Here is a 72,089-nt window from a genome sequence, read left to right as displayed (position 1 = left end):
GACCATTGGCTGTTATGGTTGCCCACATCATTATCATGGCTGGCACTTGAGTTCTGGTGGCCAACCGAAGGTGCACATTTTCAGCTGACCTCTTTGGCAAGTAAACACGATCACTTTGTTTGTTTACAAACTGCTGGACAACGAATGTTTTCTCATCGGTGAAAACCAAATTCGGCAGTTTACCACTTTCGGTCAAGCGAAGCAACTCTTTAGCTCTTTTGGGTCTATTTTTATTCTGTAGCGGTGTAAGTTCGTGCACTTTTTGGAATTTCAATGGCTTTACCCAATGGCTTTTCAATATTTGTAGAATGGAATATTGCGATATGTTCAGCTCACGAGTCAATTTTCGGCCACAGCGACGCGGGTTTCGAACCTTTACTTTTCGAACAATTTCTGCTGATGTTGCTGTTTTCTTTCGTCCACTTGACGTCGGGCTACGCTACCAGTATCACGTAACGAGCAATGGCACGAGACAGAAAAGATTTATTCACATTTAAATGCTGGAGTGCTCTAACGATAGCCACTTGTGGTTTTACAGCCAAATATAAAGAAATCACACTATCACGCTTGAATTCCCTCCCTAATAACTTTTTTTCTGGAAAATTCTCACCAAAATGCTTTTGAACGCTTGTAAACAATATAATGAGCTGTCACTGCAATAATTTTAACAGCTTTCGGACGAGTGGCTTAGAAATGACAGCAGTCTGAAGTTGGTTGCAGTTTTTTCATCTCACCCTGCACATAATCGAACAGCAATGTTCGATTATTTGAATATATTTTAACTCTTATTATGATTATTCAAATTGTTGACTCTCCTGGAGTAAGTTCCGAAGGAATGGACCAATATTGTCCATTTCGTATCGGTCCTAAATACATATGATATACAGGGTTGCCCATATTCGACGGTCCTTTAGGCCCTTTGGGCCCATTCCAGTCGACGAGGCTTGTCTGCAGGCAACATTCTTTGCGTCAATTGAATTTTGTACGGGAACAAATGCAAATCAATGCGAATAATCCGTTGTAACACTGGCTCGTACGGCAGCGATATTCTCGGCCGATCGCCTTGGTCGAGTTTTATATGGCCTCTTCGGATTAGAAAGAGCTTTACCAGTCGTATAAACCCTTAATGGTGCTTTTAGAAGGCGCACTTCTCACATTTTTTAATGTTTTAAAAGCACGTTGAGTTTTCACAATTGACTTCTTGTAAATTTCAACTATTTCAGAGCGCTCGCGTGGCGTGTATTGGTTCATGGTAAAAATCAGCTTGGACTGACGCTTCAAACGCGGTATGTCATTAAGCGATGTGACATCTCTGTCAAAAGTTATGGCGTTGCCAGATGGGTCCTGGCGAGGTGCCAGGATTGGACTATATTGGTTACATCCTTCACTTTGCATGAGATACTGATATTCATTTAGATTTCTGGTTGAGAGAAATATTTAGATATATCAAGTTGTAAAGAATCGCTAACTTGTTTCGCAAGTTATGACAGATAAAAGTATTGAAAATTGTGAGATACCAGAAGGGGTGAAATACCAGAAGGGGTTCGCAGATATATATCATCTTCACAACAGATCTTGTGTTAGAAAAAATGTTTGTAGCGTTTTGTTTTTCAAATCTTGAACACTATGTGGGGGAGGTACCAGAAGAAACGGCCTGATCTCTACTATCTTTATAACAGATCTTGGGTTGATAGAAATATTGAAATGCGCCTAGTCTGAATGGAATCGGATGTTAATTTCGCTTTTTATGAGCGCCATTGATATTCAAAATTTTGATCCTTTGTAGGGAAGGTACCAGAAGGAGAGGGTTAATAAAAATATGTGATATGTGTAATTTGAAGACAATCGGACTCTTACATCACATTTTATAAGTGTTATAATTATTAAAAATTTTTACCCTTTGTGGGGGAGTTACTTGATGGAGTGGACCGATATTGTCCATTTTCTCACCAGACCGAGCACTGATGCAAAATTCCCATCTCCGAACTCCATTTTAGTTTGATAATAATATTACGATGTACCAAGTTTGGACCAAATCGGATATTCCCTTCGAGAGTTATAGTGCGCACCAGCCAGCAAACAGACAGACCGACAGACGGACAACGCTAGATCGACTCCAAATGTCTTTAAACGGATTTAGTCCAAATAGACCTAGGGTATAAATCCATTATTTCGATGTGGCACGTTTTGGCCGTATCAACTGATATATATACGCTTTGTAGCCATATGGCTGAGGGTAAAAAAAAACTGAATTTATTTTTTATCGTTCTGGCTTTACTGTCTTGTACCAAACAGAAGGCTGCTGTTTATGAAATGTGTCGAACGATTTCTTAGATGATAGACATGAGGGTATTAACAATAATAATAAACTTGACAAATATTCAATCACCGAGTTTCTGTCGAAAACTCTTATTATCTGCCTAGGTTTCCGACGAATATATGTTGAAAAAAAATATATGTCATACATGTCACAATATCGGGGAGACCATCTATGCCTATATAGACAATGTTTTGTTACCAGACGTGGAACACTTTACCAAATTTATTTACAGACTTTTAAACAAACCGTTGCAATAAAATTTTCATAGAAATACCGAAAATCTAGACGTACCGTTATATGGCGGCTATAGCAAAACTCGAACCTATGTAGACAACAGTATGTTATAGAAGTAGATATCTGTTGCGAACAAAAATTCCTAATTTTAGAGGCACAACTTGGTTAACATGACCGAACCAATTTTTATTGCCATTTCCCTCATCCGTAGTATAATGGGTAAATTAAGTTTGTCATTCCGTTTGCAACACCTCGGAATATACATTTTAGACCTCACAAAGTATATATACTCTTGATCGGCTTAAAATTTTATGTCGATTTAGCGATGTCCGTAGGTCCATCTGTTCGTCTGTGGGAATCACTCTGGCTTCTGAACAAAATGAAGTTGGTTGATAAAATTATACTCAGATGTGTGTTTTTTCTGCAGGACTTTTTTAATTGAAAATGGACTATATACGTTTTGGTATAGCCCTCATATAACGTTACCTCCCGATATTCGATATTTTGATGATTTTAGTGACATTATTCACCGGAATTGTTTCAAATTTGGTATTTGAAGTATGAAGTGGATACTACAGCCTAAGACAGAAAATTGTCTGTGCAGGTCCACGTCTTCGTATAGCCCCCATATAACAGTACCTCCCGATATTCGGTACTTTGTTGACTACGTGGACCTGCATAGGCAGGTCGTAGAGTCATATAGACCCTAATATTATGGCTACATTCGGTATTTTTAAGATTTTTTTCTTTGAAAATTGCCAAATTCGTTCAAAATTGTTGAGTGTATTTAAACTTCGGCCCGCATGAACTTACATTTTTTTACTTGTTATGATTTTAGTAGCATTTTTCAAACGGGGTTTTATTTAAAATTTGCAAATTTCTTGGTTTTTGGTTCGGTTCAAAAGTTTTTTAGGCAATGGTTTGGTACTCGGTTCGGTTCATTTACATGAATAGAGGTTCGTATAGAACCAGTTCGATTCCGAACCGATTTACAGGCCTGGTAGAAATGAATCATTCTTAACATATCCGAAATTGCAATATTGTAGATATATGTGTGCATTAGGTAACGCTGAAATATTCGACGAGCCGTACAAAAATACTCACTCACTAAGATATTTTATACTACCGTATTACACAAATACAAAATTTAGCATTTTACGCTTCCAATGAACCGGTTTCGTTGATTTTTTTCATTGATGCAATAAAAAGCTACGTTAATGTAATCAATGTTTTGTTCATGCAATGAAAACTTACGTTGCTTTTAGATTCAATGATTTTGCGTTTCATTGAATATATGAAACGGATTTCATTAATGTTACAAACCTACTTATTTTTACAAAATTCAGTAAAAAATGTGAATATAGAAATGATACATAACCACGCTGTGGTTATACAAACAAGTACGCAACCAAAGTATTTATAATTTGAGAGAAATTTGTGATAATTGTTATATTTAAATGTGTGCACCAATTTAATTAAGCAGTTTCATAAAATGAGCCTGGCTGTGGGATTTGAACCGCGGACCTCTGTGTGCAGCCAACTAGAAGTTGCCGTCTCTACGTTCAGAGCCATTAACCCGTCTTCCTAAAGCAGCACTAAAACAAGTGTATGCATTGGAAGCAATGTAGTTGTTGTGGACAAAAAATCCATCACTACAAAAACAAAACGTTGCTGTGAAAAAGATCTGTCAATAGAACTTGAGTCGAACCTGGAGAGTTTCTAGTGTATAATTCGCATATGGTAATTTGCAATAAGTTCGAAATATATACTACTTTCCAGAGAACGGCCCTTGTAAGCCATCATCCACATCAAATATGCCTGATGAGCCGCTTAACCAACGGCGAAACGCGTCGCATAGTGGTGAGTGTGTGATAGTGTCTATCTGGCTTTCCTTTTGACTGCAAATTTCAGATCATTAAGCTCGTCTCGAAAGAGAAAACAAACACTTAAATCATAAAACATATGATCTTCGCCTTAACAAGGCAAAACTCGAAACGTTACGATGTGGAGTTCGTTCTAGGCCAAACAAATGATGCATGGAAAATGTCATCTCAATGGGAAAATATAGGCGACCTGCATTTTGTTCATAAAAATACGTGGGCAGACGGTCAGACTTACTGACACTCATAAACCGACTCAGAATAAATTTTATAAAGTTATAAAGGGGTTTTCTCGTGTATTTCTACCTGTTACAAACAAATGCGCAACGACAAAATACCCTGTAACACAGTGTGGTGGAAGAAGTAAAAAACAGCAAAGTTCGGCGTGACCGAAATTTTAATACCCTCCACCATTTTGAAGGATATCGAAAAAGTTTAAAAATCCTTAAAAATGGCGACACACACCATCATCATGGTCGGCACTTTAGTGTTGGTGGCCAACCAAAGGTGCGCATTTTCTGCTGACCTCTTTGGCAAGTAGACACGATCATTTTGTTTATTTACAAACTGCCGGATAACGAATTTTTTTCTCATCGGAGAAAACCAAATTTGGCAGTTCACCACTTTCGGCCAAGCGAAGCAACTCTTTAGCTCTTTTGAGTCTATTTTCCTTCTGTTGCGGTGTAAGTTCGTGTACTTTTTGGAATTTCAATGGCTTTACCCCGAGCTCATTTTTGAATATTTGCGAGCCAATAGGCCACTGCGACGCGGGTTTCGATCAAGTCACTTCTTTACTTTTCGAACCATTTCTGCTGATGTTGCTGTTTTCTTCCGTGCACGTCGGGCTAAGCTATCGGTATCACGGTAACGTGCGATGGTTCGAGACAGAAAAGATTTATTCACATTTAAATGCTGGAGTGCTCTAACGATAGCCACTTGGTTTTCCAGATAGATACAAAAAATGCACACTATCACGCTAGAATTCCATCACGAATAACTTTTTTCTGGAAAATTCTCACCAAAATACTTTTGTACGCTTGTAAACAATATAATGACTTGTCACTGGAATAATTTTAACAGTTGTCGGACGAGTGGCTTGGAAATGACAGCAGTCTGAAGTTGGTTGCAGTTTTTTCAACTTACCCTGTAAATACATGTATTCAACTTTTGTGGTTATATCCCTACATAATACCTGAAAATAAATACAATTTAAATAAATTAATAATCCATTTCAATTTTTCATTCACTTTCAAATTAGATTCATTTCACCACTGAAATTTCAAAATGTACCTTACAAATTATGTGTCTTAAAGAACATATCATTAAAAATCGGCTGATAATTTGTTATTGAAAAATAGGGACTGAAGTTCATAAAATCATACAACTGTGTTATTACATTCTTCTTCAAGTTAATTACACCGTCAATTAGTACAAAGCCCTGAGGAGTAATGTTCTGTTTAAATTTTGAAAATCGACACGAACAGTAGCCAGAAAACGCATGGATATGTCCATCTAATTTGTGTTCTCTGATTGAATAGCTAATTCGTGGCACAAGTTTGAAGTTACTTTAAAAAGTAAAAAATATTTTTGACGGGTCCGAATAATACCCTCAACAACGAGGTAAAGAAAACATTCATAAACAATTATCTGGAATCCATACTCGAACGTGTTCCTGAAGGCAGTTACATTTTTTTTAAATACCATAAACTAGGCTCTATATCAAAACCTCAACCTATACAGATAATTTCTACTTCAAGGATTGTTATCCATAGCGAGTCTTAAATGACAAGTTTGAAACAATTCCGTGGAAATGTAGCTACAATCATCAAAATACCGAATAACGTGCTAACGATGTGTGGAAATCGTCAAAATACCAAATATGGGAAAGTACTGTTATATGGGGAAATTGTTTTGCGTAGGCTGGGGAAGGGCATAAACATAGTTGATCCACTGTGGATGAACCGGCAAATGCACATACGTTTTATACACTTTTCAACACATTTGTTTGTAACAATGATCACCATAGAATCACATTCTAAGTTGATTTATACGTGCCCATCTGTCTGTCCATGTATTTTTGTAAGATCGCATATATCATTTCACGTTTATTCTGCCCCGAATGTGCAATATCAGCCCAAATTGGATAAATTTTGGCTTAAAAATTTGTGAAAATTGTTTCAGATATATTTATTGCTCCCATATATATGTTTTATTCATTTGCTATTTAAGTTTTCTCAAAGTCATTATTTTATTGGAGAGGTCACATGCAATATGAAAATAAGATATTGTTTCCGTACAGTAGTTCCATCCATTTTCAAATTTAAACTGCTCCGAAGTAGCATCACCCAATCAATAACGATTATATTTGGTTTGATCTACTTCAGAAAAATCCCAATATTTTGTTTTATAAAAACCGCCTTTATTTGTTAGTTGAGGAATATGGCAATTTTTACCACGGCTGGGTAAGACAGGGAATACCGTAGTTTCTGAAGAAGCCAATAATCCTGATCAGTTCTCTTGGTTATTAAAAATAACACCTATGACGAACAATTGGTTTTCGCAAGTGACGAGATCGTAAACTCAATGAAAAGAGAACCAAGGAATTAGATTAAACTAAAATTCTTAATTATCTTCTAAACCTTACAATCGCACTCATAAACATTTCCATCTCTCTCCACTAATAAATAAACTATTTTATACAAACAAATTTTTAATGCCCTCCTGAATTCTTTAAAATTCATATACCAGTAAGTCCGTTTGGATAATGCAGTTAAACTTATCAAAAAACCATAAAGTGAATGTGACCGTTATATGAGGCCATACCAATTTGTTTTATGTGCGTAAAAGTGACTAGGATTATCAAAAAACCAATATCGGTGGGTATCGTAATATGTGCGCTATAGGAAAATGTGGAACTAAATATACAATGTTCTGCGACCGGGGTAAAACCCATTATGAACTACAAATACCAATTTTTAGACAAATCCGTGGGAAATGTGGCAAAAATCATCAACATATCGAATATCGGTAGGTACCGTTATATGGGGGCTATACCAAAACTAGCTAGCTAGAACTAGCTAGAACCCATTATAAACTACAAATACCAATTTCTGGGCAAATCCGTTAAAAATGTGACAAGAATCATTAAAACACCGAATACCGGGAGGTACCATTATATGGGGGCTATACCAAAATGTGGACCTATGCATGCAAGCTAGAACCCATTATGACCAAAAAATAAAAATTTTTAGACAAATCCGTGGAAAAAATTTTGACAAAATCATGAAAATACCGAAAAGCGGGAGATACCGTTATATGGGGACTATATATCGATGGACCATGGACCGATATATCTCATTTTCAATACCAACCATCCACAATACAAATTGTTCTGCTAAATTTTGACGCTCTACTTCAAATAATGTGGGCTGTACTGTGATTTCAACAGACAGACACAGGGACATCGTTAAATCGACTTAAAATGTTATGTTGATTATGAATATATATACTTTATGGGGTCTTTGACGAATATTTTAATATTTAATATTACAAACGGAATGACAAAGTTAATATAACCTCTTTTCCAAGGTGGAGGGTATAATACAGAGTTGTTCATTAGTGTTGAATTTGTGTTTAACTGCACCGCCCTTTACATCGAGCACTCAACCACTGTCACGGGACGACGACATTGTTGGGAAATGACGTGTATATGCGTCGTACCTTTTCTTTTTTTTCTGTCGCGAATATTCGTACCAACAACTTAAGATTATATGGGCAGTCGAAGTTTGATAGATATTGAATGCTAGAATTTGACCACTGTTTTAAAAACATACGATGGTGAACTAGATATAGCTAAAAATTTGTAACTATTTTTCTAGAAACTGATTTTTAATCTTATTGTCCTGTGTTAGTAAGAATATTAATGTATGAATGGCAACGCTGTTGGCAATGCTGAGAAAATGAATTTGAAGCATACTTTAGGGGTTAAACATTTCATAGACAATCGCTAACTTGCGAGAAATATGTGGAACACGAAACAATTGTATGCTACAAATCTTTGATATTTAAAAAAAAATAGCAAGAGATATTTTAATAAATATTAAGCGAGAAACTTTTTCAAACGCAACAAAATTGTATTATTAGAAATTTCTATAGGGGAAAAATATAATGAGATATATTTATTATCATTCTATATGTATTTAAATGTAAAGCATATTTTACGGTGTTTATATTTTGCATTGACAATAAAGCAATTCAAATTAAGTAATGTTAAATGTTAAAGCAAAGCGACTTCTGGTATAAAAATTATGATTTTTATTATGTTCCAAATTAATTGTAAATTTGTTTAAAGCACATTATATAAGAAGAATGACCGTCACTGTTCTTTATATTTCTAGAAAATAATTAATAAATAAAAAACATTGTTGAGGTGTAAATTTTGAAAAATATTCTGTGTTTTGGTGCGAAAAGAAATTAATTTTTACACATTGCCGGGAGTTTTGATTGATTCAGAAACAGAGGTGCAAAGTAATGAACACAATACTGAAAAATACACCAGAGGAAGTGCAGTGTAGACATTTTTATAACAAGTTTCGTTTTAAATTATAAAAAATGCCTGTGCTTGTTCCTAAATGATTAAAACGCTAATTAACATTTCAAAATATTTGTAATTTTGCACAAAAAGACTTTTTTGATTTTTTTTTTTTTAATTTGCTTCAATTCGTAATGATACATTGTTTAGTTTTCATAAATATATAATTTTTGTTGGAAGAAAAAACGGGTTTTCAAGAAAACAATTTAGAAAGTATACGTCGGTATTGCCGACAGATGCATACCGTCAGGCAATGTTCGTTTATTTAAACATATTTTGAATTGCGTTTTGATTCCTCAAACCGTTAAACCTTAAGCCTATATTGTTCATTTCGTATCTAAGTCTGATATAATTATTACAACGTGTCTGATTTTGACTATATTCAATACTTCCTTCACTTTATGTGAGAACATTTTTGGAAATTTTTGAAATGTGCTTGAGGTACAGGATATAGGGGACCGAAGTGTTTAAGTTTTATACGAGTAGTTGTCAATCAAAATTCCAATCTTTTGAGAGGGAGGTACCACAAGGAGTGGGTCGATAAATACCATCTCTGCTTGATAGAAACACTTAGTTTACCAAGTTTGAAAACAATCACTAACATGTTTCGCAAGTTATGAGAGATATAAGAATTGGAAATTATAACATTTTGAGGGGAGGTACCAGAAGGGAAGAACCAATATATTCCAACTTTACATCATCTTATGTTATTTCAAATGTTGTCCCACACCAGATATGGTTAGTTTCAGTATTGGGACGTGTGGAATTTGAAGACAATCGAACTTTTTTAGCTTTTATAAGAGTTATAATTATTCCAATATTTTACTCTTTGTGGTGGAGGTACTAGATGGAGTGTGCCGATATTGTCCATTTTTGCACATAACCTAGCACTGATTCCAATATTGGGACTTGCATAGTTTGTACAATAAATATAATGATCCTTTTTCTTTCTATGAGGTAAATTATTCTCTTTGAAAATTTACACCCATTGTGGGGGAAGTACGAAAAGGAGTGGACCGATACTGTTAATCTCCGAACTCGATCTAAGTTTGACAATAATCTTACGATGTACCAAGTTTGGACCAAATCGGTTACTATCTTCGAGAAATATCGTGCCCACCAGCCAGAGGGATGGACAACCCTAGATCGACTCCAAGTGTCCTGAAACGGATTTGTTCCAAAGAGTTCTAGGGTCTAAAACCGTTATTTCGATGAGGCACGTTTTGGCTGTATCAAATGATATATACCCTTTGTAGCCTGTGGCTGAGAGTATAAAAAATGAAGTGACAACACTTTGTTAATAATTGACTTAGTCAATTGAGAAACAATTAAAATTTGCTAATTATTTTAAATAAAAATATAAAAAAATATAAATTTATTTTTTATTTTCTTTGTGGTTTGTTATTAAAACAACGTTTTTATTATTTTAATATGTTTTAAAGTTACAAGTTCCCATAAAAACACAATTTCACTCGCAAAATCCAAGTTAAATACGGAATTAAAACCACCAGCACCACTTAATTTAATTTTGAAATCTTTGGTCATGTTATTTAAAGAAATTTTTATACCCTCCACACACATAGTATTTAGAGTTTATATTGGGGTCTACTTTCTGCGGCAGAACGTTGTCTTTATACATCCACTGTAGGAAAACAGTCCCCATATAATTGTTCCTTCGGATATCCGCAAGTTTGACTATAGTCACATTTTTAAACAGAAAAATTTAATATTTTGGATCTACTTTCTGTGGCACAATATTGTCGATTAAGGTTTAAGAATAAGCCCCCATTTTAAGGTATCTCTCGATATTCGATATTTTGACGATTTTAGCCACACTTTCTAAGAGAATAGTTTAATTTCTTCAAAATATTTTCCACCTTCTGTGGCAGAACATTGCCTATATAGGTCACACAATTTAGAAAGTAACTCATAAAACAATACAGACATATGCCGCAATTCCAGTATTCAAGGGGTATGGACACTTCTGCTATTAGGAACATCCAATCCATATTTCAAACATTTCTTTAAAAAATTCGACTTCAGTCATCAAAATACCGAATATCGGGAGTATATATAAAAAAACGTTGACTTGTATAGAAATTGTTCGATATAAACAGAAGAACCCATTATGGAATCCATAATCTGAATTTTAAGTAATTCCGTTAGAAAATGTGTTTTAAATCCTATATAGACAGTGTATTGCTACAGTATATATAATCCTATGTAAGTTCTAGAAACCCATATTCAAATCTGGGAAACTACCCGGCTTGTAAGTGAATTTCTTGCTTTTTACATGCATATAAATCGAAAATTTTCTGTAGTTTTCAACGCAATCCCTGTATTTCTTATCATTTGAGTTGCAGTCGGTGCATTTTGGTTTGCCATATTATTAAAAAAAAAAAAAAACTCTTTTATTCCCACTCCGAGCTTTCATGGTGTCATTCGAAGATATTTTAGATTACATCTGCGTGGGATTTGCGCTTGAGATAGGAGGGGCCGATGTGAAAGTAAAATTGGTTGTTGGCATGTCAAGAATAGGAGAATACTACGCTGTGTGCATTGACGAAAATTAGATTAAAATTTCCGTAACACACATTATCACCCAACATACTGACATTGATGTTTTTGTTCAGCGCGTAAGGCATGACAAAAATCATTGTATTTGTTTTAGGCTCAACTTTTTTGAGCTTTTCTCGAATAGAGAGCATTTTGATTACTTGATATTTTAGAGTTTTTTTCAAAAGCATTACGCCGTCGAAGCGTAATAGTAATAGTAGAGATTTTATAAACAAACGTTTTCCCGACAGCTAAAAGCAATTACTCCGCTTTATTTACTTTTTTAATGCTTTTTGTTTGAAGAATACAATAGTTAACCAAAAAGAAATAATTAAATAAACAAGTCAATTCAGTAAATGTTTCTACTTTTTGTTATATAATTTATTTCATTTTCTCTAGTTATGAATTAAACATTTCCAGTGATCCCGTTATTATTTTGGTAATACCCATTTGAGTGGGTTATTCAGCACAATGTAAGAAATTATCAAACATTTCTCACAATTCCATTTATTTATTTAAAATAAAACTCAAATCTTGTTCAGACTCTACAATTTTACGTTCTTCGGGAAAATACAGTTGGTTTGATTTTCAATATTTTTCATATACGGTAAGATATCTTGATATTTTTTGTAATTATTATTAAATTATTTTATTTTTGAGTATTAGTACCATTTAAGGATAAATTTTAATAAAATTAATTTATATAGAGAATAGAGTAACTAAAAATATATAAATCTAAATTAAAATTGATTTCACAACATTATTTGGGGCGTTTTTTGTTTTGTTTTTGCTTTTGCTTTCAGAAAAGTATAACACGTTACAACGCATTGTTCAGTTCTATTAATTTTGTTTTAACAATACAAAATTGTTAAAAATATACGATAATCTTTCTTCAATTTCTTTGTTTAATATCTAAGCAATACAGTTGCATTTATAAGCTAAAATTCTGTTATAATTTTATAGTTAAGCATTGCTGTGATGATGATAATATAGAGAAAGGTATCAAATAATGTTCAACAAATTACAAATTCAAATTTGAAATCACCATAACTAAATCGAGAATAGTTCTCTGCTAGGTATTCGTTCTACACAAACGAATGCGTAAATAATCTAGATTTATATATAAATAAAATACATGTTTAATATTCATATAAAAATATACATAGATGAAGTTAAAATTATACAAAAACGACTTTCTATCGAATATAATTTTATGTTTTGTTTGTTAGTAACAGTAGAATAGGACAAATGTGCTTTCCTCCATTTAACAATATATATTTCTGTATATTCTACGCTAGTTGTTTGCATAAAATGTAATCATACAAATCCTAATCCTCATCATTGTGTAATGTTCAACGTTTGACCGATCGGTCACTGAACGTTTGTTTCTGGTTTTCTAATTTCCATTCATTGTTTAAGGTAAGCTATATCACGTTGTATATTTGTTTCTTCTCTTTCTTATGTTATACAAAACAAAAAAGTCTTACTCTAAGCTTTTTCATTTCCAAAATATAAAGCATTATATTTAAAAATATTACAGGAATTTTTAGTTAGGTTTCTGATGTCTGAAATAAGCGTCCAGGAGCCCTCGCTTAGACACATTCATCCTCATCATAATCTCCAGATTCTTCTATAGACCATTGCTGTTCCAAGGATCGTTCGCTGAAAATTGTGGAAAAAGAAACGAAAAAAGAAGAAAAAAATAAATTAAGACAAATTAGTTACAATCATAACATGCTAGATAGGGTGCAGCATTTAAGCAGCTCTATTGGTTTTGTCATCCATACATTCTCAATATGTTAAAATAGAACATGGCACATAAACAAATGTTAAGTTAAGTATTAATATATTGTGAATAATGGTGCACTTATGTCGTAGGTTAATGTTTCTACTGTTTCTCGGAATGATGCACACATTTCTATTTTCTTTATAAATGATCCTTTTTCCATATTTATATGAGTGTGTTATGATGTTTTAATGTTGTGTTAGTGATGTTCTATAATTCCCATTATTATTTGTATAGCCGACTTAGCATTTATAAGCAGTTGTATAATGTGAACGCGCAGTGTTGCACGAATATCTTTGCTTGGAAAAACTTGGTATTGGTAAAAAGCCAAAACAATCGATGTTATGATATGATTTTAAATGAAACCTTGTTAATAGCTTTAACGCCCAAAATCTACATTATTTTTCATGAGCTGTTAAATGTGTCTTATTTCGAAGTTTGAAAATATTATTTAATTTTAACTTGTTTAAATTATTGTAATTGTTGCTAAATTCTAAAGAAGCATTTTTTGATCGGAAATCAACGTTTATATTTATACAGTATGGGGGTGGTCAATGTTCAGTATAGCTGTATTACCGGCATACAATGGGTAAGTGGCAAGATTTCCAAGATTCTAGTATAGATTAAATTTAATTTTTAAAAATTTATTGAACTATCAAAATCTTTTCGACAAAACATTAAATTGGCTAATTCTCAATTGATGGATGGTAGCACCTATGGCACAATAAGGAGGTAGAACAGCTTCGTAAAACTACAAAAATACAGCTCTGAAGCTGTCACAATTATTCAAAATTAGATGCAACATGTTTTTTTCATTTAATTGATATTTTTCTCTATTTTTTAAAACGAGTTAAATGGCGCGAAAGAAGAATGAAAGACCTGAATTTTCTTTCGAAAATATGATTCTAAATGTTCAATCTTTCAACTTCATGGCAAAGCTGATTAATATTATTAATGCTCGTACCGCAATAGGTGTGTCTGGTTACCCTAAAATTTGTAACAATTGTTACAAATTGTTACTGGAAGTCGTCTGTTAACCCAAAAGTTCTGCAAAAGAGAGCGGTTGGAGAGAGAAATTTTGACAGTGAGAGTTTGCAAATTCTTGCTGGAAAAATTTCTTCTTGCAATCACTTGCAACTCTTCTTCTTCTTCTCATTTATCGACATTCAATCAGATGTTTTCTATTGTTTGTTTATTTATTTTTGTGCTTTCAATTTGAAAATATTTTTTTGGAATTAGCAAGACTAATAGTTTTTGGAGAAAAACTTTACAAAATGTGAAAAACGTAAATGTTAATATGTAATAAGAAAATAAAAGACAATTTCCAACATTTTTATTTAAAAAAACTTGTAAAATTAGTATTGCTTCCTTTGTTTTAATTCTCCTTATGGGGGACAAATTGGTTTGTTTTGATTTGATCAGCTGATTAGTTGCAAGCTTCTGCAGGAATACCGTCTGTTTACTTTTCGCATTTTCCTTGCAAAAGAGAATAAAACTACCTTACTCTCTCAGAAAGAAGTTACTGGACAATTCCTGCAGGAAAAGTAACCAGACACACCTAATATACGTTTCTTCCAACCATTTATTTTGAAATTTCTTTGTTTTTCAAAACAATAAAAACATATACACAATTGGCAGAGAAAAAAATTTAATCAACTGGTAGCATTGCCTAACCTTTTTATTGTACCATGGTAGCATCGGTGTATGTAAACAAAATATTAATACCTATCAAACATTAATACCTATCAAAAAATAGGTGTGCCCGTTCGGCTACAAAACCGAATGTTAGGAGTTTGAAGCTCAGCGTCGATAAACGAAAAAATACGAACGCTTGTTGATGTAGATTTAAGACTTGAACTACCTTGAATTTTCGTAACCTTGGCGTATTAGTTTTTTTTCTAGAAATTATAAGATTGCGAGTTTAATACCAGAAGCAGTGGCCAAAAGTAGCTATTTATTTTTTAACAACATACAAGATAAAAATGATTTGATTGATTTGTAAGTAGTTACGATTGCCAAAAATTGATTAGAAACCCCATTATTTTGCAATGGAAGCATTTGCTGGGTTTGGTCGTTAAAATTTTGTTGTGCACCGGAATACCAATTCTCGACGTGAACCGAGAAGAACAGTGCTCAACCACAGTCATGCAATTGAAAACTTGTTCTATTGCGAAAAATCGAAACCGATATAGAATAATGAATGTGTATAAGGTATCAAGGTGAATCTTGTCGGTACTAGCTGCACTTAAATTTTTTATATACTCTCCTATAGCAAAAACAGATTGCATAAGATTAACGATTTGAAAATGGGAGGAGAGAAATATTGGGTACTGTACTGTTACTCTACGAAGTTTTTCGGTAAAAACAAACGATCGAGCGCATAGACTATCTGAGAGAAGGTGTACTGATCTTTCGGTCTTACCTAATGATACAAAATTTATATTTCAAGTTTATGGAACAATATTTCCAAAACATAATAACATGGTCATGGGACACATTTGGCCGTGTTGTGTAATTTGGCTATAGTATAGTCAAGTCCTATTTCTTATTTCCATCTTCGCTGTTAAGAAGAACTATTTAAGAAGCTTTAGCTTGAAGTTATTGCTATCGCTATTCGGTAAACCCAGTTTTTTATTATGTGGTTAGGAGCATGTTAAATGAAATTTTATGAAATTCACAAATGATAATGTTCGATATTACATTTTCTGAAAATAGATAAGATAAGCAATAATTAAATATTGAACAGTGAAATATCTGACAAATTTAACAACTCATTTTTGTTAACATTTTATATGAAGTTTTTTTCATCATTATAACTAACTAAAGCGTATATATACAAATGTATGTATGACATCACAACTTTCAACATCTACTTATTATAGTTGTTTTTTTTTTTATTAAATGGTGAATTATTATTCATTTTATTATAAGAATGAAATTTAGATGAGCAATTAATAAAAGCGGTGACATAATGAAGACCTTAAGCTGTCTGTACAAAATGAAATGAACTTTTTGGATTGAACAATAGTCGTTGAAACAATAACAAAAGGTTAAAGTTTCTCAAAATGCCATTAACATTCAAATTGAAATCAAACAAAATCACAAAACGAAAACAAAACATAGAAAAATAAATAAAATGCATTAATAGTTACTTTTATATTCGATACGTTGTCATTGTGGGACGCGGTAATTGGCAGAGACATATGGTCTGCCAAGTATAAATGTCTGTCGTTGTACGTATTCGTCGTAGGCGTCGTTTTTACCAAATCATATATATTTTGATTATATATATTGTAATTGCACTTTGTCTATTTACGTTCTACATAAGTATGACTTGTATTTTATATTTTTTTTACTTGATTTTAATTAAAGTGGTTAATTAGTAAAACACTAAACCGTATACCATGATTTTTTTAGTTTATATTTTTCAACATTGTATGCATTTAGTGTTACAATCACCGTTTCGTTATTTAATTTTTTTGTTCATAATATAAAATGGGGCTTTATATGTTTTCATTTCGTATTTCGATGTTAGTACATGGTCTATATATTTTTTTGTTTGTGTGTTCTGTAATATCTTGATCGTAGTCGTTGACAGAAGACATCGACGACTATAAGAACTCATGGTTTTTATTTTATTCAAAGATCGTGTATAATTTCGTTACAAATCTCAGAGGATCTGTTTAGAGATCTGTCACAAGCAACCCCTCCGGTCATAATTGCCCTCGACGGTAAAGAGACCTCGATTGTCTATAAAAATGTAATAACGACAACAGTAATACAATAACAATGATAATATTTAAAACAAAATAATTTAATGTGTTTTTGTTGGTTTGTGGTTGTGGTGACGTTGGTGTAGTGAAATACAAGTTGGTAAAAATCATATATTTTGTTGTAAATCAAAAACAAAATAGGAAAAGAGAAGAAAAAAGAAATAAATTATATAAATTATATTAAAAAGAAATATTAAAACAACAATTCAAAGGTTACCATACAACAGTTTCATTTATAACAAAAAAAAAGAAAACGTACCAATATTAAAAAACAAATACAACTCTACTTAATCTGTCTTCGATCTAGCGCACAATAATAATATATAAGAAGATTCTGTTATGTTTTAATTGATGTGCTAAATATAATTTATTGGGGTTTGAGGCTTGGTAATATTGTAAAAAATATAAGTACCAAAAAAAGTTATTAAACATTTACCACGAAATAAAATTAATAACATGTTTTCTTAACAATCATCGTTTCCCACGAAGTCTAATTTTAAGAATTGTTAGCCTATATGTGTAATGTAATAGATTTATGTAAAATAAACAATTTTTAATTAATAGATTGCATATAGATATATTTGTGTGTTTAGAGTATTCCTAATAAAATATAAACTGATTTATTCTAGACAAATATATATTCTATTAAATAGTCTAGTCCAATAGTAACGGAATAACCTATTGTAGAAAAACAAAGTATTAAATTAAACCAATTATCGTAAGTTTTCTAACAGTCGAAACTCGCTTTACTCAGCCTATTGTAGAAAAACAAAGTATTAAATTATAACAATTATCGTCAGTTTTCTAACAGCCGAAAAAAATCAAATTTATCTAATTTCATCAAGAAGATCAAGAAGAAGAAGTACACTTTATTGACATACCTGCAGCGGGTCAGTCATAAAATTGGTGTGAGCATTTTAAAGGGGTTAAATAGTATATTAATTTCCCTGATCCTAAACGTCTTGCCATTTTTACGATCGGTTTAAAAAAAATGGGCAAAGGAAATGATGGTGTGGTTTACTGTCAGAAACAAGCTTCAGTTTAAATAATAATTTTAGCGCCCTGTAAACAGAGATCTTTGCTATAATAAAGACTGTAGAATGATAAAAAACGGACGTGACGGTATGAATCATGATTGTTCATGATTATCAGCCAGTGTTAAATGGCAGATGAGATAGCTCAAGTCAATAAATGAAGCCGCGAGTATGTGACATGATTAACATAGGTACACTGTGTCGATGTAGCAAGAAACTTCACTCAGATCTCTCTCAGTAACTCTGAGATAAAAATTTTTAGGAATAAGCACTGGTGAAGGATGATATCGAATTTGACAGACGGATACATAGGATACTGAGTTCCTTTGTGCTTGAATTCTGTAGCCCTTGTCAACTTCTCTAAGAATCGAACATGACTATGGGGTAGACCATCCACCTCCATGTTGTGTACTGTTTTTCATTTTATCTTCCTCCTTTCTCTTCGCGGCATAATTTTCTTTTCCATTCTATATTTCTTGTCTATAAGATATAAACACAATGGGCTAACGATCTCCGAATGAAGCGGATGTCAAAGAAATCCGAAGTAAAAATTGTATTTGCAATTTTACAGGAAGAGAATTTGTAACAAAATTTACCGCCGCTTAATGATTTTGAACTGATTCTATTCTCAGCATAAATTATTATTATTACTGTAGCTGCGCTATCGGGAGAACCTTCCTTGTACAACAAGATAGCCCAACAAGACAGCCTCACTAAAGTCCATTATTTCTAAAAAATTTTCGAGTCTAAACATTGTATTTAATAATATTTTTAAAAAAGTGTACTTAAAACATTGACATGCAAATTTAATTTCCTTATGTTATACTTTATTAATATTAACCCTTAAGTAAAATTATAAGCACAAGCATTTGAATTTGTAAAACTTAAATCCTTTGTTTTTTGATAATGCAAATTGGGTAATGCTTTATTTAGATCTCGATTAAAATTTTGCAAGAAACTTATCAAAATATACATTGAATATACACAATATTAACCATAAGTTTATTTTGTTGACAAAAAACCTTCAATTCAATTGTTTGCTAGATCGATGTTAAATATATTTGTTTATAGTGTAATATCCCTCCTATCTCATAAGTTAAACCAATTTGTATTTTTTTTAGTTACAGTTAGTTAAACCAAAACCATTATTATGAAATCTTTTGGAAAAGTAATTTTATAAATGGTTCTAGCTTTAACTCCTAAATAGACAAATACTATAAAACCAATCAACAAACAAATACAAATATACGAATCAAGGAGGAAACGCTTACCTCTCAGTTGGCATACCAACAACGCCCATTTGTTGAGCTTGAGCCAAACGTTTAGCTTCTTCTTTTTTACGTCGATCTTCGGCAGCAGCTTTCATGGGATCATATTTGGATCTACGTTTCCACATTGCCATTTCGGCTTCCTTTTGTTTAGATACTAAAAAAGGACTTCATTTGATTAAGCTATTGGTTTAATATAAGATTTTTCCTTACCTGAGGCATCTCTTCTAACTGCCGAAGAAGCTCTGGCATTACTACCTCCCAGTGAGGTTACACTACTGGTCATTGCAGAACTGGCCGAACGTACTGAGCGATTACTGGTCCTAGAGGGATCAGTACGCGAAAGGCCCATCGACGAACTGCTAGGACTACGTTTCATAATTTCATTCGAATTTGTTTGTGGCTTAAGAGTACTTTTGGCATCATTTTTACGTAAGAAATGATTACTTTGGGCGGGTTTGTATTTCGAAATATCTAAATAGCGTGGCGTGGCCCGTTGACTAGATGTGGAACGTTGCGTTGTAGCAGTGGATGATGGTACATTGGCAGCAGTTTGTAATAGTTGTTTCTTGGCTGAAGCCAATGAGTTGGGCACCTGTTGTGCTAGGCGACTAAGACTAGTATCTCGTGGCATGGACTGACGTTGTGAGGCCATAGTAGACCGAGTGGTTGCGCTTTTAACATTTCTTCGAGGTAACTCCGGAGTATTAGGACATGCCATAACGCCACCTCCAGCCAGTAACATAGATGGCTTTGTAGGAGGTGCGGATTGAGGTTTGCCCGCAACTTTTTGCTTGCTGCGCTCAATACGCATTAACAAAGCCTTATTGTATCTAGTATTTGACAAAGGGACATTGTTTTCTGGTTCTGCATCGTCATAATAACCTGGTTCCTGTTCTATATTATCATCTCCACCACTAGAATAGTATTCCTCACCCATATCATCCTGGTCATCTTCGTCGTTAATGTAATACTGTAAGTTGTCGTCATAATCACTGTAGGCTTGACCAAAATTGTTGCTACTGGCCGATTTCTTAATAGGATTCCCTGGCTGAATGGAGGTTTGTTGTGGTGGTGCTGGACTAAGACCATAACTATGGCGAGCCGCTGGAGGAGTGTACAAGTTCTGGAAGTTGGGACGACCTGACTTTTGAGTGGCTGCCACTCGAGCCGAGAAAGAACTTGATCTTCGTAGTGGCGATAGTGATTCCTCGTTTGTCGGAGCAGTTGGAGTAGTCGGCGACTGTACTTGTGGCGGAACACCAGCTTGCAAGACTCTCCGATGTGGCGAACCGTTAAGGTTGCCATCAAAGGAGTTCTTACGCATACGCATCTGTCGCAGCAGATATTCTCCACTAGTCAACAATTGCAACTGCTGCTCATTAATACTGCTCGTCATCAAATTCTGTGTGGCTTGGCGTTGCTGTCGTTGTGAATTAAGACTGTGTTGAGGACTGCACTCAACACCAGTACCTTCAGGGGAATACATGATATGTGAACGTGCGGAATGGGCACGAGGTGAACCTGAATGGGAGGGCGACTTAAGAGAATTTTTCCGTGACAGACTTTGTTGCAAGTTATTTATGGCTGCAGCTGTTTGCTGCAAATAATCTTCTTCGTCTGGAGGCATAACATTTTGCAAGGATGCTCTTGTGCGACTGGCACTGCGAGCTCGGCCCAATGTATGGAGCGGCGATGGAATCTTTGTTGGACTTTTAGGTGGCTTTGTACAAGAACTTGCCAGGGAAGGATCGCTGGCATAATCACAGTCACCATTACCACCTGATATGCGATAACGATCCGCCAAAGTGCGATTCAGCTTAGCATTAAACTGTTTACAATTTGCACTATAAAGACTGTCATCTGTAAGTGAGTCATTGCCTGTGTCGGCACAGGTGTATGATCGAGTCATCAACATATCGTTGTTAGATTGTCTCGCCCCAGTACTGTGTCGGTCATTTGCCAAGCTTCTCGCCCGAGCGTTACGAGCCCATTCCTGTATCCAGTCATGTTTCGTTTGCGCTGTCTGTAAAACAGCAACCTCACTTAACTTAGAAGTAGGTTGGGGTCCTGTTGGTGTCTCCGGTGGCGTTTCAATTAGATTTCTTGTAGCGGCGAATTTTTGTGATGCATCCTTTTGATTAGTAAAGACATTAAGACGATATTCAGCTTTTTGATGATCGGTGTATCCACTAGCAAATGAGGGTGGCGTTCCAGAAGTTTTCAGTTTTGTTTCATTGCTCACATATTCGGAACTATCAATTTGGGATGTGGACAATCCGCTGTGTCTTGACAGTTTGGGATGGGCATCCAGGGTTCTTTGTTTAGCCAAGACGCCACTAGTTGTTACACTGGTAAAACAACCGGTATCAACTTCACTGTCATCGTCATCATTGGATAACTTAGGTTTCAATATTTCCTGCTTAGTATCGGCAATTTGCTTAGTGGCGTTCATGTTGCGCAACACTCTTGATTTGATCTTCTCCAAATAAGCTCCGGCTGATTGATGTGAACCCATTATAAGATCCGAGGGTGCTGTATTTGTGCGTGCCTTCGTCATCTGTTCCGGACCTTCAGCATCATGATAATAGTTTACCTCCAATACATTGTTGGATCTTTTCGATTCTATACTTTGTCGTTGTTTCGGTGTAGGAGTAATGGCATCAAGTTCTTTAGGACGGCATTTATTTGTAGTTGTTGTTGGAAGCGTGCTTTGGCCATATTTATCTATGTTCATAATATCCTTTTGTTCTTCAGTATAATTATCACCGTCCAAGGTATACGTGCCAGCTTCACTGACATCATCGGCATCGGCATTTAGATGCTTAAAGTCGGCCAGTGGCGGTTGTGGACACATATAATCAATTTGCTTCAAAGCCAATTGCATGGCAGTAGATCGTGGTGTAAACTGAGTACGATTAGCCACAAGATTGGCAGCACCTTTGGGAACTTGTGTTGGGGCCGGTTTGTTTGCAGTTTTTGTGGTGGTTTTACGTGGAAGTGCTGTTGAGTTAGCTGAAGTGGCCGTTGTTGATGTCTGCGACTGAGGAGTTTGGAGAGTATTTTCATTTGTGCTTGAACGTGGCGACCAGCTGTGGCGCTTTGAGGCATCGCGTACACGCGATGTGCTGCGATCACGCACTCGCAGTTTAACCTAAAATACGTATATGAAAATGAATTAGAAAATTGTTTTTTTGTTTTTTTAATCTAGATTGGATGTTAATAACACAATGATAGAAAGTAGTTTATGATTTATTGGAATTTTCAAAATCAAACTAATTACTAATTGAAATAACTTTCCAAAGATACAAATAGTCTACTGCCCGACTCGAATTATTACTCATCGATCTGTATTCAGATTTTTTTGTACACTTTTGATATGTTCTACTATTTTCTCAAACTGGTAGCCATAGGCAAAATATGCCAAAAAGCCCAAACCAACGCCTATATGTCGGACAAAAGACTGCTTTTGACCAATTGACAATAAACCATGCAGTTTATAAAATATTGCGCTTGACTATCTCTTTCACAATTATGTATTTTTGACAGCAAAATTGGTAGGCAGATGGGCTTACTGGCCGACCTTTAATAAATCTTGACCCAAATCAATTCTTTTTAAAATTAAAAAAAAATATGTCCGATTAGTAAAATTTGATGAAGCGTCTATAATAAAATTCTTGTATAACAACTTATAACGATAAAGGATTTTTTGAGGATATATGGTTAGAGTGTAAGCCCATCTAAAATCGAAAGACAACTGTCACATTTACACTACCTTTCCTTGGTGGACTCACAACAATCTACCTTAACAGTTTTTTATAAGGCTGATTGTAGGACCATAAGACAATATAGCCAACAACATCTAAAAGGGGTACAACGTCTTTACTATGTTTAAAGGCTCCGTAATAGCAAAGCAGAAACAAAAAGAAAACATTCAAAGATTTGCTGTGCCGCCACTTGAATCTGTTTTACAAATGAGCCGGAGTTGCGAGAGAGCAGAGTTTCCAAGCTCTAAAACCTTTCTCCGAGGCAAATTTCTACAATATCGTAGCAATGTTGTTCCATTTATAATTCCTGACTATGAAGATCACAGAATGACGTATTTGAAAATTGTTTAACGAACATATAATTATGCTATATTTTAAGAATATTCTTCGTCATTACTTATTGAACCGACGACTAGATTTGAATTGACAAACCTTTTTGGAATATTCCATTAGTTTTTTTTAGAAAATCTATATTCTGTCAAATATACAGTTAGCACCTTGAAAACAAAACAATAACTAATCTCTACTAAAATGGAGAATATTTGCAAATCTATAGCTTCGATTATTTGAATATTTAAATTGAAAAACTGAAGATGATGACTTCATCTAAGCTAAGTCAAATGGGTGGTCAAAAGAAAGTTTTTAGTTTAGCTTTGAGCGTTATTCTAGCTATTGACATATCTTCTCAAAATCCAGTTTTACGTTTAAACCCTATTTCTCTGTACACTATAGAGAAGAGAATTAAAAACATTTTCAAATGCTTTCAAACTTGCAAATTTAATCACCTCTTTATTCCGGCTTAGCACAGCCCCCATTGTTGAAAGATAAACACATCAACACAACACATCATTACTCATCAACCTGTTTTGGGTACGCACCATTTAGAGGGGTCGATTGAAAAACACCTTTCGCATAAACATATTAATTTGTTTGCAAATATTTACCTTTTGTGGGGCAGACGCGTCCGAGTCCAATGAATTTGCATTGTTTTCTTCACTTGTCACCGAGCTACGGGCAGATGATCTGGTGTTTGTTAACGGCGTTGAAGACTGTGAGCTTGTTAGGCGTGTAGGTGTCTGAGCTTTGCCTGACTCATCGTTCTCCAATTTTGACATGGAGGCACCGCGACGATGCCGATTTTGAAAACGTTCCATCATACTTTTGTATTTTGCCGCCTGTGCGGCAGCATCACATTCCTTATCGTTGAAATTGTCAATTGTAAAAGCCAACGATTGCCTAGCTGACGTTGTCATAGTAGTACCGCCATTCGATGACGATATTGACTCATCATTATCGTCTTGATCGTTTTGTTGGACGCGTGTCGATTCGTCTATACCTGCCGCCGTAACTGCTGTTCGCTGTTGTCGTGTTGAATCCGTACTACACTTTTCCTCGTCTTCATCATTTTTGTTATCAACTTCACTGGTGCAATTTGTTGCTGTTTTTGTATCTTTGTTACTGCCGCTGCCGCTTTTACCAGTAAACATTCCTGTAAACGAAACAAGATGAGCAAACGAGTTAAAATAAAAATGTTATTGGTGTGAGCGAATAATGTTAGATTGTTTAAATAAAATACAATTATATGCACATACAGTGAGCGTGGAAAGGCTTTGTTACAGGTTTCCATAAAAAACAACACCATTTGTGAATCACCAAATTGCTGGTGAAGTTCATGCTGTCAAATAAATTGAAAGGCATGGAATCATACCATATGAGGTATCCGGAAAGTAAACTAGTAGTTTCAATTTTGGGTCATCATTCCGAATTCGGTAAAATGGAATTTGCCAAAATCTTGGCGATTTTAATATCTTAGCAAACTTATTTGGTGACTTGCATCTCTCTGTTTATAGATAGCACAAGGTAATCTAAAGTTTTCGCTAAACATCTAATGGCGCTCACTGTAAATACATATATTATATGGCAAACAAAGAAAAAACACTTTACAAAGTGAACCATAGCCGCCGCCAGCAACAATAACACAACAAAAGAAATCATAACAAATATATATAAAAAAAACAATAACAAAAAAAGAAAAACATACAATTAAGATTTAACAATAATTCATAATTAAAGCCAGCTTAAAGTTAACGGTTATTAGGTGAAAATACACACACACCAACACAAAGGAAAGGCGAACGAATGGATGAATAGAATAGACAAATTGGGCGAATGAATAGCGGTGGTCGCTTGGTAGCTGCCACAAAAAAAAAAAAAAACATGTAGTATGTGGATTACATTTTTGAGTTACTGGTGTAACGTTACCAGATCTGAACGCGATCTACGTTAGCGCTCGAAATCCATTTAATTTGTATGGAATGGAACTGCCCAAAACAACTTCCAGTGCAGATATCGACATGAATTGGTTTTTAGTGCCTACCTAATAACAAATTATACCAGGTCAACGTGTAAATATAGCCCTATGTAGCGGGAAAAGTCGATTTTAATAATTTCGTTAATTACATAAACATTTTATACCATGTATAATAAATCCATTTCCCCATACTATACATTTACCAATATACGATCCAGCAGATTATTGAGGTTCTTACTCACTTCTTACGTCGGATTAATACGCCCGGTATTCTTGCGGAAATATGATGCTATAAAAGCTAACTTCGTGGGTTTAACGTTCTTATAAGGGTGAGATAAAAAACAGCAACAGTCAAATGCCATAATTTTTACTTTTTTTAATTTTATTTAATGAAAGCAAAAAATGTAGGAAATAGCATCAATTTTTAGAATAAGTTTAGATTTGTTCGAATTGGTCACCTTTGGCACGAATTATGGCCTTCAAACGACCAATGAAACCATCACACGCTGCCCGAATGTTGCTCTGCGGTATTTTGGCCCATTCCCGACGAAGCACTTGCTTGAGGTGATCGACACTTTGGTTTTTTTTCAGTACCAACCTTGCTTTCCAAAATACTCCAGTCACAATAGTACAACGGATTGGTATCCGGAAATTTTGATGCCCATTGTACGCAGGAAATGAAGCGAGAACCTCATTTTGCAACCATTCTTGAGTGGCACGGGTGAGTGCCATGGTGCCGAGTCCTGTTGGAATGTCCAAGGTCTGCGGCCAAAATGTTTGCGTACCGGACGCTTTAATACACCATCCAGAATATTTTCGCGATAATATTCGGCATTTATTCTGATGCCACGGTCGATTAATACGAGCGCAGAGCGCGACCATCGGCTGTTATGGCGGCCCATACCATCACCATTTCCGGCACTGGAGTTCTGGTGGCCAACCGAAGGTGCACATTTTCATTTTACATCTTTGGCAAGTAAACACGATCATTTTGTTTGTTTACAAATTGCTGGACAACGAATGTTTTCTCATCGGAGAAAACCAATTTCGGCAGTTCACCACTTTCTTTCTGTTGCGGTGTAAGTTCTTGCACTTTTTGGAATTTCAATGGCTTTACCCTGAGCTCATTTTTCAATATTTCTCGAATAGAATATTGCGACACGTTCAGCTCACGAGCCATTTTCGGCCACTGCGACGAGGGTTTCGATCAAGTCGCTTCTTTACTTTTCAAACCATTTCTACTAATGTTGCTGTTTTCTTCCGTCCACTTCCGTCCACTTCCTTTACGTCGGCCTACGCTAACAGTATCACGGTAACGAGCGATGGTACGAGACACAAAAGTTTTTTCACATTTAAATGCTGGAGTGCTGTATCGTCCACTGGTGGTTTTCCAGCTAAATATAAAGAAATCACACTATCACGTTCGAATTCCATCACGAATAACTTTTTTTCTGGAAAATTCTCACCAAAATGCTTTTGAACAGCTGTCACTGGAATAATTTTAACAGCAGTCGGCTGGTAGCAGTTTTTTCATCTCACCCTGTCTTTCAAAAGATTTCCTAATAATTGCTAGCTTTTCCCAATTTTGTGCTTATTCAAAGTGTTAAATAATTTTTAACTCACTTTTTATTCATTCGCAATTTATACTTGAAGACATTGGCAATTTATAGTAAAGATATACATATATAAGGAACAACATTTCACATTTCAATCAAGTTGATTTGAAACCAATCACAAGCCTTAGAATATAAAATACGATATCGCTATTTTTTAAACTAAAAAACGCAATCATCGGGTTCTTTAGATTGCAAATTATTATTGCGCATCCAGTTTCGTAGATAAAAATGTTCCACAAAAGACATCCGCATAGATGCCAATGCAATAAACTTTGTGTGTTTGTTTTCACTTCTGGGTCACAACTGGTTTTATGTTACGTCACATAAAATGCAAAGATTTTCTAAGTATTACTCAACATTGTTTATTAACAAATATTTTTATACCTTTCAATTTGCCAAACATTGCTTATTTTTTGTTTATTTCATTTGCACAAATAACCGACAAAATGTAAAATTTGTGTTACGGTCAAGAAGAAACAACGTTAACAACTGAAAAAAGCTTAGCATTTCTGTTCTCAAACAAGATAACTGAATCACTTTTTCAAACTTGTTGTTAGTCACCACAAGATAAATGAAGCTATGGGTGATTTTCATATATGGCTCTATTCACAGACAATGTCTGTCAGCTTCATACTCTCATTTATTTTATTTTTGTTCAGTGTTGTTTTATAACTCAACGTATCAAGAATGTCTCTTATTGCGATTTACGGCTACGAATATCTGCACTTCAGTCAAGTTGCATTGGGAAAACAGAAATTCGTAAAAAAAACCCTTAGAAACTATTATATTCCTGAGACATTTTTTTGGAAATTATGGTTTTTAGAATGTTGGGAACCAGAATTCTTTTTGAATATGTATTGAAGGTCATGTATTATGGATATTTTTAAATGTGCAAACTCAACCACAATTATAATAACATCGCAGTCCACTTTCTTGTTTTAGCGATATATATCACACATCAGTAAGTCAATATGTGTGTATTAGTTACGAATTGATAATTTGTAATCAATTGCAATTAGTAGGTCGTTTATGACAGATAAGCAGCACAAGGCAAGTGTCCCAAGACGACCAGTAAATTTATTATTTTTTTATCAAACCTTATTTAACCTAGGAATCTTCAATTGTGCCAGTTTCACCATCACTAGTAATGACAGTTGCATACTCCCAGCATTACTAGTAGATCAAAAATAATTACAACTACATATCCTGCGCATTAGTCTATTTCTGCAAAATCGATGACAGAGACCGGTGGTTGCAGAACAGGAAGAACAAATAAAAAATATTAAGCTGATTTTTATATAATAATATCTGAATTCAAGCGTGTTCCATTTAAAACTTCATATACCAGTAAGACCATTTGGATAATGCAGTGAAAAGTGAGTGAAGCCGTTATATGTGGCTATACCAAAACGGATGCCTTTATAGACAACTATATATTGCAACGATTAGTATCTATTGCGAGTCTTAAATACCAAATTTGAAAAAATCTCGTGGGTAAATGTGACTAGGATTATCAAAATACCGAATATCGGCGGGTACTTTTATATATGCGCTATAGAAAAACATGGACCTAGATACATGACCTAAAAATGCCAATTTTTAGACAAATCCGTGGAAATATGTGGTTAAGATCATCAAAGTACCAAATATCGGGATGTACCGCGCTTTACGAAAACGTGGACCCATACATACAATGTTCCGCCACCAGGGCTAGAACCCCGTTATGGCCTAAAAATACCAATTTTTAGACAAATTCGTGGGAAAATGTGGCTAAAATCATTAAACTACCAAATATCGAGAGGTACCTTTATTGGCCGTTATACCAAAACGTATCTCATTTTCAATACCAACCATCCTAGACACTGTACAAATTGTTATGCCAAATTTTGAAGCTCTACCTTAAATAATATACCGACTTAGAATTTTATGCTGAATATGAATATATGGGGCCTACGACGAATATTTAGAGATGTTACAAACGGAATGACAAAGTTAATATACCCTCCTTTTCAAGGTGGAGGGCATAAAAATAAGTTATCTTACATAAGATTAAGTTGATAAGGTAAATTAAGATCACTCAGCTTTGAATAATAGTAAAAACTGGAGAAAAATTAGAAAGGTTTCAAGGCAATGTCAAGCAGACCCTTAGTCTCACTATCAGCTACAGAAATGATTTGGAATGGAAATGACTCTTCTAAACTCGAATACCTGTAATAATCCTGGACTCTCGGTTAGAATGTATGTAGATAAGTGAAAACAAAAACAAGTAAAAATCCAGCTAAGTTCGGCCGGCCCGAACTTTCAATACCCTCCACCATTTGGATGGAACTTGAAAATTAAAAAAAAAACCGAAAACTACCACTTAAGTTAAAACCGTTATATAGGGACTATGGGGACCTGCTTACGAAAATTTTCGTCATAGGCTGTAGTATCCATTACGAACTTCAAATACCAAATTTGAAACATTTCCGGTGAATAATGTCGATAAAATCATCAAAATACCGAATATCGGGAGGTACCGTAATATGGGGGCTATACCAAAACTTGGACCTATACGGCCCATTTTCAATACCAAAAGTCCAGACATAATATACATTTGAGTAAAATTTTATTAACCTACTTAATTTTGTTCGGAAACTTGAGTGATTTCCACAGACGAACGGACATCGCTAAATCGATATAGAATTTTATGCTGATCAAGAGGTGTTATAAACGGAATGACAAACTTAATATACCCTCTATACAATGGTGGAGGGCACAAAAATTAAAAGCTTCGTATGAGCGGTACGTTATTCGTATCGTTTATTTCCGTTCGCTGGTTCAGATGGAATTGGTGCGTTGCGATATGGACCAGCATGTATAAAGCTGGATCAGACTCATTCTCTCCAATTTTCATTGCAGAACACCGAATTAGCCTAAACGTCATGTTCCTTAACGAAAACGACGAAATTAACCCGAAACTTTTCGTTTTCTACCCATAAATGGCTGTAAATGTAGGGAATTGCACTGTTCATATTAAGTGCTAATATTTGGTCAAAATCGTTTAAAAGTCTATTTTTGGCCATTGTCGCCCCAAAGAATAATACGCTCGTCATGCATATATTATATTGTGATAGGTCCTCTTTTAAACAAAATACTTTATAAATTAAAAAATTAAATTCTTAAATTAACAATATTTATGCTAATGTTTGTCAAGATATATTTTCTATCAATCCAAAAATAAATAAACCTTGGCCGGCCTACAAAACTAATTTGTTACGTACAAGTAAATCATTCGATTAAAAATAGCCAGATTATTCTTGTAACACAACAATAAATCGCTATATAAATGAGACAGCATTTCTGTGAATAAAAACAATATATAGATATATTCGTTTGGGCATATTTATATTTTAAACAATGTGTGTGCGTTCAAACTTTATCATGTGAATGTCAATTAGTGGCAAATTGTTTCAAATAAAGATGTTAATTTCGAATTATGTTAATGGATGTAAAAATCTGTAAAATTAACATTGTGCTAAAAATTGAGCAGTGTGTATTTTGAAATATATCACATACATATATTATTTATAGCTTACTTAAAAAGTAATTATTGTAATTTTAAACATTAAAGGCAGAAGTTTTTGTCGGATCAATGACGAAACAGTGAGGCATAGGGTTTGTAAAATGTTTGTTCTACGAGACATAAATATGGTTCAGATTGATTAAAAGAAGAGCGTAGCTTACGTTAATGTAAATCATTAAATAACAAAGATGTAGTTTGGCGCAGAGGATTAAGGATTGAGTGATTTCTCAATAAAAGCCTTGATTCATTTTAGAAAAGGTATTACTTTACAAAAGTGGTGGAGGGCAAAAAATAGTCTGTATTCGTTTATATTTTCTGTCAATGTTGAAAGTGAATTTTGTAACTCATATTACATTAGTATGAAAGAAAAAATCTCGAATATACAGGGTGAGATGAAAAAACTGCAAACAACTTCAGACTGATTTCATTCCTAAGCCACTGATCCGATAGCTGATAAAATTGTTCAAGTGACAGCTCATTATATTGTTTACAAGCGTACAAAAACATTTTGATGAGAATGTTCCAGAAAAAAAAGTTATTCATGATGGAATCCAAGCGTGATAGTGTAATTTTTTTTTATTTGGCTGGAAAGCCACAAGTGGTTATCGTTAGAGCTCTCCGGCATTAAAATGCGAATAAAACTTTTGTGTCTCGTACCATCGCTCGTTACCGTGATACTGGTAGCGTAGCCCGACGTCAAGGAGGTGGACGGAACAACAACATCAGCAGAAATGAAGAAAGAAGCGACTTGATCGAAACCCTCGTCGCAGTGGCCGAAAAATGGCTAGTGAGCTGAAAATATCGCAATATTCCCTTCGCAAATATTGAAAAATGAGCTAGGGGTAAAGTCATTGAAATTCCAAAAAGTGCAAGAACTTACACCGCAACAGAAAGAAAATAGACTCAAAAAGAGCTAAAGAGTTTCTTCGCTTGGCCGAAAGTGGTGAACTGCCGAATTTGGTTTTCTCCGATGAGAAAACATTCATTGTCCAGCAGTTTGTAAACAAACAAAATGATCGTGATTACTTGCCAAGGAGGTCATCTGAAAATGTGCACCCTCGGTTGGCCACCAGAACTCAAGCGCCGGCCATGGCCGCCATAACAACCGATAAACTCCGATTATTATCTCGATTTGGCCGCAGACATTGGACATTCCAACAGGACTCAGTACGCGCCTCCCAAGAATGGTTACCAAATTGGGTTCCTGGCTTCATTTCCAGCGCACAATGGCCACCAAAATCTCCGGATAACAATCCGTTGGACTATTGTGTCTGGAGTATTTTGGAAAGCAAGGTGCTTCGTAGGGAATGGGCCAAAATACCGCAGAGCAACATTCGGGCAGCGTGTGACGGTTTCATTGGCCGTTTGAGGCCATAATTCGTGCCAAAGGTGACCAATTCGAACAATTCTAAACTTATTCTAAAATTTGATGCTATTTCCGGCATTTTTTTGCTTTCATTTAATAAAATTTAAAAAAAAATTAACAATTATGGCATTTGACTTTGTTCAATTTTTTTATCGCCCTGTACATTGAAGTATTTTATATTGATATAACATACGAATAACCCCAGGTGAGGCTGACATGGCCGCCTTTTTTATAGTTACATAACTGACAATAGCGGTACCATTGTATTTGGATGCGAATTGGTCCGATTTCTGAACGAAAGTTACATGGTTGACTTGCCGGATCGACGGGTCGGATGAAAGTCTGAATGATGCGCAAGGATATTCGTGGGAAATTCGGTAAGGAAATTTGAGTTCTCGGAACCATTTCGGGCCAAACTCGGAATTAATTTTTTACCGATTTTCTAACTAATTCCGAAGAAAGGTCTTATAAAGTTATGATGTACATATTAACAACACAACGAAAATATCAAATAGCAATAACCGTCGACGTTTCACACAAAGTATCATACACATGGGATAAATTTAATCTAAAAAGTAAGCTAGTTTTCCTTTAACAATATGCCTACAATACGACGATGGTTTAACACCAACTGTAAACCGAATTTTTCCCCGACGGCACGATTACAATTACGCATTTATTTTATCCACAATATATAAGCACAAAAATCTCTCAAAAAAATGAGAAAGAGAAAGAAAGGAAATACTTTAGAAAAATTGCTCAGACGCATCGAAAAAATTTCAGACTTTGAGCAGACGCGTCGAACGTCCGACATTTGGTTCGCAAGGAAGTTGCACGTGCCAAAATTATAACTTAATCACTACACTTCCCATAACTCTTTTCAATATTTTCTATACAATGAAATAATAGTGTCAGCATGTTTCCAACCTTAACTACAAACGACACTACCATTAATGCTAGCGAGAAAATAAATATTATGACATGTTTTTAGAATGGAGAAAATGAAACTCAATTTCTCTTGATTGACTTCAATATTCAAACAAGACCTCACTCAATTTCGTTAATGTTTTATTTGAGAAATAACTCAAATTTTAAAAACTTTGAAGTTTAGACAAACTTTGTGTCAAAACTTTTTTGCTTTTGTACGAGCGATTATGTTAACTGTTTACTTCAATTTGTTAAAATATGAAATTTCCAGGAAAGTTAAATTCAGGTGATTCAATATTATGCATGTGTTCAAAGGACACACATATACAGGGTGAAATGAAAAAACTGCAACCAACTTCAGACTACTGTCATTTCTAAGCCACTCGTTCGACAGCTGCTAAAATTATTCCAGTGACAGCTCATTGCATGGTTCGTGAATTGAACATATCGCAATATTCAATTCGGCAAATATTGAAAAAAACATTGAAATTCCAAAAAGAGCAAGAACTTACACCACAACAGAAAGAAAATAGTCTCAAAAGAGCTAATGAGTTGCTTCGAATGGTTGAAAGTGGTGAACTACTGAATTTGGTTTTCTCCGATGAGAAAACATTCGTTGTCCAGGATGGTGATGGTGTGGGCTGCCATAACAGCCGATGGTCGCTCTCCGCTTGTATTAATCGACCGTGGCATCAGAATAAATGTCGAGTATTATCGCGAAAATATTCTGGAGGGTGTATTAAAGCCTTGGGCACGCAAACATTTTGGCCACAGACCTTGAACATACCAAATCAGGTTCCTCGCTTCATTTCCAGCGCACAATGGCCACCAAAATCTCCGAAATACCAATCCGTTGAACTATTGTGTCTGGAGTATTTTGGAAAGCAAGTTTGGCACAGAACAATACCAAAGTGTCGAGCCCCTCAAGAAAGCGCTTCGCCGGGAATGGGCCAAAATACCGCTGAGCAACACTCGAGCAGCGTGTGACGGTTTCATTGTCCGTTTGAAGGCCATAAATTACCAACTCGAACAAATCTAAACTTATTCTAAAATTGGATGCTATTTCCGACATTTTTTGCTTTCAGTCAATAAAATTTAAAAATTATGGCGTTTGACTTTGCAGTTTTGTATTTCACATATACACAAAAGCCTGTAAATTAATTTGTCAAGTACTAATGTAAACGAAAAAAAAAAAAATAAAACAAAATTAATAAAATTCAGTTTATGTGATCGTGATTGACAACACTTGACAATTTTATTCAATAGTAGTATAAAAATAGTAACAAAAAATTTAAATATTGAGTATTTGACAGTGCCATTTTTTAACGAAGTATATGCAAAAATGGCCTTTTTATATTGTAAACCCAAATTCAATGTGAACACCCAAAAAATTGTTGATTTTTTTCAATCGAATAATCAATAACTTTTGACATACATATTAAGACCTTTTAAGATTATGAAAATCCAGTATCGTAATAATTATTTATAATTGTTTTTTTAATTGTGTTATATTTAGTATTATAATATAAATAACATACATTAAATAATCACCAAATTAATATGCCAATACATTTGAAATTGAAATCAGAAAATATGACGGTGCCTGCCTACCAATAGCTGATAACGTTAAGTGCAATTGACTAGATTTCATTGACTTTTACTACGAAGTACATTAATCTCGATCCGTTTCAAAATACATTGTTGTTGTTTTATATTTGCTTCCTCAATGTTGCAGCTAATTCGAAAATATTGTTTATATACATGTTTTTTACAAAAGCACAAAAACTGGTAAAACTTTTTATATTCCAAAAATCGGAATGTGGGGTCTGTAAAAAAAATGAATCATGACAATAATTTTTGTATTGATTGTCGTTGATTTTGCAAACTGTTGGCTTAGGCTTGTATCAAAACATGGGTCAATATATATCACGTTTCTTTAAAATTTTCTTTTAATATCTTAGGATAAAATAAGTATAAATATTGGATTAATTCTATATAAATTAGACGAATTCGACCGCTGCCATTTTTGGCTGACAGGAATGGGGAAAATATTCCCACAAAATGGGTATACAACCGTGAGGAAGTTTAATTGTGGCAATATTTTGGAAGCTGAATAAAATAATGTAAACCAATTACTTTTTATATCACTTATAATGGTTGAAAAAACGAAAATGAATACGGTATGAAAATTGTGGAACATTGAAATGACATTGAAAAACAATTTATGTTAATAAAAGTTATTATCATACATGCACGAAATCAGTACAAGGTAGGCCATAGCTTCCAATTTTTTGTACCCTCCACCTTATATAGTATGGAGGGTATATTAAGTTCATCATTCCGTTAGTAACCCATCGAAATAGTAATCAGATCAGTGTAAAATTCATCCGTCCGTCTGTTGTAATCACGCTACAGTCAAAACGAATTAAGATAGGAAGCTAAAATTTTGCATAAATCTGTCTTTGTCTGCAGGCAGGTCAAGTTCGAAGATGGGCTATATCGGTCCACGATATCGTATAGCTCCCATATAACGGTATCCCCGATATTCGGTATTTTGATGATTTTAGCCACATTTTTCAATGGTATTGTCTGACAATTCACACAAGGTGTTCCTTGTGAGTACTTTAACCTCTAGAAGAGAACTGTCTATATAGGTCCACGATGTAGCACCCGTATAAAGGCACACCACGATATTTGGTATTTTGATGATTTCAGCTAAATTTTTCAATAGAATTTTTAAAATCCACAAAAGGAGCTCACAAGGAACTCCTACATTACCCCCTGAAAGAGAATTCTTTATATAGGTCCACGATATCGTATATCCTTCACATAACGGCACCTCCCAATATTCGGTATTTTGATTATTTATGCGATCTTATTCACCGGAATTGTTTTAAATGTCGTTTATAAAGTTCGGTACAGTTACTACAGCCCATGGCATAAATTACTTATGCAGGACCACGTCTTTGTATAGCCACATAACGGTTTTCATTTCAGCGGTATTTTTCGACGGAATTTTTTTTTCAAGTTTCTTCCAAATGGTAGGGGTGTAAAAAGTTCGGCTGGCCGAACTAATCTCCTTTTTTTTACTTGTTTTTCATTTTTATGAAAATGTTAAACTTATTTATTTATTTTTCAATATATGCAGATACCTAGCCCATAGAACCTGTTGCTATTAAAGAATTCGAGGCCGCAACATATTTCCCCATAATAATCGTATCCTTAATTAAATTGTTGTGTAGTTTTTACTGTAAGCCTAATATCATTGCAAATTCGTTGCGGGTCAATGTTTCTTATTAAAATCATATCCCAATCTGAACCAATTTCAATATAATTTGACAAAATTTAAAAATTTTTGGACCAAATTCCGCCACATCTTCCATATTTTAATGACATTACAATACAATACAATTACAATACAAAATATATAAAATCGACCGAAAATATATATAGAAAAGTTATTTTTGTACCCAATTCCACCAAATGTTTTGAATTTCATTGGAATCGGATATATATCGTGTCTGTTGCATAAAATATATGAAATCAGCCGAAAAAATATATGGGAGCTATATCCAAATCTGAACCGATTTTAATATTTAAAATTTTACAAATTTAATTTTGTACCAAATTTCGTCGCTCATTACGAATTCCATTGGAATCGGACATACTTATAGTGTTTGGTGCATCAGATATATGGGAGCCATATCCAAATCTTAACCGATTTCAATATAATTTGCAAAATTTATGTTTGTACCAAATTCTGCCACACATTCTAAATTTCTTTGGAATCGGACATAAAATACATGAAATCGGCCGAAATATATATGGAAGCTATACCCAAATCTGAACTGATTTCAATTTAATTTGACGAATTTATTTTTGTACCAAAATTTCGACTCTCAGTCTGAAGATAATTGGAATCGGATACGCATATCGCGTTTGGTGCATAAAATATGTCAAATCGGCATAGCTATATTCAAATCTGAACCGAATTAATTATAATTTGGCAAATTTATTTTTTTACCAAATTCCGTCACTTATTTCGAATTAAATTGGAATCGGACATACATATCATGTTAAGTGCATCAGATATATGAAATCGGTCGAAAATATATATATGAGAGCTGTATCCAAATCTGAACCGACTTCAATATAATTTTACAAAATTATTTTTGCTCTAAATTCCGTTAAGCACTCCAAATTTGAAGACTCTATCTGTACCCGATCAATAGGTATGTGCATACAAAAACTTAATTTTTTTGGAGCTAAATCTCTTGTTTCAAGTGGAATTTCAAAAAAAAATATAGTCTTCTTTCTTTCAGTCTACTATAGTCTATACTATAGTCTACTACTTTCTACTTTACTTTCAGACTATGCTGTAGTATATTTGGAAATTTTCAGGAAAATCTGTTAAGCAGTTTTTGTTAATAAATAAGAAACATCCAAATAAAAAATCAACCACCCTATTGCTAACATCGTCATGAACTTTTAGAAAAGTTCAGGTCGAAATCTAGTTTCAATGGCAATTGAAACAAAATACATAATCAATGGCAAAAATCAGCAGAAAAGTGCCCAATATAGAAAAGCAAAAGAAACCGTACAATTTTTTTACTGTCGGAAAATGGTATTGGGAACACAAGCAAACTATTTGCAACTTGTAACACTTTAAACGTGAAATATTTGTGTCTAGACCGGGCCACACACCAAGTTTTTATGTGAATATATGTTTATCCTTTAGTCGATTAACTCTGTGTCAAATGCAGGTGAACATTTGACAGACCTGATAGTGCGTACATTTCTGACTGTTAGTTTTCGAAACTTTTCGTCTCCATACTGCTGTTTATAGGATTTTAACAACATATCACTTTGTCTTTCGGATACTAAATAAGAGGACAAGTGTCGTGTCTAAGTACACAACAAAATATATTAAATCATATTATCTAAAGAAATCTGTTAAGCAACTTCATACAATAAAAACCTGTTGGAAAAAGTCAATAATCACATCATGAGATAACTAAGAAATACGACATATTTTTAATTGATCGGTTTTGCGTCTTCCCTGGCCACTTATTAGTTGCTTTAACTAACATAACAAAAGCAAAGACAATTACCAACAATTTGCTATGGTTTAATGATCCATTGAAGACAGTACAAATAGGCAGTGCTATTGGTAGCCATAACAAATGGTCATCGGCTTTAATCCATCAACCGGTATTTTCAATACTAACACTGAGTTTAAAGTGGCGTACAGTGGATTGTCATGTCTCATATAGTTTCAATTTTTCTGCCAAGCTTTCCATTAAATTGTAATCATTATTAAGAAGTAAGGCCGTTGTTGCAGGTTGCAGGCATTCAAGGAATTTCTATACTATCATAATATTTGGTAATATAGCTACCTACAACGGAGATAATCAAACCACTGTGGTCACCGTATATATACAATGAGATCTATTGCCAACAATAGCCATGACATAACGGCACCGAACACATTTTACCAATATAGGAAAATAATTTCAATGTGAAAAATTGGTCTCAGTATGCCCATTTGGAAAATTGAATGTCAAGGGCATTGAACTGGAAAGTGCATTTGTTAAGAGGAAATTATTTTATATTAAATAGCTTTTATATGGTGTTCAATAAATAAACGCAGTTGAACCAATATATAGCCATCTTTATGTGCACCGTACATCCTGAAAATACAACATTTAATTTTAGTCTTCCATTAACCGAGGTTGGTCCTCATCCACATTACATTGTTGTTACAAAATCCATCTCAATATATAAAATATATCGGAATAACCGAGATTACAGGGTGAAATGAAAAAACTGCAACCAACTTCAGACCGCTGTCATTTCAAAGCCACTCGTCCGACAGCTGTTAAAATTATTCCAGTAACAGCTCATTATATTGATTACAAGCGTACAAAAGCATTTTGATGAGAATTTTCCAGAAAAAAGTTATTCGTGATGGAATTCAAGCGTGATAGTGTCATTTCTTTATATAGAGCTCGTTACCGTGATACTGGTAGCGTAGCCCGACGTCAAGGAAGTGGATGGAAGAAAACAGCAACATCAGCAGAAATGGTTCGAAAAGTAAAGAAGCGACTTGATCGAGACCCGCGTTGCAGTGGTCGAAAAATGGCTCGTGAGCTGAACATATCGCAATATTGCATTCGGCAAATATAGAAAAATGAGCTCGGGGTAAAGCCATTGAAATTCTTGGGCACGCAAAAATTTTGGTTGCAGACCTTGGATATTGCAACAGGACTCAGCACCATTGCACTCAGCACGCACCACCCAAGAATGGTTACAAAATGAGGATACTCGCTTCATTTCCAGCGCACAATGGCCATCAAAATCTCCGGATACCAATCCGTTGGCACTAAAAAATACCAAAGTGTCGATCACCTCAAGCAAGTGCTTCGCGGGAATGGGCCAAAGTGCTTCGCAGGAATGGACCAAAGTACAGAGCAACATTCGGGCAGCGTGTGACGGTTGCATTGGCCGTTTGAAGGCCATAACTCGTACCAAATGTGACCAATTCGAACAAATCTAAACTTATTCTAAAATTTGAAGCTATTTCCGAAAGTTTTTGCTTTTAATTAAAAAATGTAAAAATTATGGCGTTTTATTTTGTTGCAGTTTTTTTTATCTCACCTTGTACATCGGAGTCCGTTGATGGAGGTATATATGAACAAGTAAAAAAAATTGGATTTGCCCAATTTAATATAAATTTCATATCATTTTAACAATACATCCATATCATATTTTTCTTTTCTCAAAACTTTCTCAAATTAATCTTAAATTTTTGTTTTACCTACAATCTGATTTGTTCTAGGTTCTACACGAATTCAATAAGTTTATGAAAAAATAACATAATCAAAACCGATTGTTTCAGTCTATATGACAGAATAAGAACGTATAACAGAGTTGCATTTTTCCAGTCTCGTTTGAAGTAACTCTAACTCTTGTAGACATAATAACATTTTCCCCGATAGGCAAAAAAGTTCTCTCTGTAATTATCTTTTACCTGTTTTACTAAAGTACAGGAACACAAGTAATATTTTTAATATTATTATTAAGTAATGAAAATAGCCTAAAATCGCTTTATATTATTTTAAAGGAACGAAGCAATGCATTAAATGGAACGAAGGAAACTAGAGGTAAGAAAACATTCCGATCTAAAAGGTTTTTTTTTTAATTTCGGTTTTCAAAGTATATTCATGTGTACTTGTTTAATTTTTTTCTCGTAAATATTTGATTCGCCAAAAAATTGATACCGTTTTTTGTCTCGTTTTCGTAGAGAGATAAAAATAAATAAGGAAAATCAACATAACAACGAAATTTGTGTCAATAGAATTTATGATGACCAAAATAGTAAAATAATGGGCTCGTGATTTGACAAATTTGTTATGAACATGTTAATAAAAAAAGTCGCCGTAAGCGAATCAAAATAAATTTTTAGCGTTAGCGGTTCATTGTTTATAAATCTCAAAGCGAAGATTCCGTATGTTAAATTAAATAAAAAGCTGATTGGAAAATATAAACGAGCTTTGCCAAATTTTATAAAAATTAAAGATTCGGTTTTATTTCAGTTTTGCTCAAAATAAAAATGACACACACTCCTTGTCGAACGTTTATTATTTATGTCATTCTCTTTTCTCCTTAGTTCATTCAAATTAGTTGTGGAAAATGTGTAAGGTTTCGTGACTATTTACCTTTTGTAAACGACCTTCGGCGTAAAAAAAGACAATAGATTATAATGTTGTGACCAAGACCAAATGACATACTAAAGGCGAGTTACAGCGTTTACACAAATTTTGTCGCCGTTCATAATCCGATTTAAAGAGGAAGCGACAAATAAATGATGTTAACAAATATGCAACATTTTATCAAGTCCAACTTAATTAGGCAGTTTAAAGCAAAAGAAAACTAAGTAAATAGTTTAACATAACTCGGTGAAGGGCATTGAAATATTAGGTATTTTCCCACAGAATAAAAACGAGAAGCGTGATAATTCGTGAGAAGACCTTGAAACTGAAAATAGCATTAATGTCAACAATATACAAAAACAAGTAAGCAAAGGCTACAGTCGAGCGGGGCCGACCGTTGAATACCCTACAACACTATAATAAACGATACAGTTTATATAGGCGAGATACTCGTAATAATTCCACAAGATATTGTGACAAATTATAAAAGAAAACCATCAGGTTTCGTTCTCTAATTTTCGAAAATAGCAACTTAAACTAATTTGCTCATTTCCAATTTATTGGAAATGGTCTTCCTAGATGTGGAACCAATATTTCCCAAAGACCTATAATTTCTTAGAAATGGCAAAAGATTAACATTTATTATTGGTTTTTGACTGAAACGCATCTATATGAGATGCAGACATTTGACTGTATTCGTTAACGAAATAGTCAGAAGTGCGTCTTTCCTGTATTTGTGAATTCTCGAAAAAGTCTCTGGAATGAACATTTTCGTATTTGGTCTACAAAAGTTGGCAAACTATTTCACACATTGAATATATTTGGATGGCCATCCAAAACTGCTTGGCTTTTGCAATGTCCGGTAACCCCCTTTCAAATGTGCGTGAGGATCGGGCGATTATTACGACCTGCCGACAATTTTGCAGCTTTTTGGTCCATTTCAACCCCTAAATATATGGCGATCATCTCCAAAAAGAGTAGGCTTCTATTCTGACCCTCATCTTATCCCCATGCAAAATTTCGTAAGGATCGGGCCATAAATGCGATCTGTATATGATATCCTGATATCCTAAATACTTAGTTTTGTTAGCTGTAGAAATATTACCAAATGTTTAATTCAAAATGAAAATATGCCAAAAATATGACAAAATTGAAAAAATATGAGAAAATTTTACAAAATCAATATTTTCATCTTTAGAGAGATATTTTTATGCGATTTTTTTAGACGTATTTTCTTTCCTGCCAAGAGGCCATTCTGAATTAATGAGAACGGTCGAAATCAGTTCAGCCGTTCTCGACATATATGAGATCTTTCAAGCATATCTTCTTTGATAGACATATATACCGCACATATTTTGCTATACATTCGATTTGTTGGATCTTAACATCAATGTAAAGATCAGAAGTAACCTTGTCATGGCTTTGTGATTTCGCCGGGATTTAAAATATTCGCGTTTTAATGAAAAATTTTAAATTTTTTCAACACAAAAGATATGGTCTATTTTACCCGCTAAATATTATCCGATGACCACCCAAATTGGTAGGCTTCTTCCCCGTCCTAAACTCTAGCTACATTCAATTCCGCGTCGATTGGTCTATAATTGCGACCTGTATAGCTACTGCAAAATCCGACATTTTTTCAGTATTTGGTCCATTTCAACCCCTAAACATTTGGCGATCATCTCAAAAAGAAATAGGGTTCTATTCTGGCCCGACCCCGACCTCCATTCCAAATTTCGTGAAGATCGGGCCATAATTGCGACCTGTAGAGTGATTACAAATTAACATGGACAGACGGACAGACGGACAGACGGACGGACGGACATACATAGCTAGATCGACTCAGCTCGGCGAGCTAGGATGATCCATATATACTTTCCTATGTGGGAAACCAATATTTCGTGGTGTTACATAATTTTTGGCCCAATCAAACTTATAATACCCCCAACACATAGTGTTGTAGGGTATAATGACAAGTGAAAGCTGGTTTTATTTGGACTTGACCGAAGTACTTGAATTCCTTCACCATGTAAAAACCTAAGTTATTTTTAAATCAGCTATCTCAAAGTCTCTCAAAATATTGGTCATTTTCGGTTAGGTCATATGGGTTGGGTCAGTGGGGAAATTGTATATGGAGCTACTCTAAAAATCTCCACCTATGCATTAAGATTTCAAAATGTCAATCTACCGCCAATTTGTTAAAAAATGTTACCAAGGCCTTAAATACAAGGTGGCGCAAAAGTAAACCTCCTATCAGAAAATGCTATAAATTTTACGATTGGCCCCTATTGTCAGTTCTGTTTTGACATTTTTGTAGTAAACACATGCGAAATACACGTTAATAAACAATGTTACGCTACTGGAATATTCCGCGTTCTGGAATATTGGTGACTATTTATTTGACCAATATCAGTCAATGACTTCGGCACAACGTGACTTCACAGATTTTCTGGCCGTCCAAAGTCTACTGGTGAAACACTGCGACGATTAGCCGCTCGCCTCGAAGAGACTTACACAACTAAAGATTCTGCCAGGCGTGGCAGACCCCGGAGTATCCGTTCTGCAGAGAATATTGAACTTAGAGAACTTATCTACCCATAACTCTAACTCGCATATCACAGCAGATAATACTACGCATGTCTTAACCTAATTGCATACTCCTATCTTAAATATTGAATAGCTTGATTTCGACTGATTGGTCACAAATATATACATTATGAAGTCTTCGACAAATATTTCTAGGTATTGCAAACTGAATATCACAGTAATTATATAGCCCATCTTTTGATGGAGGGTATAATAATCTGTTAACAATAATACGATGCTATTTTTTCCATAAAGAACTATGCAAGGCTAGTCATTCAACCCCTCATATATTTAAATTCTTTCAAGCATAACTCCCATCTCCGTTGCACTTCTCACTGGGAACAATGGCCATGGTGCACGTGCGTTACTCATTAATAACATATTAATATACCTACCTACCTGCCTGCATACTTTGCTTGGGACAAATAAATTTCATTTCACATACAAGTGCAGTGGCGCATAGCAACACGTATGTACTTATGCGAGGAGTATATGTTACAAATGGCTATAACTTTAATGACCATATTTCCATAAAATTCTGAAATTCTTTTGTCAACATTTCGCGTCTATTTCCTGTCATTCATTCATTTATTTTTTTCGGTTTCGCTGTGAAAGGCTACACAAAGTAAAACAAAGACAAACTTTTTGCTACACCATGCAGAAGGAAATGGGTCACAAATGGTCGTCGTAATGGAAAATCTTGCGGCTACAATCAAACCAACCCCTGTTGACCAACTGGTGCTAGCGCACAACAAGTCCGAATATGTATATTATTTTGGCCAATAACACACAAAATTTGTACACCAGTGAACGGCAGGAGGGAGGGCAATAACAAAACATTTTTAACTTATGACTAACATGGGATCGGCGAATACAAGCTTTAAACGTACGAACAATAACAACGAAATAATTACGAAAAAAAGTGACAACTCAGTGAATGTACAGCTTTATTTCGGAATACATTAGAGTGCTACACAACTTGTGGGTATCTGTTTACAAGTGAGTTATTTTTAACTAATTTATTATCCCTCTTGTGGGAAAATAAAATAGCCGTTGATTAAACGTGGTTCATTCGGAATATTTGTTGTCGGAGCTTAGAAAGAGAATAGATTGAAAAAGTTTTTTCTTTCATATTGAGCAAACAACTTAAGTTCGACTTTTTTTCCCATCAGATTATTTAATAATATTTCACAAGTCGAATGCAAATACGACAAATTCTTTAAAATACATTAAAATATATTATACGATTTGCGTAAGGCTAAGGACTTTACAGGAACACCAATCAATCCTGAACGTGATGTTTTTATTCAATTTCAAACAATGCGGCAATTTTTTACATTTTGGACATATATAGATCTCGATCACTTTTTATAAAGCGACATTTTTAAATTATTCAAAGCGAGGATAACTTGTAAACGGCCTGTGGACCATCTGGCACCATATAAACATAAAAAGAAAAGATGTACAAAGACACTATCACAGCCCTTTTGACTATTGTATACTAATTGAATTTATATATGTGATTAAAGATTTCTTGTGATATGCAGTAAGAGGCACAAATGATTCGGCGGATGGGAAGGGATATTCTAAGAATTTTATATTAAGTTTTGTGAAAAACTTCTCTTTACTAAGCATTTGGATTTAAACATTATCTTTATCTTTCCGATGACAATCCTCTGTTCTTGACATTTTCGCCATTCTATCTAGATAAATGTCCGACTGAAGTTCTCATCTTACCAGCTGCCCCTGGCCCTCAAACCGAATTAAAACATGCAAAACTGCGGTATGGAATCTAAAGGACCGTTAAAACTCATTATAAGATCTATGAGCAAGCAAAGGAGGAAAATATTATTCCACTGAAAAATCATCCCCATATGTACACTCCTAAAAGGACACGAGTGCAAAGATACCACTTGATAATGTAGGCTGTATCGTGATTTCAACAGACATACAGGCAGACAGACGGACATCGTTAAATCTACTTAGAATTTTATGCTGATCATAAATATATATACTTTATGGGGTCTACGACAAATATTTAGGGATGTTACAAACCGAATGACAATGTTAATATAAGGAGGGTATATTAACATTGTCAAGGTAGAGTGTATAAAAATGTGTAATTGAGAATGACAAGTTTAATATATTCTCCAGAACATTCCCTTTTTTCACATTTCTGTTCAATAGAAAAATGTGATTAGCCTTTATTCGAACCAACCCAATGTATACCTGCACATAAATACATATGACCAAAAGTGTACGCATGAAAGAAGATGCAACAACGAAACGAACAATACAGGTTGACAGACATATGTGTGAATGTTGGTCGCTTAGAATAAAACAAGTGGCGGTAATGAATGCCGTTCGTTGGCTCTGGACGATTACCTTATTTCAATTTGAGTATGTGAACCATATTAAGTAATGGGAGATATTCGAATGACAACAACAATTCAAACAAATACAAATAAACAGTTGCGTCCATAAATGGTGGTGGGGTGGTATACGCACACAATATTCAAATAAAGCGGGGACAATTGCGGTTATTAGCTTAAACGACATGTATAGAATGAATAATACAAAAAAAAAACAATAACTAAAAACTATTCTATATTTCTTCAATTAAATGAATTAACTCATTAGTTAGTCAAGATTATTGGGCACAAAATCATGTTTCAGTTAAAATATTAAAACAATGTTGTGATGTTTAAAACTTTAAACTGGCTAAAAATGGCATTACTCACTATTATTCATCGGTGTCAGTCATTACATCATTGCTTGCTAAAAATTTCGTGTATTTTGGTTTCAGTTCCAAAATATTTAACCAACCCATAAATAATTAGTTAAACAAACACAACAGTCAAACACATTGCATAACAACTTCAAAGTCATACAACTGAATTTTATGTTTGATATGACATTGATTCAACCGAAATTTTTATGAAAATGTTAAAATACAAGCAGAGAGAAAATTGTTATCTTTTAGTTTTCATTTTTCACCCACCGAAAATTTTCACATCCACATATAGTCTACAGTAGTAATACTTATATATATCATGTTGAGGAAAACAGAGTTAAATTGTTACTAGATTTCTGGGTGCCTTGCCTTACACACTTTACACCGATATTTTGCTATGATCGGAAATGCAAAAACGTTTAACGAAATTACGTATCTAAAAATGTCATGTTCTGTTATAATGAATTTATCTCTTACTACCAAGGTTATTCACCAGGTTCAGGTAACAATCTTTATAATTGAGCTTTTGTGAGTCGTCGATGTTTATATTGCGCAGAAAACACCTGTATCTATATTTTAATCTTAATCTTAGATCCACTTGTGTATAATCAATGCCGTTCAGCTGTATTTTGAATCACAGGACAAAATTAAATACAAAATAGAAGATCCATAGTTTGGAAGTTAACAATGCTTGAGTTGATTATCCAGCTTATTAACATTTATCCAATGAAGTGATTTAGAACTCCTCTATGCTACTACTCTATTTTATATTTTTTTTAAGTTAGGAATGGTACACGGAAGTCATACCATTTTTCAATTTTTACAATTTATATTGATTAAATGGCAATTCTAAAAACAATGAAATCCGTTAAAAATTCTGTTAAAATCTTAAAAATTCCGAATGTAGCTTTAATATCAGGGTCTAAACGACGACATGGACCTGCATAGGTAACTTTTGCAATAAGCCATTACAATATTCAAATGTGAAACTTAACTTAAAAATCGGTGAATAATGTCGCTAAAATCATCAAAATACCGAATATAGGGAGGTACCGTTATATGAGGGCTATACGAAGACGTGGACCTGCACAGACAACTTTCTGCCTTAGGCTGTAGTATCCATTTCGAACCTAGTACCCATTTCCACAGACGGACTGACATAGCTAAATCAACATAGAATTTTAAGCTGATCAAGATCATCATGGTCTAAAATATATATTTCGAGGTGTTACAAACGGAATGACAAACTTAATATACCCTCCATATTATGGTGGAGGGTATAAAAAGAAATTATGTCCAGAGAAAGTGGGCTTAATTAGAAATAACGATCTGATGCAATCAATAACTCAATTATAGGCAAATATAAAAACTAGTGTTGTTGTTTAACACCATATATTGCTATTCATTTGTTTATTCTTTTTGCTATCACCTCTACTTGTTTTAATTAGTATTTGCTGATAATCTTATCTACAATTTTGTTCTAATAAATAAGTTCAGTTACCTTATGTAAGAGAATTTCATGACAAACAAAATATGCAATAATTGTTGTCAAAATGCAAACAATCAGTATCACAAAAATAAAAATGCAAGATTCCAGTCTTATTTTTGGGTATTTTGGAGCAAATCATGGTTTTAACTGCAGCGGGTTAATTATCGATTTTTTCTCAAACCAGTCCCTTCTCTTATGATAATCCTTAGAAATATAATTGAAAATTCAAATGCGTTCTTAATAGCAATATGGGTTTTCTAAAAAAGTCGTCGTTTTATAATGCCCCCTCTTTGAAACTACACACATTTAATACTGAAAGTAGGCACCTTCAAACAGACTCACAATATTATTAAATTAAAATAAACCAAGAGTTAATCTGCAAACAAAAACCCACTGGTATTTACATACCTAACAACAAAACTAACTACTTAGCCCTTTCAATTTCACAATGACAGCTTTAAGACAAAAAGAAATAAGGATTGAAATTCCAACTGAAACAGTAACAAAAGACTGACAACTGACAATAATGGTGGGGCTGTGTGTGAGTGTGGCATGCATAGGTAATTTACATTAGAAATAATATATGTGTATAAGGCTGAGAAATAGTCAACAATAGTCTAGTTACAAAAAGCCAACTCAAAATTGGCAATAGCAACAAATGAACAGGAATGGCAGAGCAAAAAAACACACAACAAATAACGATAAATTTGTTAACAGACACAAAATACATACGACAAAAACAAAATAGAAAAACCTAGTGTTATTCAAACTGCTCAAACAACAATAACAAAAAGCAGCAGCTAGTGCTGCTGATTTGCATAAAACATTATTTTCCTTCTATTATTACCTTTTGGACAGAGTTTAGCATTTGAATCGTCTACAGCTGCAGCCAGGCCAATTGGTACAAAACTTGATGAATAGCGTTCTGAACGGGGCGACAAACCACCGTCCGCTTGTTGATTTGAATGATGTAGATGGTGATCATTAATGACATCATCGATCTTTTTTATATTCTCCGGCGTTGAGTCCATTTTCTCGCGTTCACTTTCCGAAAAGGAATCAGGGGTCAGGGGTGCGGCTATTTTTTTCGTACGTGCCGCCGTGGCTAAATCTTCTGGTGGTGGAGTCGAGGGTGTTGCAGAATTAGAATGGGATGTTAGGTCTTCCTCACGCGACCTTAAATTGTCGCGTAATGTGGCATATGATGTCATATTTTGATGGGGGGTTTTTAATGGATTGCAAAGATCCTAGTCTGACTTGTGTTGGCCTCTCTGAGAATATACTTTGTGTATGAATAATGTAGATGTGTCCAGGGTTTGGCGTGAAATATCCTTTGTGCGTTTATTAGTCTTATAATGTGACTATTGTAATATGTGTGTGTGAATAGTTAAGTCGTATCACTTAAATTAGCCACAAATCCTTTTCTATTCCTGTGTATAGTTCTTAGGGGGTTTTTCTAAATGGTTTCGATTTCTTTTGATATGCTTTCCGGTTTATTCTGTTATCCTTATATGTATCCAATTAATTCGTTCGTTTATTTTAATTTAAGACAATCCGTTTCGAATACAGTTAGTAGAGTTGTTGTCTGGGGTTGTTGGCAACAATTTGTGGTTTTGGTCCTTCAATGTTTATGCAACATCTCGTCCAGCAACATTGCTGCTATCAGGCTCGTCTGTTGTTAGGAACCATTAGCCTGGCCTAGCCATTCATAGATGTCGCTTTAGTGTTGGTGGATGTTCATTGCTTAGTTGGACCGGAAATGGGAAATATACTGGAATCCATTTAGAAATTAAAAACTCGTTAATCATTTAAACATAGGAAAAAATCATCAAAAGAACACTAGTTTTTTGTTCGGGTTTTAAGCAATTGGCAAATATTGCATTCACAGTTCAGTTCAAAAGGAATTTAAACACATTTGGCGTAACGACCATCAAGAATAACAATTCTATTTCGATTTCACTTCATATAGTAGTAATTTTTATTAATTAAATACAAATTCACATTCATAAAAACAACAACAAATCAGAAATATGTATTTTTATTTGTTCAAGGCGAATTCTCAACAAATTCTCAACAAATTCTCATTCCATTGACCACCATATCATGTGCGCCGATTTAATATTTAACGCCAAATACACTAAGGGGCCACCGCAGGCCACAAAACAAGACAGGCTGACTGGCAAAATCTAGTCGAATATTCTTTACGATTTCAATGAACCGCCCGTTGTCGTACCGTCGTTGTCGTTGTTGCGAATCGATCTCGATCGACACATATATCGCGACCAAGGGCACTAAACTGTCCAAATAAGAAACGCACGTTTGCACGCACAATACTATTCTCGCTTTATATGTTATTTTTATTTCCGAAATCTCAAAAAATTGATTTTTTCTTGGTAGGTATTTTTTGGGAATTTTCTGCTTTTCACTGGCTGACTTTTGTGTTTGATTTTCATCTACATACATACATACACATGTATATATGAAAGTATGTGTGTGTTACAATGATAATGAACTTAGCATTTGACGACTTTGTTTTGTTGTTTTTTAGATTTTCTTTTATTATTCTATTCTTGTTAACGTATTATCCGCACCTTTTGTTGGCCGACTGTGGTCCGTCGTACCGTGTGTATGCGTCACTGTCGATATAAGGCACTTGAGTGTGAAACAATAGTGGTCGACCAGCTCTATAGTTCGTCGTTTTAGCCAAGTTGTGTTGTGTCAAAGCCAATAACACAATTTGCTCTCTTCAACTTGGTAGTCTGTTTTTAAAAGAGAGTAAGAGAGAACAAATCGTATTCGATAACATTTAGTGCTGTTAAATAATTGACCGTAAGTATCAAGTAATCGATTCGGAATAAAAAAATCAAATTTTCAATTACAAATAGGGTAATTCGTAAATTTTTCGCTTCTTTCACCATTCTGAGAAGAATTTTTCCCATTACAACGAAGCTAACTTTTTCTGATACGAAATTATGTTCGAAATAAGAAACAAATATGAACATATTTTATTAAAAAAGTTACATTTCGTTTTCTCAGTACACGATACATCTTTTCTAGTGTTTCTATAGTTGAAAAACCCATATGTTTTGTAAGCAAAAACTTCCGTAAGAAAAAAAAATGATGAGATGTATCCGCTTTCAAGCCATTTTGAACAGACTTTGGCTTTTTAATCGTATGTGTGTGTTTTACATAATTACGTTGTAACATTTGTAACTATAAAATACTTTAAATGGAGATTAGCAAAAACTTTGACTTAAGCCATGTTACGTCGTCCTTTGATAAAAATTTTGGTCTAAAAGTACTTTAACTCCACCTTTCCGCAATTGGCACTTTTGTGTATCTAAAATTAAATTTAATCCAGTATTGTACATTTAATTCGATATTTTTGGATTTATCTATATTACGAACTGAATTTGCAAAACTCAACTGAGCGACGGCAACTACCATCTCTTCGAAAAGAAATAAATTTGCCAAAAGCGTCTACTCCACTTCTATCCCCCAAGAAAGTTGACCCACCAGGAAAACTTGAATTGGAAAAATTGGAACAACTCTAGTTTAGTAAAAACTCTCCGATTTTTTTAATATTTTCTCGCGGTAGGTATTGGACACTATATATAATGAAAATACTTAACCAACAAATGACCACATGATTATTGATTTTTTGGACCCGGAATTTTTAAAATATTCCCCAAAAGTCGAAAAAGGCCCCATTTTGGGAGTCCATAAAATACTTATTAGTTTATAGCTTACATTCCAACCATTGCGAAATTTGCGTTATTATCTCTCTCCTCTTGTTATATCAACACCGGCTATACGAAGTAAAGTTTCTTATACTGAAAACACCAGTTCAATATGTTGAACATAATCGGCTTGTCCGGGTTCAAAGGCCTATATCTCTAGATCTAAAAAAAGATAATAACACATATTGTAGAAATTTTTATGGTTTAGTGTGAGGTAGGTAAATTCATTAGCTTTCAAATGATACCTATATATCAGGGTGCAAATACCTACCTCTGAAAAAAGAGTTTTTCCTAATCTAGAGTTAAGCCGAAAAATGACAGAATTTAACGTATTACATGTAGTCAGAGTTGATTTCTTCTCGTCTTCGACTTTAGCAATAATTCCTGATTCCAACTCCGCAGGCCTATTTGCAATTGGTACCCAATAAATTTTGCAATGATTTGGAGGACTGTAAAAATAGGTACTTGTGAAAGTTCTGAGCCCCTATCTCAGGCCGTTATACAAAGTATTCCAATAATCACTTAAACAGTTCCTAATGCTTTACTGTATGGGGGCTAGGTAACTTAAGTTGTGTCATCTACCATTTCAAGTTTCATCTTCTAAGATTTAATTTTAATTTTACTTATTTTATACAACTGCTGTTCTTCATGACATTTACGATAACCGTTGTTTTTACACCACTCACAAAACAATTATTTTCTCTCTCTCTCTCATTTTGTTTGAAAACGTTCCAATGGTTCTCTTTTTCTCTTCGATAAATCCAATAAGATAAAAATTAAATGAGAATTCTTCTTCCAACGTGTGTGAGTGAAAGACAAAAAAAAAACACTTTCTGACCACAGATAATTACAAAACTGACCAAAAATGTATTAACTAATAATAAATGATTTGTTAACAATTAAAAACTTTCTAAGTCTGTGCGTTTCTTAATGACAGTTTTCAAAAATTCCGAATAATTTGTATAACTTTCAGTCATCGTTTTTTGCTTTTGTTTACTTTAAATTGCAAAAGCAGGTGTTTACAGGTGCACACACCACCTTGAATAGGAAAACGTAATTCTATGAAAAAATCGTCACCTCCAAACAGATGGCATCGCAACGGAGACCACTAAACTCCAAATATGATACGACTTCAACCACCTTTTATTCTGTCCTGTCCACTCGGACAACTTCAACATACGCTTGCACTACCATAACGAGGCACACATATCCGCACAAACACATTTATACCGACAGAGTTTGCACATTCACGCCAAATAAAGAACATACACTTCACTTGCCAATTGGATAGATTCTTTAGGTCTCTGTCATCATTTTTGTTCATCTTTTATTGTAAAGGCATTTTTGTTCCTTTGTCTGGTGCACTTGATTTGCGAATTTTTCCATTTGCTATTTTTTATGAATATTTGATAAACGACGTTTCATTTTATGCTCGAATAAAACACTTCACCGATACACATTTATAGCAAATCTGTTTAAATCCTTTTTACACAGAAAATTCTAAAAAATTACCAAAAGAAAAGAAAACACCCACCATTAATTCGCTCGCAAAATTATGAAGTTTTATATTGTTCTATTGCTGTGAGAGAAAAAATCGAATCGAGATTCTTCTCTTTCTAACAATTGCGAAGAAAGCAAAGATACCAAATAGTAATAAACAAGCAGAATAATAACAAAAGCGAGCAGAACACATTACGATGCTATAGACACCTTTTTCCTCAATGACATATTCGTCCGTTACCATTTGAAAATTTTTCGTATGCGATATTATTTTTTTGCAAGTGAAATTGTATTTTTATGGAAACTTGTGAATTTAAAACACTCTCAAAACACTTTTAAGTAATAACAAAGTTGTCTTAATGACAAATACACTATTAAATTTACATGTTTTATATTTTTATTTAAAATAATTAGCAAATTTTAATGGATTCTTAATTGACGAAACCAATTTTTAACAAAGTGTTGCCACATCATTTTTTTTTCTTGAAAATCAGTTTTTTTCTTCAAACAAAACCAAACAATGTGGTATAACGAATAATAAACTGAAGCAAAAAAAAAAAAAAAGAAAAAACAAAACAAAAAGAACATTAAAAAAAAGAATTTTGTACAAAAATGTAATTATCTTAAAATATGTGAAATATATATTGTAGAATTCTGTTTAATCAATTTATCATTAATTAATATTTCAGGGGCAGGCAAGAATCTAGGTCATTAAAAACCCCCTAGAGATACTCCATTTATGTCAATTGCAGGACGCATGGTAGAAAAATACAGGTAGATGCATCAACGCTTGGGAGCATTGATATGTCAAAATTATTTTAGTTTCAAATGTAAGTAGATTTTTATATGTTTTCTAATACAACGTCGTTTGGAGGTTATTATAATGCGTGTTTTTCAACGATTTTTACAAATTTAAATAACTTTTCATTCAACATTTTCAATTCCAAAATTGGTTTGACAGTTCATTGTCCCAGCAGCTGTGTCGATGCGTCTACCTATATTTTTCTACCATGGCTGGACGTGAGTATGTGCACTATTGACTGGAGGACTGCTTGCCCGATTTTTTTTCAAAGGCTAAATACGTTGGCGACATTGAATTAAATTTTAATATTGATGGTCTTCCAATTTAAAAAAGTTCATTGGCTCAAGTTCGGACTATATTGGTAAACGTACGCGGTTCCAAACTTGTGTATATAATGGGCGTTTTTTTTCTGGAAACAGTAAGTTTGAGAAGAATCATGAGAATGTTCATGAGCGTCCGTTGTGTGTGAATGATGTGCCAGAAGGAGTGGTCCATTCTATGTATTCTTTATACCAGATATTTTGTTGTTTGAAAACAATTCGATTCAGACCAAAAATTCGGATTAAGGGCATGGGTAGATAGACTTCAAATGTACTTAAGCCATTATTTCTATGAGGTACATTTTGAGCGAATCGAGTGGAGCCGACCATTTTTAATATTTGTTATATATTTCCCTGTCGGCACAATTTTAATTCCACACACAGACGTTTACACACCACATTCGGCAAAATTGCATGCAGGGCTCCACTTTCAGTTTTTTTCACAATAGTTTATAAATGTAAATAAACAAGTCTGTTTTTGTTGTGACAGTTCATGTGAATTGTATTTGACAAGCTCAGTTACAGAAAATGCAGAGATGGGAATGCGTATTTGAAATGAATTTACCTTCTTGATTTTAAAAAAATCCCTGGTAAAGTTAAGAGTGTAAAGTTATTTCATCTCTGCATTTTCTGTAATAGGGTTCTGAATAAAAATAGGGTTTCCATCTCTGATTTCTGTGTATACAATGGATTTATAAATATAATTTTTGACATTGAGATGTTGTCAAACCAATAATTTTGACAAAAATGTAAACATATGATGACATGACTTTACCTTCTTAATTCTACCATGGGTAAGATAAGGAAGGCAACATATCTGCATTTGCAATAATTTACGTTGACAAATTTTACTTCGTTGAGAAAATGTTCCCATCTCTGATTTGTGTATATACAATGGATTCATAAATGTACATTTTGACCATGACATGTTGTCAAATTTTAATTCTATATGCCCAAAGAAAATAAAAAACATGTAAAAGTGTGTGATTTTTAAAAAGTTTGCGTTTTAGCATGGTAGAATAATAGAGGTAACAACAAGTGTTGTTGTACAACAATCGTAACAACAACCACATAAAAATTTGTTTTTGTAATTAATATAAGTGTCAGTGTCCAAAAATGTGAACAAAATAATTAATTTTCAATAAATTATTTTAATTTCAAAACAAGTAAGCAAAGGCTACAGTCGAGGCTATAGGCAAGATACTCGAAAGAATTCCACAAGATATTGTGACAAATAATAAAAGAAAACCAGGTTTCGTCAGGTTTCGTTCTCTAATTTTCGAATAATAGCAACTTAAACTAATTTGCTCATTTCCAATTTATTGGTAGATGTTGCACGTAAATGGTCTTCCTAGATCTGGAACCAATATTTCCCAAAGACCTATAATCTCTCAGAAGTGGGAAAAGATTAACATTTATTATTGGGTTTTGACTAAAAGGCATCTATATGAGATACAGACATTTGACTATATTCTTCAACGAAATCAGCCTTAACGAAATAGTCAGAAGTGCGTCTTTCCTGTACTTGTGAATTCTCCAAAAAGTCACTGCAATGGATATTTCCGTATTTTGTCTACAAAAGTTGGCAACTATTTCACACATTGAATATTTTTGGATGGCCATCCAAAACTATTTGGCTTTTGCAATGTCCGGTAACCTCCATTCAAATGCGCGTGAGGATCGGGCGATAATTTCGACTTGCTGGCAATTTTGCAGTTTTTTTGTCCATTTCAACCCCTAAATATATGGCGATTATCTCCAAAAAGAGTAGGCTTCTATTCTGACCCTCATCTTATCCCCATGCAAAATTTCATGAGGATCGGGCCATAAATGCGATCTGTATATGATATCCTGATATCCTAACTACTTAGTTTTGTTAGCTGTAGAAATATTACCAAATGTTTAATTCAAAATGAAAATATGCCAAAAATATGACAAAATTGAAAAAATATGAGAAAATATTACAAAATCAATATTTTCATCTTTAGAGAGATATTTAAATATTCGCGGTTTAATGAAAAATTTTCAATTTCTTCAACACAAAAGATATGGTCTATTTTACCCGCTAAATATTATCCGATGACCACCCGATGACCAAAATCCGACAATTTTTCAGTATTTGGTCCATTTCAACCCCTAAACATTTGGCGATCATCTCCAAAAGAAACAGGCTTCTATTCTGACTCTAACCCCACCTTCGTGCAAAATTTCGTAAGGATCGGGCCATAATTGTGACCTGTAGCGTGATTACAAATTAACATGGACAGACGGACGGACGGACATACATAGCTAGATCGACTCAGCTCGGCGAGCTAGGAAAATCCATATATACTTTCCTATATGGGAAACCAATATTTCGAGGTGTTACATAAATTCTGGCCCAATCAAACTTATAATACCCACAACACATAGTGTTGTAGGGTATAAATACACATTTTTGGAATTTGGATTAATAAATTGAAAATGCAGAAAAATATTTCTTAAAATATGTAATTTTAATGCTTTCTCATCATTCCCCTGAATATATAGTTGTTAGCTGTTGGTATTAATCTCTCAACACTTCAAGCAATCGCTAGAAAATCGTGGAAAAGGCAACATCCCTTTCAAGTTGAAACCAGTCAGCTTAGGGAGCAAGTACATAAGAAGCTTGAAGTCATGGCTGGGCATATTTTGCGACATTTCATAAAGGAATTATAAAGCCGCACTCAAATCCTGCCGCCGTTTTCCTTTATAATTTGACATTAATATGCCTAGCCACGACTTCAAGCTTTTTATGTACCTGCTCCTTTACATACATTTTAGAAAACATGAAATATTCGAATATATTATCTAACGTGGTGTCGCTGTTCCTTAACAAACAAGTTTCCGAACCACCGCTTTTGGCGTTTTGTTAAGTACAACGGCAATTTTTTCTATTATTAGGCAAAAATATGTTCACATTGCACTACAATGTATATCAAGAAATGTAATTAAATCATAAAACGTCATATCGAGTTTGACACTAGTATTACTATAAAGTCAAATCAGCTGGGACTTGCTATTACCTGTAATAATTATACCATGGCGTTTTACTTTGAAAATACCACACGAAAAAATTGTACATGGTAAAATGAAGAAGGTAATGTCATTTCAAATAAGCATTCCATCTTTGCATTTTCTGTCATTTACCTTGTCAAATTTCACTGCATGGAAATAAGATTTCCATCTCTGATTTGTGAATGTACAATTTATTTATATATAAACATTTTGACAATGAAATGTTGTCAAATGAATAATTTTGAAAAAAAAATTGTAAACTTGTGATTGCATGACTGTGTTTTTGTTATTTTTTGAGCCAATTTTTAAAAAAGGTGGCGTTTCATTTTGAAAATACCACACGGAACAATTCTACATAATTATGCAGTTTTTGTCTAATTTTTGCCCATATATATAAACATACATTTTTTAAGGCTAAATTGTATAATTTGCAAGTAAAGAGGTCTACGTGTATGGATTTTAATGTCAGAATTACTTTAAAAAAATACAGCAAGTTGTTAATTATCAAATAAACACAACAATTTAGGAGCATCAACGTTTTTTTTTTCAAATATAAGTAGATTTTTAGATGTTTTCTTATACGACACTAGTCGGAGGTTATTATAATATGCCCTTTTCAACAATTTTTACAAAACTAAATAGTTTTTTATTCAAGAATTTCAATTCCAAAATTTATTTGACAGTTCATTGTCCCAGCATCCGTGTCAATGCAACTACCTGTATTCTTCTACTATGAAATGTAGTCTCCTCGTTCATTCAGTGAGCATATTTTTGCGCAACCGTTTCTTCTGTGAAAAAACAGCAGTTTTGTTGGGAAAGTTGAAGTTTTTAGATCCCTATCCTGTTCCTTTTGAAATCATTTGTGGCTAGTTCCACGCTCCTTTAGTGAATGTGTTCAGTTTTCCTCATGTCTCATTCGTAAACAATAAAGTAAGCCGGGATTTTGCTTTCTGTTTATTCTTTAATCAAATATTCCTTTTTGGCCTTCATATTCGTTTCGTTGGGGACGTCTTTCATTAGGGTTCCCTTTCGAGAGTAGTTCAATTTGTTTGTAAGTGAGTGTTGCTTGACGTGGGTAAGTCGATGAAATATAAGTATTTACATCGGGTCTTACAGAAAAAGAACCCATCTTTACAACATAATCGGCAGACGCGAACAATGCCACCAACAAAGTTGAGCATAACAACATTCACATCTTTTCATTCTTCTTCTTTTTTGACAGGCATATTCACCATTCCTGTGTAGATTGAACAGTTTGTTTTGTTTGTGCATGAGATTTTTGATTAAGTAGGTGTTCGGTGCAAACTTATAACATCAATCATGGATATGATATTGGCCAATGTCAATCACATATACTTTAAAGTGGAGAGGGACCTAACGGAACAGGTTGGAGCGATACCACTTCCCTTTTTTGGTATGGACAAATCTGTGGCCGCTGTTTGTCAATTTCTTAACTCTAAAAATGGAGAAGAGTGTACGAAAGGAGCCATGTGTCCGTTCCGTCACATCCGTGGAGATCGTACTATCGTTTGCAAACATTGGCTGCGTGGTCTTTGCAAGAAAGGTGACCAGTGCGAGTTCCTGCACGAATTTGATATGAAGAAAATGCCCGAATGCTACTTCTATTCTCGATTTAACGCCTGCCACAACAAAGAATGTCCGTTCCTGCACATTGATCCGGAAAGTAAAATTAAAGATTGTCCTTGGTATGATCGGGGGTTTTGCCGACATGGTCCGCATTGCAGGCATCGCCATGTTCGAAGAGTTCTGTGTATGAACTACTTGGCAGGCTTTTGTCCCAATGGCTGGAACTGTAAACATATGCATCCCCGTTTCGAATTACCTCCCAGCGCAGAAGCAAGCAAAGATCAATTCCAAAAGAAAATTCCTACATGTCATTTCTGCGGTGAATTTGGTCATAAAGCATCATTGTGTAAAAACAACCCAGACAATACAATTGATGCACAAATGAATCGGCAACCACCTAATCCCCGATTTCCTCATTATGCAGCACCTCCAAACCAAGCAAATCAAAGTAACCAACAACGCGATTCACAGGAATCGGCATCAACAAACACGGGTACAAATGAGAACGCAGAACCACCAACTTCAAATTCTAGACCAACAAACAACGGACCTATGTATCAAAAAATGTCGAAGCCGTTGGAAGAAATTACATGTTACAAGTGCGGTCACAAGGGTCATTATGCAAATAAATGTCCGAAAGGTCATTTGGCATTCCTATCAAATCAACGGAGTCATAAATGATATTTTACCCATTAGATTTTCGATTATTAATTATGTTTTTTTTTTCTTATAATGTTTCATGTGTACAATTATTTGAAGTTTGCAAAAGATAATAAAATGATTGTAGCCGGAGGTAAAAGGAAACGATTTTAAATATACTGTAAATCTTATTAACTATTTCGGTGGAAGTTTTATCATCATCAATCTTCCAATGCCAACATAATGATAATAATTATGAACATGGAAGAATTGCAATGTGCAACATGAAGAAGTATGCATTTTTTCAAAAATTATTTTTTCACAACAAATGTATTTTTATTTTTTAATTGCGAAAATAACGCTCATTCCATTTTGAATATAAAAAAGTCACGTACAAACTACACTTTGATAATTTTTTTCTGTGAACAATTTAGCAAGTTGTGTAAGGGAATAAATGGTAATTTTGCTTGAGAATCCCAACACGTCTACGCAGCTAATTATTTTTGTTATTATAACGGATTTCTCAATAAAATGAAAAATATATATAGTTCGAATTTTAGATCACAGTTTAAATATATGAACAGGTAGCCGTATCAACAAAACTTGCAGTCGCATCGACACAGCTGCAGGATCAATGAACGGTCAAACAAATTTTGAAATTGAAAATTTTGAATGAAAAATTGTTAAAATATGTAAAAATAGTTGAGAAGTGTATATCATAACAACCTCCGAATTGTTTCAAATAAGAAAATTTAAAAAAATCGAACATTTTTGAAAAAAAGTTGATGCACTAAGTGTAGTCTTCTACCATGCTGGGAACCCCTTTTTTATTCAATGAAATTTGACAAAGTAAATTATAGGAACTGCAGAGATGGATATTCTTATTTCAAATGACTACCTTCTTAATTTTACCGTGATTATAAGGTCGCCAACAAGGTAGATCTAACAGGTAACCGCATCGGCGAATTGCTACAACAAAGCAACTTTTGTGGTCCCCTCAAATGTCAAAATTGGCATCTAAGGCGAAAAACATAGATTCGCCATGACATTTAAAAGTTGCGGCAAATTTGTTTCAACCAATCAGAAACGAGGTGTTTGTTTACATTTTATTTTGTGTGCCTCTCGTCGTAAACGAACGTCGTTTTTTTATTGTAAAACTTAATAAGAGTAAAATAAGTATTAATTGTAATATTGCGATATTTTTTAAACCAAGAAACTTATAATGACTATATTTTACTGATTTAAACCGAAAGTTTTCCGGAACTGCAAATGGCAAGAGTCAAATTCTTGCACTACTTCCCGTGATGTGCTTTGGGAATCTTAGATGTTGAGGCTAGCTTAATTCTTAAAGCCGCACTCCATTCTAACCGCCTTCCTTCATTTTCTTTTAATTTTTTTACTGGTTTCAATCTAAACATGCTCTTAAATTATTTGAAATATTATTTGGTATTCATCCCAATTAGTTTTATTTTCGTTGTTTTGAGCTTTTATTTTCTTCATTTTACTCTTTTTTAATTGTTAAATAATAATTTTTAAATTATTTTTATAGTCGCCTTTATTGTTCACCTTTCTTAAAAAAAATTTAATTGCTTGTTGTTGGTTATTTTGCCTCTATTGACTCATTTTTTTACTTTTTTTGTAGTTTTGGCTGTGGGCCTTTTATAACTTGTTTAATAATTGAGTACCTTATTAATACAATTAATTGGCCTTGGAGGCATTAGTATTAAGTATGAATTAAATAAATAAAATATTATAAAAAGGTACTTTTAGGGAAGACAACATAAACAAATTTGTTGTTGCATTCATTTAGGGCGAATTCTTCATTACAACAATTGGTTTTGACATTTAATGGTGCCGTCAGCTGGGCTGATGCGATTACCTAGTACATCTACCTTGGTCGCCAAGTAACACCAGCTGATAACAACATTTTCTGTCAACATAATTTGGATTCGCCTGAGAACTTGAATAAATGTAAATAAAGTTTAAAAGCTAAAAGTCGGGCGGGGCCGACCATATGATACTTTACACCACTATGCATTTCAGTAGAGCTCCCGTAACAAAAGAATTTATTAGAAGTAGATCATACCACTTATCATCATTTGGCGTTAGAGCAGTTATAGTTTGCTATAGATTGCATGATATCACTTGGGGAAAGACTATATTAAAATAATATATATATCGGAGCCAAGTTGCACAAAATGGAAACGTACATCCCGAAATTTACCCCATTTGGGTTGATATTAGTCATTATTTGCATAATAAACCTGAAATCGGATTGAGGATATATATGGATGTTATATCCAGTTCTCGGTAAAATTTGGCATAGGTATTTCCGAGCTTTATAAGATATCTGGTACCAAATATCATTGTTGTCGAATGCATATTACGAATATGAGGGACTTATATATATTTGAAGCAATTTTTCAAATTTGATGTACTTGTTTTTAGACTGATTTCGGTCGGATGTATACAAATTCAGGACTTTTTGACAGATATTAACCATTTGGTGCACAATTAACCCGAAATCGGATGAAGATATATATGGGAGCTATATCTAAATTTGGATCGATTTTCATCTCAATCGAATAATAAATGCGACCTGCACTTTGTTTACAAAAATACATGGACAGACGGCTGACAGACGAACGGGCATGCATTAATCGACTTAAAGTGTGATTCTATGCTGATCACCAAAAGGAAGTATGGGTCAATCTTGTTTCCTACTCCATGTTACAAACAAACACACAAAGACATAATACCCTTACCACTATGTGGTGTAGGATATAAAATCTGAACAATTGGGAATAAAAGATATCAGTGATTTTTGTTTTTACTTCATATCCATTGTAATATTCAGAAGGTAACGTCATGAAATCATATATTTAAAATTTTTCAAAATTAAACAAATTTCGGAACAAATATAAGTTTTATCTGGAGGTAGTTATTTTTACCCGGGAAACTATTTTGTTCTTGGGGGCAGACCCGAGATCCCAAATTTTTGACCCGAAAATCCGGGTTTTAGACTCGGACTGGACCGGATCCACTCACCCGATATATACAATATAGGTATCGTATGAAAACACCAATCTGGCAAGTGGTCACATGATGGGGTAATTTTTAAGCGGTTCGGAAGTTATAGTCAAATTATTGATTTTTTGGACCCGGATTTTTTATAAAAACGCCAAAAAGTCGAAAAAGGCCCATTATGGGTGTCGGCCAAATTGATGCCAAATTATTGCTGACACTCTTACCTTCCCAAAACTATACAATTTGTGCTAATACCTTTTCTGGGTCCATGAGTAAAACGATATGAAATAATTTGAATTTACAAAAAGTACAATTTCAAATAAATTTCCATTTCAGTACATTGTACAATTTTTGATTTCCCATCTCTGTTACAGACACAACTCTACAAAACACGTGTTGACAGATGGCGAACAGAACATAAACAAGCAGCAAGCACATCGTGTGCTGATTAATATAGTTTTGAAAGTTTTGTGCATAAAAATAAGAAATGCGTCAGAATACTCCACCTAGACCCGCAGACATCGATGAAGATGCAGAAGAAATCTACTTGGATAATGATCCTCCACCAGAGGACGAAGATGACTTAGAAATGGAGGAAGTTACATTGGAGGAATTAGAAGCCCGTTTGGGAAGTGGTGAATACGGTTCCGATGAGGAAGATGAAAGAAAATCTCCCGTGCAGGATGATGCGATATACACTTTCCAACAACACGCAGCCCCAGTGTTTGCCTGTGCTTTTCATCCTCAAAATGATTTGTGTGCCACCGGAGGAGAAGATGACAAAGTTTTTGTTTGGAATCGAAATACCGGGGAAGTGATACACGAAATCACGGAACACAAAGATACTGTCATTGAAGTTCATTTCAATCACGATGGTACATATCTGGCTAGTGGTGATATGGCCGGTGAGATATTCCTGCACAAAATACAAGAAGGTAGCGAAAATGGTGATAAGGAGGGTGGTTTGACTTTACGTAAAGTATGGGAATACTCGATGGGTGACATGTCATGGATGCGTTGGCATAAGGCCACCAACGTTTTGATGGCTGGCAGTGAAGATGGCGAAATTTACATTTTCCGATTGCCAGCTGGCGATTGCAAAATCCTACCAGGACAAGGTGTACGCTGTGAGGCGGGTGATTTGACCAATGATGGCAAGAAGTTGTTTGCGGCCTACAATAATGGAACTGTGAAATTGTGGGATATTAAGTCCACAACAGCTGTAATGGAAATTGACGAACAAAATCCAATGGTACATCAGGAGGGATCCACCACCGTTAGCTGCGATAAAGAGTTTCCAATATATGCTTCCGGAGGAGAAAATGGTGAGAATTAAACTAGATATCCTATCGACAGTGCTGTACATGTACAGTGTATTTCTTAACTTAGGTAAAATTGTGTTCAGTACTCCAAATGGCCCAGTTGGTACGGTTGATGCGGACGGCGCTGTAGAGTGTATTGCATTTTCTCCCTCAGCTGATTTCCGAATGGCTGCAAGTGGAACTTTAAGTGGCCAAGTGGCAATATGGGACTATTCGAAATTGACTTTACGTACGCAATGTGATCATCCTGATGAAGGCATTACTAGGTATGCTTTTTCACACATTCCATTAGATGTACTATTGTTATATATTAACATTTTACTTCATTTTTTTAGAATCCAATGGATAGGCGATTTTACAATTTTGGTATCAACATTACAGGGAAATGTTATAGCCTACGATGCTCGTAGTGGTCAAAAGAAATTTGCATTATCTGGGCATTTGGCTGAAGTATATTCATTTGCTTACGATCCCAAAGAATCATTGCTGCTGACTGTATCTGAAGACTGTTCCGCTAAAGTCTTTAAAGTAGAGCAGTTGGTCGATTAAAATAGCACCTTTTTGTATCCTATAATCTATCATATAATATATATTAAGATCTTTATTTCATTGTTTCTGAAGGACGTATTTTCCCCCAAATACTACAGAATCGTGTAAATATATTAATTATTAGCTAATAGCTGAACCACGAATCATAATACTGTTGAACAGTTGGTTCGGCAAATAACGTTTCTTATTTAACGTCTTTTTTAGATATAATAACGTTTTGCTGTAGTCTCAGCAAATATGTTAAGAATAAAAAAGTATTTATTAAAACGTAAATGTCATTGGGTACATAATAAATAATTCCTTTCTTTTTTTTCACAATAACGTCATGTTGAACATTTACAGAAACAAGTTTTTCTGTAATTTTTTCTTAAAAAAACTCCAATCTGTTCGAAATAAAACTTACAGAATAAATGTGATTCCCGAATAAATATGGTTGTTGTTGTAGAAGGTGTTTCAAGTTCTGGTTAAGCTTCAAGTTCCAAAGATCGCAGATCGTCTGGAGCGAGTTGATGGGATGGCATCCCTCTGGGAAGCTGTCTGTATCTTCTCCTCTTCAACATATAGTCTATATTTAATTGCGAGTTGTCCTTCTATAAAAAAAACTTTTTATTTTTGCAACAGATGTCACCTCTTTATCTGTCCTGCCAAAACTGCTGAACTTACAGCTGAAAATCTCTGACTACAGCCTATTTGAAAGCAGAAGCAAAAGTCCTTATATATGTTGCTGATACAACAACAACAACAACAGACTGATTATTTTGTTTTTCTTTTTATTCAAACTCTTAGAAACTTGCCAAAATTAAAGCAAACCATGACATGTCTATGTTAGAGGGTTGGGTATGAATCAATTTAAAACAGAGCTGTTTTTTCACAAAGGAAAGAAAACTACCATATATCGATGAAAACGCCCAGTTGTGTCACTATATTTTTCCTCAGCAACATAAATTGAAAACTTATATCAAGTACGTTGTTTTATAATTGGCCAGCAACATAAATTGAAAACTTATATCGAAGAGCGCACAAAAATATTCCTCATCGTAATTTACTCCTGCTAGCTCAAGAGGTAATTTGAGCCATACGATATATAAGTAGAACATATATATTTTTGATAAGCATAATATCTATGTCGATTTAACCACGTCAGCCCGTCTGCGAAAGTCACTGAAGCATTCAAAAAAAAAAAAAAAAAATTGATAAAAATTTACTAAGAAGTTTTAAAGAATTTTGGTTTTGAAAATGGGCCATATCTTTTTATTTATCTGTCTTTATATCTTTTTTTATACCCTCCACCATTGTCATTCCGTTTGTAACTCCTCGAAATACTCATGTCAGACCCAACAAAGTATATATATTCTTGATCAGCGTAAAATTCTAAGACGATTTAGCCATGTCCGTCTGTGTCTGTTGTAATCACGCTATCTTTCGAAAAAATTGAGATAGAAGGCTAAAATTTTGCACACATGTATATTTTGCCAGTAGGCATGTTAAGTTCGTAAATGGGCCATGTAGGTCCAAGTTATCATATAGCCCCCATGTAACGGTACCCCCTATATTTGGTATTTTGATGATTTTAGCTACATTATAAACAGATTTTTCTTCAAGTTTCGCATTTAAATATTGTAGTAACTTATGACAAAAGTTGCCTATGCAGGTCTACTTCGTCGTATAGGCATTCGGTATTTTTAAGATTTTAACAGAATTTTAAACGGATGTTTTTTTTTGGAAATTGCCAAATTTGTAACAAATGGTGGAGGGTATTAAGAGTTCGGCCCGGCCGAACTTACAGCTTTATATATATATATATATATATATATATATATATATATATATATATATATATATATACAAAAATATTTATTATATAACAACATTTTTGTTTTTTTTTGTTTGTAGAATTGTTAGCTGTTTTAACTTATGTATATGTACGTCGAAAAAATATATGTATATGGTAATCGGAAAAATATGAAGAGACACTGCTAATAACAGATATATATTTTCATTTTATAGCAATACGACGCATAATATATTTTTATAGTTTTCCAATTAAATAATACCTTCGCGGTAAAAATTACTTGATATTGGCAATTATCTTCAATAACGAAAAACATTCCGCGGCAGCGGAGACTATTGCTTAACAACACCAACATAAAAAGTTAACATGAAAAATGTCAGTGATTTTTAAAATATAGTCTTGCAGGCATGTCACATGAACGAATTCGATACGAAAGTGATTTTAATTTTGTATTTAGCTTCTTCAGAAATCGTAAAACGCAACATTTTTCGTTTTGAGATCACTTTTGTTTTTGCAAGTGAAAGTGTATTTTCATACCCTCCACCTTGGAATGGAGGGTGTATTAACTTTGTCATTCCGTTTGTAACATCCCCAAATATTCGTCGTAGACCCCATAATGTACATATATATATATATATATATATATATATATATATATATATATATATATATATATATATATATATATATATATATATATATATATATATATATATATATATATATATATATATATATATATATATATATATATATATATATATATATATATATATATATATATATATATATATATATATATATTCATAATCAGCATAAAATTCTAAGTCGATTTAACGATGTCCGTATGTCCGTCTGTTGAAATCACGATGCAGCCCACATTATTTGGCGTAGAGCGTCAAAATTTAGCAGAATAATTTGTATTATGTCTAGGATGGTTGGTATTGAAAATGTGATATATCCGTCCACGTTTTGATATTCGGCATTTTGATGATTTTTGCCACACTTTTTCACGGATTTGTCAAAAAATTGGTATATGTTGGTCATAATTGGTTTTAGCTCCGGTGGCGAAACTTTGCATGTATAGATCCACGTTTTGGTATAGCCCCCATATAACAATACCTCCCCATATTCGGCATTTTGATGATTTTTACCACATTTTTTTTCACGGATTTGTCTGGAAATTGGTATATGTAGGTCATAATGGCTTCTAGTTCGTGCGCCGAAACATTGTATGTATAGGTTCACGCTTTGGTATAGCCTCCATACAACGCTATCCTCCAATATTCGGCATTTTGATGGTTTTTGTCACTTTTTATCACGGATTTGTCTAAAAATTGGAATTTGTTGGTCATAATGAATTCTAGCTCCGTTAGCGAAATATTGTTTGCATAGGTGCACGTTTTTGTATAGCCTTATATAACGGTACCTCCCGATATTCAGTATTTTGATAATTATTGCCACATTTTCCCACGAATATTTCTAAAAATTGGTATTTGTGGGTCATAATTGGTATTAAAAATTCGGCCCGGCCGAACTTAATGTTTTTTTACTTGTTATGAAAACTTGTGACTTTAAAACTTTCAAAACACTTTTAAGTAATAAAGATGTTGTCTTAATGACAAATACACAATTAAATTTACATTTTTTTTTATCTTTTTATTCAAAATAATTAGCGAATTTTAATGTTTTTTTAATTAACGAAGCTAATTTTTAACAAATTGTTGCCACATCATTTTTTTCTTGAAAATCACTTTTTTCTTTAAACAAAAATTATTCATCTGTGAAAACCAAACAATGTGGCATGTACATGTACAAATCGTCTCCATAAACATGTCGCCCAATTTCATAACCTCTGAACGCCGCACTTTCCTTAACCATGGGAAAGCTCACTGACCAGAGTCCAGAGAATTCACCAACCGCCGCTTCAGAGAACTGCACAAACTGTCTGATGTTCGGGTAGCAGAAAGGATTTTCCGATACATCATTAAAGCTGCAGTCGCTCGCTATATACCTGCTGGTCGAATACCTGAGATAAGACTAAACTTCCCAGCAGAGGCAGCGGGGTTGGCAAACGAGTGTGATGATCTCCGTCGTACCAATCCTACTGATCCTAGAATCAGCGATTTGAACCTCTACCTTTCCGGAATTCCTCGCCGTCCAGACGACATAGAGATCGTAAGGTATGCGGATGACTATACGATCATGACGTCGGGCCCAGTGGTCGAAGACATATGTAAAAGGCTGAATCCCTATCTCGCGGAGCTTGCCGCATACTTCCATGCGAGGAATATGAAAATATCCACCACGAAATCAACGGCCACACTCTTTACCGCATGGTCTGCGATGAGATGAGAACACAGCTGAATATGCAGGTCGAGGGGAATCTAATACCGACACGAACTACCCCAAGATTCTTGGGTTCACATTCGACAGCATGTTTAAGATATCCGTGCAAGCTACAGCTATCTGCGACGAGATGAATAGTAGGAACAGGGTCCTCAAGGCGCTAGCCGGCAGCACTTGGGGTGCGGACAAAGAAACCTTGTTGACCTCTTATAATGCCATAGGTCGGTCTATGGTCAGCTATGCGTTTTCAGTGTGGTCTGCGAATGCTAGTGCTACGCAGTGGAAGCACATCCAGAACGCTACCCTGAGAACTGCGACAGGGTGCCTTCTCATGACACCAGTAGACCATCTACGTGAGGAGGCGAAAGTCCTTCCCTTATGTCAGCATAATCATATGCTTTCGTTGCAGTCCCAGCTTGGGTGTTACCGTGAGAGTCATTCCAACCATAATATAGTGGATAAATCTCCTCCACCTAGGCGTGTCAGGAAGGACATACATGATCTAGAGAGGGAGGTCCAGCGCTACAAGAGAGAACCTCTAGATCAAGAAGCCTATCAGGCAGATCTGAGCGGCATTCATACAGACGCAGTCGCAGATGCGCATACTTCCATGCGAGGAATATGAAAATATCCACCACGAAATCAACGGCCACACTCTTTACCGCATGGTCTGCGATGAGATGAGAACACAGCTGAATATGCAGGTCGAGGGGAATCTAATACCGACACGAACTACCCCAAGATTCTTGGGTTCACATTCGACAGCATGTTTAAGATATCCGTGCAAGCTACAGCTATCTGCGACGAGATGAATAGTAGGAACAGGGTCCTCAAGGCGCTAGCCGGCAGCACTTGGGGTGCGGACAAAGAAACCTTGTTGACCTCTTATAATGCCATAGGTCGGTCTATGGTCAGCTATGCGTTTTCAGTGTGGTCTGCGAATGCTAGTGCTACGCAGTGGAAGCACATCCAGAACGCTACCCTGAGAACTGCGACAGGGTGCCTTCTCATGACACCAGTAGACCATCTACGTGAGGAGGCGAAAGTCCTTCCCTTATGTCAGCATAATCATATGCTTTCGTTGCAGTCCCAGCTTGGGTGTTACCGTGAGAGTCATTCCAACCATAATATAGTGGATAAATCTCCTCCACCTAGGCGTGTCAGGAAGGACATACATGATCTAGAGAGGGAGGTCCAGCGCTACAAGAGAGAACCTCTAGATCAAGAAGCCTATCAGGCAGATCTGAGCGGCATTCATACAGACGCAGTCGCAGATGCTATTAGCATTTATAAAATGAATGATGTCCTCGGAGTCCACTCCCCATGCATTGCAGCAAACCAGGGTAGATTTGGCACAATTACGTTCAGAATGGTGTAGTCGCCTGAATTCGTATTGAGCACGAATTGATGAAGATGTGCGTGACGCCTGCCCGCCGTGTGATACAGGCCCTCACAATACGCTGCACCTCTTTAATTGCACAGCCAAACCTACCCAACTCACTCCAGAAAATCTCTGGCTACAGCCCATTAAAGTAGCCAAATTTTTAAACCTGGAGCTGGAACTAGATTAGCAGAAAACAAACACTTGCATGTACTACTGCTACAATAACAACAACAAAGTGGTTTTACGAATAATAAACTGAAGCAAAGAGATAAAAAAAAAACAAACCAAAAAGAACACTCAAAAAAAGAATTTGTACAATATGTATTAGAGGACTGCAACGAGTATGCAAAAATTCAACCACACTCGGTTTCATACATGATTTTTGTTGATGCAGTCGTTTAGTTTGATCTGAATGAAGTTACCGTTTTCGCATCGAATTAAATCGAACGCTCAGTTTGAATCACTTCACTCACAATTAAACATGAGTGTTCGAGACGGTTTGATGTGTTCAGCAACATGAGTTGATCGAACACATGAATGTAAATGAGAAATCACAAACGTGATTGTTTTCTTTGAATCGAGTTCGTTCAGCGTCATTGTTTATTCAACCATTCAATCAAGTTTACAGTTTATTTTGACTTTTATAATATTTGAAATGGAAGAATATTGTAATAGTGCGACCAAAATTGTTGCAAGTAGAATCTACACACGTGTAGGTAAACGAAATGTCGATGTTTGTGAAAAATCTTGACCAATATTGTAAAATAAAAAAAATATTTAAACATTTTGATGTGTTTCTTTATTAAAAAAATTAATTTTGTTTTTTAGAAATAAGTCTTTGAAGTCTAACATGCCAAAAACCGAAATAAAATGAAAAAAATTGTCTGTTTATTAAATATAATTTGTTCCCAATTCCCTAATGGGGACAGCTTTTAGTTATGAAATCCTCAGTAAAATTACAATCAGATTCGAACATTTGTGTTTTTATCAAATCAAATCACTCACTTAACTAGGATCAATCAAACCGATCAGACTCACCATTGATGATCGATTCGTTATGAAGAATTCAACATAAGTTCGTAAACAAATAACTCATGTAAGCTGTTTGATTGCGAACACAAAACATCGATCAATGCATGTTTGATCACGACTTTTTCGTTTGGCTTGAGCAATTCGAATGTACATGTTACATCTGACTGATTGATTAAGTTTGATTGTATTTCCACTGTGTGTGATCAAGCCTACTCAATCATACTCATTGCAGGACTCTGATATGTATATATTTATTGTGGAATGTTGTTTAATCAATTAATCATTTATTAATATTTTAGGGGCAGGCACAGGAATTCGGCGCTAGAAACAATTGTCATAGATTTTATGGAGAGCCATCAGGCTATGTCAAAGGTGATCGAGTGGTTGCCGAAACAAGTTTGTCACAGCTTACCGAAAAACAAAATTCCTCGGGACCACCCACCAAAGATTGCAATGGGTGGAACAAGACATGGTCAGACTGGACCGTATATGTTAAAAATTTGTGTCACAATAAGAAGAAAAATGCAAAAACTTGTGGTGGCCTTTTCAAGGAAAATGTGCTCGGTAAAATTTAGGAATCAATTGCAATGTTTCTTTTTGGACAAAAAACTCAATATTCTCACTTCTACAATCTTTCTAATCGTGTGTTTTGTTTTGATTTCTTATTTATTCGTTCTGTCATTCCCCTAATGTTACCATATTGAATATATAATGTTGCCAAGTTACACTGAATTCGCAGTACACCAAATCGTACGAAATCTGAAGAAGCTAAAACAAAATCGAAGGATTTTTAATTACGAAATTCAAACCATTTCGATACGATTTTGTGACATGCCTGTTAAGTTGCCTTTTTGATAATTTGTATCTATCTTCCTTATTACTTCGAACCTTCAAATAGCAACATACAGCATGTATGAAAACTTTTCCAGTGAAAATTATTTAGTAACTTGTACTGAGAGAATTTTCTGTCTCTTTTTTAGGCGAAACTTGTTCTCTGATGGTATAATTCAACGTTGAATGATTATTTTCTAAAATAAAAATATAAATTAATTAAATTATATAAATATAAGTTAATTATATTAAATTATAAATTATTAAATTAATTAAGATTTTGCAAAATTTCAATAACTAAACGCTCAAAATTACTCTCTTTAATGGCTCTTATTTGCTGTCTGTCTGTTTGTTGTGATCACGCTATCTTTCGAATGAATTAAGATAGAGAGCTACAATATTGCACACATATTAATTTTACCAGTAGGGAGGTTAAGTTCGTAAATGGACCATGTAGGTTCACGTCCACGAGGATATATGAACCTCCATGTAAGGGTACCTCCCGATATTCAGTATTTTGATGATTTTAGTGACATTAATCACCGGAATTGTTTCAAATTTGGTATTTGAAGTTCGAAATGGATACTACAGCATTATTCTATCAACGTTATTCACCGTTTATTTCATGGTTCGAATTTGAATATGGTAATGGTTTATGACAAAC

The 72,089-nt window shown here is 34.4% G+C and overlaps 3 protein-coding genes across 7 annotated transcripts; 2 read left to right on the top strand and 1 right to left on the bottom strand.

Moving 5' to 3' along the window:
- Positions 1-12,072: 12,072 nt before the first annotated feature.
- On the bottom strand, positions 12,073-52,902 carry LOC101891928 (uncharacterized). 5 transcript variants are annotated; one of them, XR_009343786.1, is made up of 7 exons: positions 52,790-52,902; positions 48,363-49,286; positions 24,154-24,698; positions 19,656-22,596; positions 19,446-19,599; positions 16,520-17,117; positions 12,073-13,243 (listed from the first exon to the last, which is right to left on the bottom strand). XR_009343786.1 is itself a non-coding variant. In XM_005183561.4 (6 exons), exons 2-6 carry the CDS (start codon positions 48,724-48,726, stop codon positions 13,174-13,176), a joined length of 4,074 nt encoding a protein of 1,357 aa, XP_005183618.1. In that variant the 5' UTR covers positions 48,727-49,286; positions 52,790-52,902; the 3' UTR covers positions 12,073-13,173. The 5 variants fall into 5 exon arrangements, 4 of the variants coding, with proteins under 4 accessions (XP_005183618.1, XP_005183617.1, XP_005183623.1 ...); XM_005183561.4 differs by lacking the exon at positions 16,520-17,117; XM_005183560.4 differs by lacking the exons at positions 16,520-17,117; positions 52,790-52,902 and adding an exon at positions 52,333-52,469.
- Positions 52,903-57,829: 4,927 nt separating this feature from the next.
- LOC101892794 (cleavage and polyadenylation specificity factor subunit 4) lies at positions 57,830-59,314 on the top strand. The gene is made up of 2 exons (XM_005183567.4): positions 57,830-57,988; positions 58,136-59,314. The coding sequence occupies exon 2, from the start codon at positions 58,234-58,236 to the stop codon at positions 59,179-59,181; it is 948 nt and encodes a 315-aa protein (XP_005183624.1). The 5' UTR covers positions 57,830-57,988; positions 58,136-58,233; the 3' UTR covers positions 59,182-59,314.
- A 3,238-nt stretch (positions 59,315-62,552) lies between these two features.
- On the top strand, positions 62,553-64,310 carry LOC101892967 (angio-associated migratory cell protein). The gene is made up of 3 exons (XM_005183568.4): positions 62,553-63,491; positions 63,556-63,754; positions 63,824-64,310. Exons 1-3 carry the CDS (start codon positions 62,654-62,656, stop codon positions 64,035-64,037), a joined length of 1,251 nt encoding a protein of 416 aa, XP_005183625.1. The 5' UTR covers positions 62,553-62,653; the 3' UTR covers positions 64,038-64,310.
- The last annotated feature ends 7,779 nt before the right edge of the window (positions 64,311-72,089 follow it).

Source organism: Musca domestica, unplaced genomic scaffold (assembly GCF_030504385.1).
Source record: "Musca domestica strain aabys unplaced genomic scaffold, Musca_domestica.polishedcontigs.V.1.1 6, whole genome shotgun sequence".
Taxonomy (NCBI): domain Eukaryota; kingdom Metazoa; phylum Arthropoda; class Insecta; order Diptera; family Muscidae; genus Musca; species Musca domestica.
Note: the sequence above shows the minus strand (reverse complement) of the source record. Positions and strands in the feature narration are given on the sequence as shown.

What these genes read in the sequence shown, in the direction of transcription:
- LOC101891928 (XM_005183561.4), bottom strand. Translation starts at nt 48,726, where the DNA reads ATGACATCATATGCCACATTACGCGACAATTTAAGGTCGCGTGAGGAA. An exon ending in AGTTAGAAGAGATGCCTCAG is followed by an intron (nt 19,600 to 19,655) that starts GTAAGGAAAAAT and finishes GTCCTTTTTTAG; the next exon opens with TATCTAAACAAAAGGAAGCC. An exon ending in GTTGGTATGCCAACTGAGAG is followed by an intron (nt 13,244 to 19,445) that starts GTAAGCGTTTCC and finishes CACAATTTTCAG; the next exon opens with CGAACGATCCTTGGAACAGC.
- LOC101892967 (XM_005183568.4), top strand. Translation starts at nt 62,654, where the DNA reads ATGCGTCAGAATACTCCACCTAGACCCGCAGACATCGATGAAGATGCA. An exon ending in TGCTTCCGGAGGAGAAAATG is followed by an intron (nt 63,492 to 63,555) that starts GTGAGAATTAAA and finishes TTCTTAACTTAG; the next exon opens with GTAAAATTGTGTTCAGTACT. An exon ending in CCTGATGAAGGCATTACTAG is followed by an intron (nt 63,755 to 63,823) that starts GTATGCTTTTTC and finishes TCATTTTTTTAG; the next exon opens with AATCCAATGGATAGGCGATT.
- LOC101892794 (XM_005183567.4), top strand. Translation starts at nt 58,234, where the DNA reads ATGGATATGATATTGGCCAATGTCAATCACATATACTTTAAAGTGGAG.